Source organism: Anomaloglossus baeobatrachus, chromosome 4, assembly GCF_048569485.1.
Source record: "Anomaloglossus baeobatrachus isolate aAnoBae1 chromosome 4, aAnoBae1.hap1, whole genome shotgun sequence".
Lineage (NCBI taxonomy): Eukaryota > Metazoa > Chordata > Amphibia > Anura > Aromobatidae > Anomaloglossus > Anomaloglossus baeobatrachus.
The window spans coordinates 658,470,550-658,542,638 of NC_134356.1; the positions used below are offsets into that span (position 1 = coordinate 658,470,550).

At 46.5% G+C, this 72,089-nt stretch overlaps 2 protein-coding genes across 2 annotated transcripts; both read right to left on the reverse strand.

Moving 5' to 3' along the window:
* Positions 1-51,688: 51,688 nt before the first annotated feature.
* On the reverse strand, positions 51,689-52,708 carry LOC142302036 (beta-1,3-galactosyltransferase 2-like). Its single transcript, XM_075343110.1, has one exon. It carries the CDS (start codon positions 52,706-52,708, stop codon positions 51,689-51,691), a length of 1,020 nt encoding a protein of 339 aa, XP_075199225.1.
* A 9,428-nt stretch (positions 52,709-62,136) lies between these two features.
* On the reverse strand, positions 62,137-63,156 carry LOC142302037 (beta-1,3-galactosyltransferase 2-like). Its single transcript, XM_075343111.1, has one exon. The coding sequence runs from the start codon at positions 63,154-63,156 to the stop codon at positions 62,137-62,139; it is 1,020 nt and encodes a 339-aa protein (XP_075199226.1).
* Between the last annotated feature and the right edge of the window lie 8,933 nt (positions 63,157-72,089).

Sequence of the window (72,089 nt, forward strand, 5' to 3'; positions counted from 1 at the left end):
GGTCTCAGAGGACAGGATTACCAGGCTGTACTAGAGCCCACTCATTCAGACCACTGGCCCACGATTCTGACAGCCAGGGGGGTAGTTGATGTACACAAGGGACGAGTGCCTGTACGAGTGTTGAACTGTGGGGAGGAGGAAGCCAGACTACCAAGGTACGCTACCATAGCCAAACTGTTTACATGCTCAAATGACGCCATAACACCTGTAGGTCCCCTGACACAAGCTGACTCAAAAGAGGACGAGACCTCCCAAAAGCAGTTAGAGGACTGGTGCCAGAAACTCCACGTGGGGACTGACTCTACACCCGTCTACCAGAAACATGGGGTTTACAGGGTCGTGCAGGAATACGAGCAGGTCTTTAGTAAGAACCCACTAGACTTTGGTAGGATCAAAGGGGTGCAACATCACATACCCACAGGCAGTCATCCTCCCATTAAGGAAAGACATAGGCCTATTCCACCAGCCCATTACCAGCGCACCAAGGACATGCTGAAGGACATGAAGGAGGCAGGAGTCATAAGGGACAGTTGCAGCCCCTGGGCGGCTCCCCTGGTCCTGGTGAGAAAGAAGGATGGCACGATGAGGATGTGTGTGGATTACAGACGGATAAATCAGATAACACACAAGGATGCCTACCCTTTGCCAAGGATAGAGGAATCCCTCGCTGCCTTAAAAACCTCCAACTACTTTTCTACCCTAGATCTTACTAGTGGCTACTGGCAAGTATCTGTAGCAGAGGAAGATCGGGAGAAGACGGCCTTCACCACCCCAATGGGCCTCTGTGAGTTCAACAGCATGCCATTTGGACTCTGCAATGCCCCCGGGACCTTCCAGAGGCTTATGGAATGCTGCCTAGGGCACCTCAACTTTGAAACCGTCCTGCTCTACCTGGATGATGTCATCGTGTACTCCAAGACCTACGAGGACCACCTGAAACACCTGTCTGAAGTCTTTGAAGCGCTATCCCGATATGGAATGAAGCTGAAACCATCCAAGTGCCATTTACTGAAGCCAAAGGTCCAGTACCTAGGTCACGTGGTCAGTGCAGAAGGAGTAGCACCGGACCCAGAGAAGGTCACAGTCATCCAGGAATGGCCCACACCTACTACCGTCCGGGAGGTACGTCAGTTCCTTGGCTTGGTAGGCTACTACAGAAGGTTCATCAAGGGCTACACGAAAATGGCAGCGCCTTTGCAAGAGCTCCTGGTAGGCCACCCAAAGAAGAAAGGAAAGATCTCCGGCCCGCCATTTCACTGGGGAGAAGCAGAAGAACACTCCTTCAGACAAATGAAAGGGGCCTTGACGGGTGAAGAGATCCTAGCCTACCCTGACTACAGTCTGCCATTCGTACTGTATACAGATGCCAGTAATGTGGGACTGGGAGCAGTGCTTTCACAGGTGCAGGGAGGCAAAGAGCGTGTGATTGCTTACGCCAGCAGGAAGCTCAGGCCTACTGAAAGAAACCCAGAGAATTATAGCTCATTTAAGCCAGAGTTCCTGGCCATGGTATGGGCTATCACAGAGCGGTTCAAGCACTACCTGGCAGCCACCAAATTCACTGTCTTCACGGACAACAACCCCCTGACCCACTTGGATACTGCTAAATTGGGTGCCATGGAGCAGCGTTGGGTAGCCCGACTGGCGAATTATGACTTTACTGTCAAGTATCGAGCTGGCCGCAAGAACGGCAACGCAGATGCTCTGTCCAGGATGCCTCACCTAGCAGACGAGGGTGAAGATGTAGATGATCTTGAAGAGATTGAGCTGCCAGCGTTCCATCGCCATGGAGCAAAACAGTGTCGGCAGTTGCGTGCCAACCGCCAAGAGGTGACCCTGAACCCACTACCTCACTACAACTGGAAGGAGACCCAGGAAAATGATCCAGCGGTAGGCTTGGTAAAGAAACTGATCAACCAGCCTGGCGCCAGCCTTGACAAAGGAGCCCCACCTGAGGCACAGTACCTATGGAAGGAGAGGGGTCGATTATTCATCTATCAAGACAAACTTTACAGGAGCATCATTGACCCGAGGACGCATGAGAAGGTGTGGCAAGTGATTGTACCACAGAAGGATACGAGGATGGTGCTAGAAGCCTATCACAATGGTGCAGGCCACTTTGGTTGGAAGAAACTGGAGGCCCTACTTAAAGTAAGATTCTACTGGGTGGGCATGAGATCTGCCCTAGAGAAGTGGTGTCGAAACTGCGGGCCCTGCAATCTTAGAAGAAAAGACCAGCACAGCCAGAGAGCACCACTCCAGCCAATCCAAACTAAACGGCCCCTGGAGATCGTGGCCCTGGACCATGTGAAGTTGGCACCCAGCAGACAAGGCTACAACTACGCTCTCACTATGGTTGACCACTACTCCAGATTCCTGGTGGTAGTACCAGTCAAGGACTTGACCGGTCAGACTGCAGCCAAAGCTTTCCAGACACATTTCTGTCGACCACATGGCTATCCAGACCAAGTGCTCACTGACCAAGGACCAGCCTTTGAAGCTGAAGTGTTTAAGGAGTTTTGTAACCTTTACGGCTGCAAGAAGATCCGTACCACGCCTTACCATCCTCAGACCAATGGCATGTGTGAGAAGATGAACCACATCATTCTCGACCTTCTGAAGACTCTCCCACTAGAAGAACGAAGTCGGTGGCCGGAAAAACTGCCCGATCTAGTGGACATGTATAACAACATCCCTGTGAGTTCCACGAACTGCACACCGGCATACCTGATGAGGGCCAGACCAGGGAGATTGCCAGTAGATCTGGAAATGGGAGTTGAGACCCCTGAAGACCATCTACAAGGTGCTGATTGGGATTCCAACCGCCAAGCCCAATACAAGAAAGTACAAGAGTGTGTGGAGCGAAGCCTGACTCAGCAGCGTGAGAAACAAGAAAAGGCCTACAATCGAAAAGCACCTGCTGTTCCTTTGCTGCCAGGAGATATAGTTCTCAAGAGAAAGAGAAGACATCATAAACTTGACAATCACTGGGAAGAAGAACCCTATACTGTGTTACCATCGACGCTTAGCAATGAAAAGACATGCCGTATCAGCAAGGATGGAGGAAAAACAACAGCTGTCGTTTCTAGAGATCGCCTAAAGAAATGTCCTGAACAACTAAGAACCCCTGAAGAAATTCCCAACCCTTTGCCAGTTCAAGAACCAAAAGAAAAGATGATCCATACTGTACTTGGAGATTTTCCAGCAAGTTGGCCTCAATACAATGGAGCAGTAGTTATTCCGGTTATTACATTCCCTCAATCTGGAGAAGTAAGAGACCCAGAAGAACCTGTTCAGAACCTGGAAGAGCCAAATGTAGCTGAAGCAGAAGACCATGCACTGGTATCAATACCTAGTACACCTATTATTCACATTGAGACACGTACATCGGGTGGGAGGATACAACCTCAGACAGATGACAGTATAGTACTGCGTAGGTCAACCCGCAGCAACTTTGGTCAGCTCCCATTACGCTATAGAGAAAGTACAGTTTAGTTCAAAGTGACGGTATGAAATGTAATGTTTAACCTGTTTACAGTTAGGTAACGTTTAAGTGAAATGTGCCCACAAGGACTATTGTGAGACCTCTTTAAAATGTTTTCTTTGCACTAGTTCACGTGCACTTTAAAAAATGGACCACCGGTTATGAACTGGCTTTAACCACAAACTTTTGCATTGTAAAAAGTTACCTCCTTGGTATCAACCACAGAGTCTGCCTGTTGAGGGGCATGGCTCTGCACCAACAAGGGGGCACGCCTGTTTATGGGGCCTGCCCTCCAACACTCGGAAGCGGGTACGCCTGTTTATGGGGCCTACCTTACACCACTCTCCTCAGGAGAGGAAGATTGGAGGAAAGGTCTGGGGAATGTGATGGCCCAGCCCTGGTCACCAAAAGGACCGGCGACCTACCTCCTGGAGGTTTTTGGGTGGGGTTCGGACATGTGGGTGGTTGGTGGTGGAATGGTACCTGGTATGTTTAAATGTAAATAATTGCCCCTGTGTGGGAAAAGTTTGTATTTACCTTTTTTTTCTTTTCTCTTGTCTTTGCAGCCCGAGGACGTGCTGATGATAACTAAGGGGGAATGTGGTGCCCCTGACCTGGTCAGGCACCACAGAGTATTGCACCCATGCGGGGACAATGCCTCCAGGTAATCTCCAAAGGCCAGGATGAAGTGCACACACAAACACATAGTGACCAGGTCTCCCACATCACTAGAGGGGACCCTTGGGTAGCCAGTAGGGGTTAACTTTCAATTCCCAGCAAGGGGTGTGCTCAGAGGCTGGTTGCTAGGAAGCAGGGCAGAGAGGAAGTGAGGGTGGTCTGGAGCTGGAGGTGAAGGTGTGTGGAAGGGAGCAGAGGGGCTCTCGTGTCAGACAGGTCCTGAGGAGTGCAGTAGCTGAAAGCGGGGGAGAAAGGGCACCGTGGGTCGGCCTGAAAGACATCCAGAGAGAGGGGTGGCTGAGTACGGAGATCCTGGTATCCGAGCACGCAAGGGGAAACAGATCCCCAGTACGGGCAGCAAATCATCCAGAGCTGCTTAACCTACAGGTGGGGGGGGTACTTCATGCCCTCACCACGACTACACAGAGCTCGAGCCAAGCAGCAATCACCAGGCCCATAAGGGGACAGAGCCAGAAGCCATCCCACCAAGGCCACGCTGCCGGCAGACGGGCCGGAGAGAGGGGAGCAGGGTAGTAACCGCTTCCCTGGAGGAGTCCTACCACGCTTCAGGCAAGGGATCCTCCCAAACAGAAAGAGTGCAAGGAGGGCGAGTGGACAGCTACCCTCAGAACGGCCTCCTGGAATTCCTGGTTCCACCTGGTTATCACAGTGTCGCCCGGGCATCTCACCGTGACCTCTAAACAGTGAGTAAACACGTTAAAAGACTTCTTGGACTGTGTTTGAGTCATTCTGCGACCTGTGGTCCCACACACATACACAGGGGCCTGGGGCTTGCCTCACTCTCAGGAGGCTATTATACTGACTGCACCCACCATCAGCCCCAGGCATCCCTTAACCTGCAGTGGTGGTCCTCACTGACCGCAATTCTGAGAGTGGCGTCACGGCAAATCCCAAAACGAAGGTTCCCTACCTGTGACCCGACCGTTCCATCCCGTGGAGACCCTAAGGGTAATACCCTGCTGCACCGCACCTGTAGGGCTCTACAAAGACAGAGCTGGTTGCGCAGTGGTCTACTGGACTGAGAGCTATTGTAGGTTGTAGGCTTGTTGGAAGAGGTGGGTCTTCAGGTTCCTCTTGAAGCTTTCCACATAAAATGCTTCATTGCAACACAAAATTTGTTGTCCATGTTCTCAACTGAACCATTTGTAATATATTTTACATCAGATGAATCATCAGAAAGGTAAAAGCACAAGGGGCTGAACATAACGAATTGTGTGAATAAGGCCAGACGAGGGGGAAATTGGAGGAAATTACTCTTAAATAAAGAAGCTTTCTGGATCCTTAAAGCCAACACTAGACAACCTAAAAGCATGAATCACCACAGCGATTTAATGTACAGTATACCTATTAATGTATACGTTTTCTAATTGTTGTAACATGACGTATGTATTTCAGGGTGGGGTTTGTTCTTTTAAAAGGTTGTGATATTGCTATGATGACTATGTTACGACTAAGACCGTGTGATAGTTGAAATGCGTTAACTAACATACCACTACTCTGCTACTCTGTTTTCATATGGACTTTAAAATAGATCAATAAAGTAATTTTTTATTTAAAAAAATCTATATTTGTTGCCACTTTTTGCCTCTTTATCTGTGTTGTATATCTGTATATGCTTCGGGTCGTTGTCCTGCTGGAACTCTATGTCGTCCTTTTCATACCCATAGTACTCGAGTGTATGAAGTAACTCATCTTGTAGGATACTCACATATAGCTCAGCATGGAGACCACCATCGATCCTGGTCAAGTCTCCACCACCTTTGCCTGTGAATCACCCCCATATCATCAGTAGAGTTGAGCGCGGTTCGCGATTCTCCAGTTCGCGGTTCGAGTGATTTTGGGGGGTGTTCTAGATCAAACTAGAACTCGAGCTTTTTGCTAAAGTTCGATAGTTCTAATTACATTCGAGAACGGTTCTAGCATCAAAAAGCAGGGCTTTTTACAGCTACAGTGTGCAGGAGCCATCGCTGGCAGCCTGCCACAAGCTGGTAACCAAGATAAACATCGGGTATCCAAGCAAAGCGCTTTGGTTAGTAACCCGATATTTATCCTAGTTACGTGTGCAGGAAGCCGACACTTCCCCGGTCAGCTCACTCCGCCCCCTCCTGCACGCGGCATGTACACATACATACACACACACACACACACACACACACTCACACTCACCTGTCCCCAGCCATGCAGTCCATGACACTGACGTCCTCAGCGCCACATGACCCCGCTAGGCTCCACCCACTTCGCACTCCACCGCCAGCACACATGGCTCCGCCCACCTGACACTCTGCACACATGGTCCCGCTAGGATCCGCCCACCTGACACGCAGCACACATGGTCCCGCTAGGCTCCGCCTACCTGACACTCTGCACACATGGTCCCGCTAGGATCCGCCCACCTGGCACTCTGCACACATGGTCCCGCTAGGCTCCGCCCACCTGGCACTCTGCACACATGGTTCCGCTAGGCTCCGCCCACCTGGCAATCTGCACACATGGTCCCGCTAGGATCCGCCCACCTGGCACTCTGCACACATGGTCCCGCTAGGCTCCGCCCACCTGGCACTCTGCACACATGGTTCCGCTAGGCTCCGCCCACCTGGCAATCTGCACACATGGTCCCGCTAGGCTCCGCCCACCTGACACTCTGCACACATGGTCCCGCTAGGCTCCGCCCACCTGGCACTCTGCACACCTGGCACTCTGCACACATTACCCCACTAGGCTCCGCCCACCTGGCACTCTGCACACATTACCCCGCTAGGCTCCGCCCACGTGGCACTCTGCACACCTGGTACTCTGCACACATTACCCCGCTAGGCTCCGCCCACCTGGCACTCTGCACACATGGTCCCGCTCGGCTTACCTGCGGTGATGAAGTCCCGACCTCAGCGCTGTCACTGTCCTCCATGGCCGCCGCTTGTCACATCACCTTCTCTCGCTTCCGACCCGAGACTGACTAGCGGTGACGTCACGGGCCTCTCGCGATATTTGGCTGTGAAGGTCATTGAACTCAGTGACAGGTGCTGTCAGCAGTGCAGGAGATCAGCGCAGGTAATGTACCTCGCTGACAGCAGCACTTGTCATGCCCTGCAGTGACCTGGGCTGACCCATTGATGTTAGCTCAGGTCACTGCATTGCTCTCCCAGCCAACGGGGAACATCCTGCTCTTCATTGACTGGGACAGTGTGGATCGTCATGGCAACCCCTTGGATTACACCAGACCTGGATTTGTTTTTCTTTCTAATAAATTGGTTAAAGAGGGAATGTATTGGGGAGTGTTTTTTCAAATAAAAATGTGTTTGTCGTCTATTTTTTTTTATTACTGACTGGGTTGGTGATGTCGGGTATCTGATAGACGCCTGACCTCACCAACCCCAGGGCTTCATGCCAGGTGACATTACACATCTGGTATTAACCCCATATATTACCCCGTTTGCCACCGCACCAGGGCACGGGATGAGCTGGGGCGAAGCACCAGGATTGGCGCATCTAATGGATGCGCCACTTCTGGGGCGGCTGCGGCCTGCTATTTTTAGGCTGGGGGGAGTCCAATAACCATGGACCTCCCTAGTCTGAGAATATCAGACCCCAGCTGTCTGCTTTACCTTGGCTGGTAATCCAATTTTGTGGGGACCCCTACGTGTTTTTTTTTTTTAAATTATTTATTTAATTTAAAATAACAGCGTGGGGTGCCCTCAGTTTTGGATTACCAGCCAAGGTGAAGCTGCCAGCTGTGGTCTGCAGGCTGCAGCCGTCTGCTTTACCCTAGCTGACTACAAAAATAGGGGGAAACCTACGTCATTTTTTTTTAAATTTTTTTGGCTAAATACAAAGCTAAGCACCCCTTAGTGCCACATGAAAGGCACCAAAGGGTGCAAAATTACAAAATGCAGGAGAGTGGGACATTATGTGTCTTTCTGCCATTATAATGACAGAAAAGACTGATATGAAGTGTATAAGCACAGGAAAATCACCAGAGCGCTCTACGCTGTGAAAAGCAGTAGAAAATGGCACTGGAGTGAACATGTGACCGCCTCATGTAGGTTGAAGCTATGGATCCTGGGTAAATTTATGTATTTTCCCTCCTTCAGTTTTTTTGCAGTACACAAAAAAAACGGAAGGCACACGGATGACAAACAGATGACTTACGGACTGTCTACGGAACGGAAACGGATGCCACACGGATGCACCCGTGAAAAAAAACGGAGTTTTTTGTAGACCACAAAAATGGATCGGTCGTGTTAATGTAGCCTTATTCTGATCTGCCGTTTATAAACAGCAGGCAGAAATAAGTGAATAACGCCCACCAGCGTCAGAAAAACTCCGGGGTTTCAGGGCTAGCTGAGACCCTGGAGATCATGATTCAGGACGGTTTTTCCGGTCCCCGCTCACGTGATCACAGGTATACACCGTATACCGATGATCACGTTACAGTAAATGACAGTGTCGGTAAAAAATTATTTATCTCCCATCTGGCATGAACAAACATGATAAATCTCCTCCCCGGTCCCCCGGTGTCGCCAAAGTGCCCCTCCGATGCCCTCCCAGAAATCCAAGATGGCCGCGCGCACAGCAGCGCGCCGGCCGCATTCACCCTACTCCTCTGATTTCTGTCGCATGTGCCATGACACATGCGACAGAAAACTCCTCCCTAGGCCCTGCCAGGTCACCCCCTATAACCCCACCGGTGTTCCCCAGTGTCCCACGGTACCTGTGCAGCGTTGATCCCCCCACGACCCTCTCCTTCACAATAGACGCTGCCGCATGCACAGAGCGGCTGTCAGCTCAGCTTCCTGTGTTCGGACACAGTGAGTGGTGGTTATGCATCTGTAAGCTAAATTGGCGGCACGGTGGCTCAGTGGTTAGCACTGCAGTCTTGCCGCGCTGAGGTTCTGGGTTCAATTCCCACCAAGGACACCATCTGCAAGGAATTTGTATGTTCTCCCCGTGTTTGCGTGGGTTTCCTCCGGGTACTCCGGTTTCCTCCCACACTCCAAAGACATACAGCGCTATGGAATTAATAACGCTATATAAATGAATAAATTATTATTATTACTGCAATGCCCTGCTCATGAGGTAAGGAACATAATTGATCAGGAGAGCTATTCCTACTACATTTCCAAATGGAGGGATTTGCTTTTATAGTTTCCCTGCTGAACGACTACCAAACATGAGAGTCCGTTATACGCCACAAGAAAACACATCTAAATAGCGAGCTCTGTTGTTAAGTATTCATTCAGCTGGATAACTGGACTTAAAGGGGTATTCCATCTCCAAGATCCTATCCCCAATATATAGTAGGTGGAATAGCAATAATATCAGCAAATACCAATATTTGGAAATGTAGAATAGTTCTCCTGATTAGGCATGCCCTTACCTCATGAGCAGGGCATTGCAGCTTTGGTAGCAACCATTACGACATGGACTCTGCTGCTGTGGACCCGGGGAGAGTGAGTGTGTCGCGGGCGGAGGAGGGGACGCCGCGCTCTCCCCACTGCTCAGGTCTGGCTGCCGCGGCTGCTGCGGCCTGCTGCTGCTCGGTGGCTCGAGCGACGAGCCGGATCCCGGGGACTCTAGCGGCGCTCCTCGCCCGTGAGTGAAAAGGGGATTTGGGTGTGGGGATTGTTGATTGTCCGTGACGCCACCCACGGTTGTGGTGATTTGTTGACACCACCGCTGCTCTGTATGGGGATCCTGGGAGTGATGGTATGGAGCAGCTGGATGTTAGTCCTCCCCTCCGTGGGTAGGGGGGTTGGTTGTCCCGGGGCCCAGTGATGAGGTGGGTGATGCAGGGCTTGGTGGGGCGCAGGGACGCGGGGGCAGCTCCGTGCCTTGCGGCACTGTGGTACTCACTCAGCCTGAGACGATGACACAGTTCTCGGTAAAACACACGGCTGGAAAGACGGTTCCCACGGACGGCTGCACTTGCTTTCCCCAGTAGGTGACGGTGACGGTCCCTTTTTCCTGCACCTAAGATGTTAGTGGTTGCGATGGGTTCCCACCAGTAACCCGCTCCCCGGCTTGGATATGGGCCGGAGGAGCCCTACTTTGCCCGCAGGCGCTGGCCCTGAGAAACTGGTGCCCTGGCGGTGGCGGTGTCTCTCTGTTACGGTTGGACTGTTGCCTTGAATCGGGACTTGGTTGTTGGGAAACAGTCGTCCCCTTCACTAACGGATTTGGCAAATTCACGGCGACTCCTAGCCTTGCCGGGATCCGAAAGGCCCCTGCCACTGGTGCTGACTGCTCTTCGTATACCGCTCCGGTACCGCCGGGCCACCACCCGTCCGCGGTCCTTCCAGCAACCTCCAAGCAGTCACCCCTGCAGACAGTCACCGCCGTCTGCTGACCTTGCTGTCTCAGTCCGGGGCACACACCCGGACTAACTTCAGGCTTTACAAACTGTCACTTTCCCTTTCCTCAGCTTCTCTCCTTTGCTCCTCTACCACTTCCTTCCACTTCACTGTTTACTCCTTCACGTCCCTAGCTGGACTGCCTGTTTTTCCCGCCTCCAGAGCTGTGAACTTCTCGGTGGGTGGAGCCAACCGCCTGGCCCACCCCCCCTGGTGTGGACACCAGCTCCTGGAGGAAGGCAACAAGGATTTTTGGTTAGCTTTGGTGTTCCTAACTGGGGTGTAGGGTGTGGTGGTGTTATGACCTGTGACCCCTGGCTTGCCCAGGGCGTCATATTCCCCCTTAGCAAAAGGCAGACCGTCCGCGGGCTGCCCGTCCAACACCGGTTTTATTTTCTGAAAATATATAAAAGGTAAACGGTAAACATAACAAATTATGACATCATCCCACATCGGGAGGTTCAGTACTTAAACGTTGCAAACGGTTTACGGTTACGGTCTCCGCTCTCTCCCACCCAAGCAACCTGGCCCTGATGCTGCCCCTACAACCCAGGCAGCACCCCTTGACCCAAGTCCAGCACAAGTTACCCGAGCGGGATCTGTCCTTCCCCTCCAGAGGGTAGCCACCGGTTCCTGTGGTGGCTGGGCCCCAGCCGGCTCTACTGCGGGCCCTCCCTCCAACCTGCCTCTCCGGAGGCGGCACTGCGGAAACGGTAACGGTAAAACAACTATTTACATGCCACTAGCGTCTGTGGTTGCCCTGCAAGTTCACGGGCTTGTCCATGGAAAGTTCTCCATGCAACTTTTTAAACGGTCCCCACGGGGACAACAATGCCGGCAACGGCCGGTTCCCAATCACGGTTGAATCAGGTGACTGTTCGGTAATCATCTTATCATCATCTTTCAAACTTTCAAAACTTTTTCAAACAAAACTCTCTTCTGGTCCCAACGGGGACAACTTTTAGGCGGAGGACCGCCGGCTTAGCAGTACATCCTCAATCGCGGGGCTCTAGTGCCACCTTCACATGGTGCACCGCCGTGGACCCCGATGGTAGCTAGCTGCGGGTCATCTTCCTCCATATTCATGCGGGCATGCACATCCGCTCTACACCCCTCTCGGGCGTCGATCTCCCTGCGCAGCTGCTGTTGCCGTTGCTCCCAGCCGGGAGCACTTTCTGTTTGCTCCGGTTCAGCGTGTGCGGGGGACGGGCCCAGCCAGAGTCCCTCCGTGTCGGCTACGACCGGCACCTTCAGCAATGAGGGACCCCGCTGTGACATGGCCTGCTCTGCCTCCTGGCAGCTGCATCCCCGCCGTGCCTCCGGTGCATCTTTGCGGACGGCTTCAGCCTTCGGCTTCTTCCATGGAAGCGGATCAGGGCGGTCACGAGCTTCTGCTGCAGGTCGGTCCGCCGGGGCGGAATGGCAGGGTACCGCTACCGGTGGTGGTGGTAGCGGGCCTAGTGGCAGGGCAGCAGCAGCCAACACGGGTAGCGGGGGAGGTAGCAGGGCGAGCGGGTATGGACCGGGTCCCTCAGCCGCGATGACCGACCAACTAGGGGCACAGGGGCGTGGGTCACTTACCCTCCCTTCCAAGACTCCCTCCACCTCGCGTCTCCGTATGGCCGCCACCACTTCCGCCATGTCGGCCTCCCACTCCTCCATGAGGAGCTGCATGCGGACCTGCAGACGGCTGCTTAGCTGGACGGTCCGGACTTCCACCCACGCTGCGGGGCCAAGTGCGGGGACCACGGTGTTGTCGGTCGGACTCAGCATCTTTAGCAGCGGCCCCTTCCAGGAACCAGTCAATGGCCGCAGGGTCCTGGCGTCCCTGCTTCTATAGCTGCGTTCACATGCAGCCAGCCGCCATCGCGTCCCCCTTAGCTTCTTTCCGGCCCCTCCTCTATCGGGGCGGGGTTTTGGCCTTCGCGCCTCTGCTACTCGAGAAGACGCTCGAGCGGGAACTCTTCGCGCCAAAGATGGCGGCTTCTGAAAAAAATTTTTTCGGCCGGACACCTCCGGCGGTAACAAGGCGCACCTCTACCAGACGGCAGAGCGGTAAGATCCTGTTCGTGACGCCAAGTTGTCGCGGACGGAGGAGGGGACGCCGCGCTCTCCCTACTGCTCGGGTCCGGCTGCCGCGGCTGCTGCGGCCTGCTGCTGCTCGGTGGCTCGAGCGACGAGCCAGATCCCGGGGACTCTAGCGGCGCTCCTCGCCCGTGAGTGAAAAGGGGGTTTGGGTGTGGGGATTGTTGATTGTCCGTGACGCCACCCACGGTTGTGGTGATTTGTTGACACCACCGCTGCTTTGTATGGGGATCCCGGGAGTGATGGTATGGAGCAGCTGGATGTTAGTCCTCCTCTCCGTGGGTAGGGGGGTTGGTTGTCCCGGGGCCCAGTGATGAGGTGGGTGATGCAGGGCTTGGTGGGGCGCAGGGACGCGGGGGCAGCTCCGTGCCTTGCGGCACTGTGGTACTCACTCAGCCTGAGACGATGACACAGTTCTCGGTAAAACACACGGCTGGAAAGATGGTTCCCACGGACGGCTGCACTTGCTTTCCCCAGTAGGTGACGGTGACGGTCCCTTTTTCCTGCACCTAAGATGATAGTGGTTGCGATGGGTTCCCACCGGTAACCCGCTCCCCGGCTTGGATATGGGCCGGAGGAGCCCTACTTTGCCCGCAGGCGCTGGCCCTGAGAAACTGGTGCCCTGGCAGTGGCGGTGTCTCTCTGTTACGGTTGGACTGTTGCCTTCAATCGGGACTTGGTTGTTGGGAGACAGTCGTCCCCTTCACTAACGGATTTGGCAAATTCACGGCGACTCCTAGCCTTGCCGGGATCCGAAAGGCCCCTGCCACTGGTGCTGACTGCTCTTCGTATACCGCTCCGGTACCGCCGGGCCATCACCCGTCCGCGGTCCTTCCAGCAACCTCCAAGCAGTCACCCCTGCAGACAGTCACCGCCGTCTGCTGACCTTGCTGTCTCAGTCCGGGGCACACACCCGGACTAACTTCAGGCTTTACAAACTGTCACTTTCCCTTTCCTCAGCTTCTCTCCTTTGTTCCTCTACCACTTCCTTCCACTTCACTGTTTACTCCTTCACGCCCCTAGCTGGACTGCCTAGTTTTCCCGCCTCCAGAGCTGTGAACTCCTCGGTGGGTGGAGCCAACTGCCTGGCCCACCCCCCCTGGTGTGGACACCAGCTCCTGGAGGAAGGCAACAAGGATTTTTGGTTAGCTTTGGTGTTCCTAACTGGGGTGTAGGGTGTGGTGGTGTTATGACCTCTGACCCCTGGCTTGCCCAGGGTGTCACAAGTGCAGATTCATTGCACCCACACTCCTCACATGAAGGGTCTGCACTCCTAGAAAATGGGGGATACGTTCCCTGAGTGTCTCCCCCCATATTCTAGATGGTCCAGAGTAAGCCGTGGGACCCCTTTATTTTTTTCTTACAATAAATTGGTGAAAGAGGGAATGTTTTGGGGACTCTTTTTTCAAATAAATTTCTTTTGTCGATTTTTTTTGTTAGTACTGACAGTTTATGATGTTGGGTATCTAAAAGACGCCATGACATCACAAACTGCTGGGCTTGATCTCAGGTGACTGTACAACTAGTATCAACCCGATTTATTACCCCGTTTGCCACTGCAACAGGGCACGGGATGAGCTGGGGTGAAGCGCCAGGATTAGCACATCTAGTGGATGCGCCACGCCTGGGGTGCCTGCGGCCTGCTATTTTTAGGCTATGAAGGCCCAATAACTATGGACCTTCCCACCCTGAGAATACCAGACCACAGCTGTCCGCTTTACCTTGGCTGGTGATCCAATTTGGTGGGGACCCTACTTTTTTTGTGTAATTATTAATATTTATAAAAATCATTATAAAAAAAGAGCCTGGGGGGACCTCCACATTGGATCCCCAACCACGGTAAAGCTGCCAGCTGTGGTTTTCAGGCTACAGCCATCTGCTTTACCCTAGCTGGCTATCAAAAATGGGGGGACCCAACGTCATTTTTTTTTTAACTATTTTTTAAATAGACAAAATTAATGGGCTTCCCTGTATTTTGATTGCCAACCAAGGTAACAGCAGGCAGATGGGGGTGGCAACCCAAAGCTGTCTGCTTTATCTGCGCTGAGAATCAAAAATACCGCGGAGCGCTACGTCATTTTTTTTAAAGATTTATTTTTACAGGACTGTGATGTCCAGCAATCAAAATACAGGGAAGCCCATTTTGTTTTTAGTTATTTAAATAAATAATTAAAAAAAATATATATGGGCTCCCGCTGCATTTTTTGTATTGCTAGCTAAGGGTAATCCAAGCAGCTACTGGCTGCTAACCCCCACTGCTTGGTGTTACCTTCACTGGCAATGGAAAATCCAGGGAAGCATTTTTTATTTTTTTTTGCCAAAAAACTTGAGCTTCGCCATATTTTTGTATGCTAGCCAGGTATAGCAGGCAGGTGCTGGAAGAGTTGGATACAGCGCCAGAAGATGGCGCTTCTATGAAAGTGCAATTTTCTGAGGCGGCTGCAGACTGCAATTCGCAGCAGTGGGGCCCAGAAAGCTCAGGCCAACCTGTGCTGCGGATTCCAATCCCCAGCTGCCTAGTTGTACCTGGCTGGACACAAAAATGGGGCGAAGCCTACGTCATTTGTTTTCTAATTATTTCATGAAATTCATGAAATAATAAAAAAAGGGCTTCCCTTTATTTTTGGTTCCCAGCCGGGTACAAATAGGCAACTGGGGGTTGGGGGCAGCCGTACCTGCCTGCTGTACCTGGCTAGCATACAAAAATATGGCGAAGCGCACATAATTTTTTCAGGGGGCAAAAAAATCCTGCATACAGTCCTGGATGGAGTATGCTGAGCCTTGTAGTTCTGCAGCTGCTGTCTGTCTGTATGGAGAAGAGCAGACAGCAGCTGCAGAACTACAAGGCTCAGCATAGTCCATCCAGGACTGTATGCAGAAGTTTTTTGCCCACCAAAAAAATTACGTGGGCTTCGCCATATTTTTGTATGCTAGCCAGGTACAGCAGGCAGCCACGGGCTGCCTCCAACCCCCAGTTGCCTATTTGTACCCGGCTGGGAACCAAAAATATAGGAAAGCCCGTTTTTTTTAATTATTTCACTTATTTCATGAAATAATTAAAAAACAAATGACGTGGGCTTTGCCCCATTTTTGTGTCCAGCCAGGTACAACTAGGCAACTGGGGATTGGAATCCGCAGCACAGGTTAGCCCGAGGTTTCTGGGCGCCTCTGCTGCGAATTGCAGTCCGCAGCCACCCCAGAAAATGGCGCTTTCATAGAAGCGCCATCATCTAGCGCTGTATCCAACTCTTCCAACAGCCCTGAAGCCGGGTGGCTTGCTGGGTAATAATGAGTTAATACTAGCTTTGTTTTACTAGCTAGTATTAAGCCAGAGATTCTTAATGTCAGGCATGTTTGACCCGGCCATTAAGAATCTCCAATAAAGGGTTAAAAAAAGACACCACACAGAAAAAAAATACTTTAATAGAAATAAATACACAGACACATTAGAGACTCCATGTTTATCACTCACTGTCAGCCCTCCACGATCCATGGTCTTCTGTCTTTCTCGTTCAACAAATGCAGCTCTGCTCCATCACTGCTGCATGGGGGAAGACGCTGCTTCTCGTGCAGCCTTCACTCAGTGAAGGCTGCACGGGAAGCAGCGTGCAGCCTTCACTCCGTGAGAGATCAGTGCTGCTGGCTGTTAGCGGTAACAGCGGTAACGCTGACAGATGTGTTACCATAGCAACGGTGCTCCGATCATGTGATTCCCGGAGCCGCGGTTAGCGGTGACGTCACCGCTAACTGCGTTGCTATGGCAACGGTGATCTCCATTAATGACCGGCTGTGTCAGCCGGTCCCTAACGGAACAGGGAGTCGACCGTGTGCTAGAGCATGTCGCCGGTACACGGCGATACACAAATGTGCACCGTGTACCGGAGAGTGCAATGACAGGACCTAGGACAGGACATGACGTCAAAGCCATGTGACCAGTCTGTAGCCAATGAGATAATAGCCACGTGACTGGTCACATGGCTATTTTGACGACGTCACAGAAGGTCCTGTCAGTGCTGGTTATCGGGAGGACGCAGCGATCATCGGAAGGAATAGTGACAGGAGACAGAGTGCAGGACGCATCGCGGGCACCGGTAAGTGTTATGGCAATGTTTATTAACTGTATGTGTACATTTATAATGCGTTTTTATGTGTTTGTGATTGCCTCCCATTCTTTCCTATTGGTTCAAGTTCGGTTCGTCGAACGTTCGCCGAACCGAACTCGAACGGGACCTCGGTTCGGCGAACCGAGCTCGAGCCGAACCGCGGCTGGTTCGCTCATCTCTAATCATCAGGCTTCCTCCACCGAACTTAAAAGTTCATTCAATTTCTCGATCCGTTAGCCTCTTTTCTCCTTGTTTCTTCCAGACCCATTTGCTCCCATTAGACTTTCATCTCATCGCTCCAAATCACCTGTTTCCAATCTTCTTCTTTCCACTTTTCGTACTTCTTTGCAATCTTGAGCCAACGCTTCTTATGACCATATTGAAGTTGAGGTTTCTTCACCTTTTTTCGGGCCGCCATTCCATACTTGTGTAACGTGCATCGCTCTGTGCTTGCATGGACGTCTGTGATCTCACTACTATGAAGCATTCGAGCCTTTGGTTGCACCAGAACTGATAACCCTTGTGATGATCCGACTTGTTGATACCGAGAATTTGCCTGGACGTCACCTCTTGGCTTTTGAATGGATGGACGGACTTCATTTCATATTCCTTCAACTGTCATGGCACTATCATGGTGCAGTTTGGCAATTTTCTTGACCGAGAGGTCACTATCAATGAGCTGTATGATTCTGTTTCTTTTTTCTTGGGAAATCTTCTTCATGGCTGCTCCTTGATTTGAACCAGTGACGTTTCACTTGGAAATCAGCCTAATACACTGAGCTATTAGAGAATGTGAGAACAGCTTGTACTTTGTAGTATGGAGGAAGAAAACGATTTTTCCACCACCAGGAGCAAAAAAGTAACAATGAAGTGACAAGAATCTGCATAACTAATCATATGCTAAATACTTCCAAGTCACATTTATGTATGAGATAGCCAAGATGATTGTTTATACCACTATGTAACATGATTTTTGTTCCCAGGGAATAAATGTCAATTCTTAATTGGTTATATCATAATAACATGGAAAAAATGTACTAGCCTGCAAAAACTTTAATTTTGCGGTCAGGACACTGAAAAGTTGAAATTGGAATACCGTCTTAAGGAAAATTACAAATGTTCGGGTTTAAGTTATAATGAAAACGAAATACAATACATTTAAAATCATTAGCATATTTTAATCAAAATGCTACAAAATGATGAAAAGGAATCTAGAAATGTTTACTTTTGTGAGGGTATGTCAGATCACCTACACATTAATCCCCAAATGTTGTCCCCCATCAGGTTATCCTTGTAGTTTCCCTGACATCCTATATTTTGAAATTTGCTATCTTGATGAAAGCGTTCTCCTTGCTCCTCGGAATCCATCTTCTGTTTCAGTCTATCAAGATGGGCATCAAGGATATGGACTTTGAGACCTCGTGCAGCCCATTTTGCTATAATTTTCCCCAGTCTCAACTAATGCAACATAGTTTTCAGCTTTATTTTTTTCCAAAAGAAGCCTGTAACTACATTAACAAAATTGATCCATGCTTCTTTCTAATTTCTTTTGAAGAGTTTGGGAAACTCTTGACACTTTATAACTTTCTTGATTGGAGGGCCAACATAAACCGCCAGCTGTAACTTTTGTTTCTAAAAGCTTTGGGAATAGATCTTGTAGATGCTTGAATGGCACTGATTCCTTATCCAAAGCTTTGACAAATTGATTCATGAGGCCTAGTTTGATGTGGAAAGGTAGCATTAGTACCTTTAGAGGGTCTACAAGTGGCTCCCATTTAATGTTATTGATCCCCACGGAAACTCAGTACATTCAGGCCCCTATTGACTATGGTAGCGTCCCTGCTATCCCAAAGGCAAACAAAGCATGGAAGCTTAGACCTATCAAGAATGTGTACCGCCCCGCGGGCTCGGCTGCAACCGCCGAGCCGCTCGGATCTGTGCTCGCACTGCGGGTGGTGGCTCGAGCCTCTCACGGATCCAGGGGTCATGTCGCTCTGCAAGGGAGTTGGCGCTACACGCGGGGATTTGGGGTGTTTGATTTGAAAGGATAGTTCGTGACCCCACCCACGGGTTGTGGTGATTGTAGACACCACCGCTGCGATAAAGGTGAGGGGGCCCCCGGGAGCAGTGTAGTAGCGCAGCTAGGTGTTGACCCCTCCGTGGGTAGGGGATGTTGGTCCCGGGGTCCGGTGGGCCGGGGCCCGGGTGCAGGGTGTAGTGTTGCGGTGCAGCGCGGCGCGGTGCCTGATGGCACTGGTGTACTCACTCTGACACAAGACACTGGAGTCACTGGTAAACCAAACGGAGTGATGAACGGGGCCCGCAGCCGGCTGCAGCTTATCCCAGGTTAGGGTGGTAATGTCCGCTTTTCTCCTGCACCTCTGTGTATGAATCTTGACTCCTGTGCCTAAGCACCGGTAGTCCACTCCCCGACGTATATCTGTCGTAGGAGCCCGTTTGCCCACAGACGCTGGCCCTATAGATCTCTTGCTCTTGGCGGTGGCACTTATCTGGAATGGTTGGGCTGTTGCCTTCAATCGGGACTTAGGTGGGAATGAACCCCTGAGGTCCAGACTGCAATCAGTTAATTCGTCTATGGTGGTGGCTTCTAGCCTAGTTTGGGGTCTGAGTACCCTGCCTGGTGCTCCGGTATCCAGTTGGCTCCCCGGTTCGGTTCCGGCGGGCCACTACCCTGTCCCGGTCCCTTACGGTTCCGCCGGTCGTTTTCTCGGTCTCCTGCAGGCGGCCACTACCGTCTGCCTCCTTGCCAATGGTGACTGGGCTCCAACCCAGCCACTGGAGTAGTCTTTGGCAGGCCTGAGCACAGGTCTGCTTCTGGACACAACCTTCCTCCTTCACTGTCCAAACCACTTCTCTTCTGAACTTCAACTAGACTTCTAGGTTCCCGCCTCCAGGCCTGTGAACTCCTCGGTGGGTGGAGCCAACCGCCTGGCTCCACCCCCCCTGGTGTGGACATCAAACCTGGAGGGTGGTGACAAGGCTTTTAGTTTGACTGGTGTTACCTAACTGGGAAGGGGGGTGTAGTGTTGTTGTGTCTACTTGGGACGACCTGGATAGTCCAGGGCGTCACAAATGAAACCAGTTTGAAATCTCGAATTACTTCCCAACCATATTCCTCTTCTTTCATAGAATTTAACAATCTCTTCAAATTTTCATAGTCTTCTTTAAGCTTTGCCGAATGGGCAAAGGGAAGAGAAGGACTCATTGTGGCAGCCACAAAAGCGAAATTTCGGGGTTACATCAACTTTTTACAAAATAAGTAATACACAATTAAACAGGAAATAACACTTTTAACCCAGGAACAGAATTTTTATTTTTTTTAGTTACATAGTATAATATGAAGGTCGTCTCATGCTCAAAGCTGTAGTGGAAGGTGAGATATGAAGCCTGGAAGTCAAAAGTCAAAACATTGTTCCCTTTTGCTCGTCAGTGTAGTTTGATGATCACTCATAATCTCCCATATAGTATAATAGTCCCCCAAAGGCCCCCATATAGTCCGATGGTCCACTACAGGACCCCATATACTGTATTATGATGGTCCTCCAAAGGCCTCCATAAAGTATGATGGTCCGCCAAAGACCTCCATATAGTCTGGTTGTCCCCACAGGACTCCATATATTGTGATGGTCCCCCATATGCCCCTATATAGTATGATCTCCCTCATGGCCCAATACAGTATTATGGACACCACAGCTCCCTACCCAAAATAAACAACTTATACTCACCTAATCCAGCCCCTGCGTCTCCACCGCAGCACCTGTCTCCTCTTCTATCCTGTCTAGCAGTTACCTACGTGGCACCGACCTCCAGCAAGCTGGAAGTGTCCTGCGACCTGCCAGAGAAGGTGAAGGGGCACAGAGCAGTAGAGTAGCTCCATGCTTCGCCACAGCTATTAACAGTACCAGTGTCGCGGGCGGAGGAGGGGACGCCGCGCTCTCCCCACTGCTCGGGTCCGGCTGCCACGGCTGCCGCGGCCTGCTGCTGCTCGGTGGCTCGAGCGATGGGCCTGATCCCGGGGACTCTAGCGGCGCTCCTCGCCCGTGAGTGAAAGGGGGGGGTTTGTTGGGTGATGATAATTGTCTATTGTCCGTGACGCCACCCACGGTTGTGGTGATTTGTTGACACCACCGCTGCTCTGTATGGGGATCCCGGGAGTGATGGTATGGGGCAGCTGGATGTTAATCCTTCCCTCCGTGGGTAGGGGGGTTGGTGGTCCCGGGGCCCAGTGATGAGGTGGGTGATGCACGGCTTGGTGGGATGCAGGGACGCGGGGGCAGCTCTGTGCCTTGCGGCACTGTGGTACTCACTCAGCCTGAGACGATGACACAGTTCTCGGTAAAACATACGGCTGGAAAGACGGTTCCCGCGGACGACTGCACTTGCTTTCCCCAGTAGGTGACGGTGACGGTCCCTTTTTCCTGCACCTAAGATGATGATGGTTGCGATGGGTTCCCACCGGTAACCCGCTCCTCGGCTTCAATCTGGGCCGAAGGAGCCCTACTTTGCCCGCAGGCGCTGGCCCTGAGAAACTGGTGCCCTGGCGGTGGCGGTGTCTCTCTATATCGGTTGGACTGTTGCCTTCAATCGGGACTTGGTTGTTGGGAGACAGTCGTCCCCTTCACTGACGGATTTGGCAAATTATGGCGACTCCTAGCCTTGCCGGGATCCGAAAGGCCCCTGCCCTGGTGCTGACTGTTCTTCGTATACTGCTCCAGACCGCCGGGTCACCACCCGTCCGCGGTCCTTCCAGCAACCTCCGAGCAGTCCCCCTGCAGACTATCACCGCCGTCTGCCGACCTCGCTGTCTCTCAGTCCGGGGCACACACCCGGACCAACTTCAGGCTTTACTACTCTCACTTTCTGTCACTTCAGCTCTTCTTCTTAGCTCCACTACCACTTCACTTCCTTCTGCTTTCACTTCCTCAACTCCACTCCTTGTTTACTCCTCTCTCGAGCTCTTCCCTGAGCTCACTGCCTGGTTTTCCCGCCTCCAGGGCTGTGAACTCCTCGGTGGGCGGAGCCAACCACCTGGCCCACCCCCTGGTGTGGACACCAGCTCCTGGAGGAAGGCAACAAGGATTTTAGGTTAGCTTAGATGTTCCTAACTGGGGTGTAGGGTGTGGTGGTGTTTTGACCTGTGACCCCTGGCTTGCCCAGGGCGTCACATTCCCCCTTAGCAAAATGCAGACCGTCCGCGGGCTGCCCGTCCAACACCGGTTTTATTTTCTGAAAAGATATAAAAAGGTAAAACGGTAACATATTTACATCTTATGACTTCATCCCACATCGGGAGGCACATTTCTTAAACGTTGCAAAACGGTTTACGGTTACGGTTTCCGCTCTCTCCCACCCAAGCAACCTGGCCCTGATGCTGCCCCTACAACCCAGGCAGCACCCCTTGACCCAAGTCCAGCACAAGTTACCCGAGCGGGATCTGTCCTTCCCCTCCAGAGGGTAGCCACCGGTCCCTGTGGTGGCTGGGCCCCAGCCGGCCCTACTGCAGGCCCTCCCTCCAACCTGCCTCTCCGGAGGCGGCACTGCGGAAAACGGTAACGGTAAACAACTTATTTACAAGCCACTAGCGTCTGTGGTTGCCCTGCAAGTTCACGGGCTTGTCCATAAGGAGTCCCTTATGCAACCTTTTCAAACGGTCCCTACGGGGACAACGGTGCCGGCAACGGCCGGTTTTCAATCACGGTTGACAATCTGGTTACTTTCCATTAATTGTTTATTTTCATCATTTCAAAACTTTCAAACTTGTAAACATACTCAGACTGGTTTTTTGACCCCCCCCCTCTTTAAAGGACGGTCTCCCTGTACCTAAGTGGGGGTCTACCTAGGTTGGGACGGGTGGACCTCCGGGGTCCGGTATCAGTAGGGCTAGGTAATGGGGTAGAGGGAACAATCGGTTCCTCCTCCCTGCTATCGTGTGGGGCAGGCGGAGGCATAGGGGAGCTGGGCACAGGTTCATCCCTGGGCACTGGCACTGGTTCTGGCTCACGGTTGACCGCTTCCACCACTTCTTCATCCACGGGTTGTGGGAACAGTATCACTGGAAGAATCACCGCGCCGTTTTGTGTAGGCCAGTCTGCTGGGAAGTCACCCATCACAGTGTGGATTACCTCTTTTGCCTTCTCTGCTGGTGGAGGAACTGGTATTTCAGCCATCGCCCTCAATGCCGGCGGGCACCTCTTCAGATGGTCCCGGGAAACCGTGGCCAAGGTGCCCCCCTGGTCACAACTGATCTGGTAGGCCTTTCCATCTTCCCATCCTGTGGGTTGGACGACGTACGGGATTGGTTCCCATTGATCATCCAGCTTGTGGGTTTTCCTCTTCCGCTTTAACACCACATCTCCAGGCTGGAAAGGGCCCGCCGACGCTTTCTGATTGAAGCGCTGCTCCTGTTGTTCTCGACTCCGACTCAGGTTCTTCTCCACATACTCCTGGATCTGTCGGTACTGCGCTCTCCGCCGGGTGTCCCATTCAGCCGTTGAGGGGAGTGTCTCTAGGGCTTCCAGTCCCATTTCCAGGTCCACCGGCAGTCGGCCAGGCCGAGCCCTCATCAGATACGCTGGGGTGCACTTCGTTGAGCTAGACGGGATATTGTTGTACATATCGACCAAGTCAGGCAGCTTTTCCGGCCACAGGTTCCGCTCCTCCAACGGCAACGTTTTGAGGAGGCCAAGGACCAGATGGTTCATCTTCTCACACATACCGTTGGTCTGGGCATGGTAAGGAGTGGTCCGAATCTTCTTGCAGCCGTACAGCTGGCAGAACTCATGGAACACCTCCGCCTCAAAGGCTGGACCTTGATCAGTAAGCACCTTCTCAGGGTATCCATGGGGTCGACAGAAGTAAGCTTGGAACGCTCTAGCAGCGGTACGGCTGGTTAAGTCCTTGACCGGGACAACCACCATGAACCGGGAGTAATGATCTACTATGGTCAGAGCGTAAGTGTACCCACTTCGGCTCTCCTGGCTGCCCCTCAGTTTGGCGTCCAGGGCGAACCACCCCCTCTCTCCACAGTGCCGGGTATACTGCACAATGTCACCCGGCATCAGGTTACGGCCGGGATGCTCCTCAGGCAGGTGGGCATTCACATCCCGCCGGGCTACAAACACTTCGGCCTCCAGGCCCGGTTCATATATAAACCCATAGCCCCGGCGGACATCAAACCGCCTCACCTGTCCTTCGTACAGTGGGCCCTGGACACGGAATGTGGCCTGGCGGAGATTCTCCTTTTCTCTAATTGCTCGGGCCACCAGCTCGGCCTTCTTCCTCTCCCTCTCACCGATCTCCAGGCCCAGCGGTACCGGCTCCCTGTCCCAATACGGCGCTGCTGCGAGCTCCGGCGCACGGGTCGGGCCCCGCGGGACATTCTGCACGCTGCCCACTGTCAGGGATCTGGGCGGCGGGTCCCGCGGTGTCTTGGCCTTGGGCGCCGCCTTGCAGCGACAACCCGGCGCTACCTCAGCCGAGGTGTGGGGATGGGCACAGGGGCTTTCCGCAGCTGGGCCGCCGGCTCGGAACGGTTCATCAGCTCCGGCTCGGGGACTTCCTCTGGAGACACCTCCGGTGCGGTTTTCGGAGCCTTCCAGGGCAACACCTCCGGTCGACTACGGGCTCCGGCTGCAGGTCGGCCCGCTTGGGCGGGCATGCTGGGTACTGCTACCGGTTGAGGTGGTAGCGGGCCTAGTGGCGGGGTCACGGCCTCCGAGACGGGTGGCGAGGGAGGCAGCGGGGGGAGAGGGCTTGGACCGGGTCCCGCAGCCGCGATGACCGGCCCTTCAAGGGCATCGGGGCGTGGGTCACTCACCCTCCCTTCCTCCGCTTCCTCCTCGCGTCTCCGCACGGCTGCTATAACGTCCGCCATGTCGGTCTCCCACTCCTCCATGAGGAGCTGCATCCTGACCTGTAGCCGTTGGTAGAGCTGCGTGGTCCGGATCTCCACCCACGCCGCGGTTCCAGGCGCGGGGGCTATGGTGTCGCGGGACGGCATCCACATGCTGCTGGCGGCTTTTCCCAGGAACAAGATGTCTGCAGAGTCCTGGCGTCCCTGCTTTTATAGCTGCGCTCACATGCAGCCAGCCGCCATCGCGTCCCCCTTAGCTTCTCTTTTGCCACTCCTCTATCAGGGCGGGGTTTTGGCCTTCGCGCCTCTGCTACTCGAGAAGACGCTCGAGCGGGGACTTTTCGCGCCAAAGATGGCGGCTTCTGAAATTTTCTGTCCGGACACCTCCGGCGGTAACAAGGCGCACCTCTACCAGACGGCAGAGCGGTAAGATCCTGTTCGTGACGCCAAGTTGTCGCAGGCGGGGGAGGGGACGCCGCGCTCTCCACACTGCTCGGGTCCGGCTGCCGCGGCTGCCGTGGCCTGCTGCTGCTCGGTGGCTCGAGCGATGGGCCGGATCCCGGGGACTCTAGCGGCGCTCCTCGCCCGTGAGTGAAAGGGGGGGATTTGGTGGGTGATGGGAATTGTCTATTGTCCGTGACACCACCCACGGTTGTGGTGATTTGTTGACACCACCGCTGCTCTGTATGGGGATCCCGGGAGTGATGGTATGGGGCAGCTGGATGTTAATCCTCCCCTCCGTGGGTAGGGGGGTTGGTGGTCCCGGGGCCCAGTGATGAGGTGGGTGATGCAGGGCTTGGTGGGATGCAGGGACGCGGGGGCAGCTCCGTGCCTTGCGGCACTGTGGTACTCACTCAGCCTGAGACGATGACACAGTTCTCGGTAAAACACACGGCTGGAAAGACGGTTCCCGCGGACGGCTGCACTTGCTTTCCCCAGTAGGTGACGGTGATGGTCCCTTTTTCCTGCACCTAAGATGATGATGGTTGCGATGGGTTCCCACCGGTAACCCGCTCCTCGGCTTCAATCTGGGCCGAAGGAGCCCTACTTTGCCCGCAGGCGCTGGCCCTGAGAAACTGGTGCCCTGGCGGTGGCGGTGTCTCTCTATATCGGTTGGACTGTTGCCTTCAATCGGGACTTGGTTGTTGGGAGACAGTCGTCCCCTTCACTGACGGATTTGGCAAATTATGGCGACTCCTAGCCTTGCCGGGATCCGAAAGGCCCCTGCCCTGGTGCTGACTGTTCTTCGTATACTGCTCCAGACCGCCGGGTCACCACCCGTCCGCGGTCCTTCCAGCAACCTCCGAGCAGTCCCCCTACAGACTATCACCGCCGTCTGCTGACCTTGCTGTCTCTCAGTCCGGGGCACACACCCGGACCAACTTCAGGCTTTACTACTCTCACTTTCTGTCACTTCAGCTCTTCTTCTTAGCTCCACTACCACTTCACTTCCTTCTGCTTTCACTTCCTCAACTCCACTCCTTGTTTACTCCTCTCTCGAGCTCTTCCCTGAGCTCACTGCCTGGTTTTCCCGCCTCCAGGGCTGTGAACTCCTCGGTGGGCGGAGCCAACCGCCTGGCCCACCCCCTGGTGTGGACACCAGCTCCTGGAGGAAGGCAACCAGGATTTTAGGTTAGCTTAGATGTTCCTAACTGAGGTGTAGGGTGTGGTGGTGTTTTGACCTGTGACCCCTGGCTTGCCCAGGGCGTCACACCAGCATGCTGAGCATGCTGATGTTGTTAACAGAGTCATACATTTGCCAGAATTTCCAGATGGCCAGTCTGGCCCTCAGTAGTACTTTCGGAAGTCCATGAACAACCTTTTATAGTCAATACATAACCATGCTGCCATCCTAAAAAGTCACATTGTTCTTTTAGCTTTGCTGGGATCACATCTGGTCAGATGTCCACTGATCGGGAATGCTCCTCTCTACTTTTGCCAGGTAGGGATCTCTGCGCTCATTCATTTTGAGGTTTTGTGAGGACGTCACATTTCCAGAAAATACTTATCCATGTCCACCTGTGAAAGATCATTAGAACATTACAGATTTTCTCATTTATAGCATTGTTTAAACGAAGCACATGAGAGATCTCTTACTTCACAACAACAATGAAACGATTTACAATCTACTGAACCATAAATTCTATAAGAATAAGTTTCAGAGGTCTGGGAGACATTTATATTACATTCATCTATCAGCCACGGAGTAAAATCTAACCAGGAGGTCATAGAAACCAGGAGGATTTGTCCTTCAATTGAATAATTATTTTTTATGATATTTTTAAGATATTCTTTAAACTATAATAAAGACAATGATAGACTAAGGATGCCTAGGAGTACCAGTGACTTTGGAGCCCACGATACATTTTTAGGTAAACATTCTAAGTTCAACTTCAGCACTGAGAATTCAGCGTTCCCAGAGCTATAACCTTTTTTATTTCCCTTTGACATGACATGCTTGTTCTTTTCTCCATCCAGGTGGTCATTAGCCCCTTTATCCATGGGCGATTTTTCGTGTTTCATTTTTTTCTTTCCGTTCTTCCAGGAGTCACAGCTTTTTATTATTCCATGAATATAGCCGTATCAGGGCTTGATTTTTGCAGGACAAGTTGTATTGTTGAGTGACACCATTCAATCTGCCACACGTACTACTGGAAAAATGAGGTTAAGGCCCGTTTCACGCGTCAGTGAAAAGCACTGACGTTCTTCACTGACGTGTAAAACATGCACATGTCCCTTCGTGTTCCGTGATTCACGGCACATGTGGGTTGTCCATGTGCAATCCGTGATCCGTGATTGCATATGGACATTACTCACCTGCCTTCTCTCCTGCTGTCCATGGTGCTGATCTCTTCGGGTCTGCAGCGTCCGCCCACCGCTCTCAGCAGCTACTTCCTGGTCGGCTGTTCCTGCTCTCATGAATATTCATGAGCCAGGCAGGAGCTGCCGAGAGCAGAGGCTGCAGAGCGAATCGCAGGCAAGGTAAGTTGAAAAAATGTAATATTTAATATGTCCGTGATTTTCTGGTACGTGTTTCACTGATCACACATGGATCACACCATCGTGTGGTCTGTGGGTCATCAGTGATGCCAGAAAAAAACTGACTTGTCTCCGTGCAGAATCACGGCCACAGGTGTATGCTGCACGGAGACACATTCAGTGAGAAATCACTGATGTGTGAGCAGACCCATTGATTATAATGGGTCTGCGTATGTCAGTGATTCTGGTATGTATAAAAAAAAAGCACATACGTACCAGAATCACTGACGTGTGAAGGGGGCCTAAATCGCAGAGAAAGTACAATTCCACAATTGTTTTTTGGGTTTCTTATTTACCATGTTCACTATATGGTAAATCTGATCTTGCAGTATGATTCCCCAGGTCAGAAAGCATTTGTAAATACCATGTATAGGTTTACTTTTATCTAAGTTATATGTTTTTGTGATTTTTGTATAGAGTCCCTGACAAATTATGTAAAAGTGATGTTTGTTGCCTAGTGAAATCAGTATAGTACAGTCCCTGACAGAGGTTCTGTCGCTTATCCATGTTATGTAAATAAAAGCTTATAACCTGACTTTAAATTCATCCATTGGTTTCATAAATTACTCTTTTGAAAGCTGAAACCCTCCCAAATTTGGTTTAGGTTATGAAAATAAAGTTGCTGCAAAGCTGAAATATTGATCATTTAATGAACACAGAAAGGTCAGATTTTAGAAAGACAAACGTTTTGTCGCCTTGTCGTATAATGCACCCAATCCTAGTTTACATCCTCACCTGTGCTCACTAAATGATCGGTTAATTAGTGGGTGTGTATAAAAAGAAACCCAGCACCCCAAACCTTCAGGTGAACTGCAACTTGACCTCTGAGAACAGGCCAAAAATCCACCCTGCAACCAAAGCCTTGATGATCAAGAGGCTGAAGACCAGATCCACTGCACAGGTGGCTGGCACCTTTAATGTGTCTCAGCGTCAAGTACAAACAATTAAAAAAAGATTAGAAGAGACTGGAGATGTTTTTGACAAATCCAGGTCCAGCAGACCCGGCAAGACAACTGCTCAGGAGGAACGTTTGTTGGTTAGAAAATCCAAACCCAGCCTCTCTTCCACTGCAACAGAGTTCCAAAAGGCCTGGTCACCTCAAGTCCCTTTGTCAACTAGAGCAGTTTGTAGGATTCTGTCTCGAAATGGCCTCCATGGTCGAATCAGTGCCCAGAAGCCATCACTAAACAAAGGCAATTAAAAAACCGGGTGGCATTTGCCAAGTCCCACAGCATGCTAAACAGATGGACGCTGGAAAAGTGGCAGAAGGTGGATTTCTCTGATGAATCTTCAGTTGAATTACACCACAGCCACCGCAGATACTGCAGGAGACCTACTGGAGCCCATATGGATCCAGAAAACAGTTAAGTTTGGTGGTGGAAAGATCATGGTCTGGGGTTACATTCAGTATGGGGGTGTGCAAAACATTTGCAAGGTGGAAGGCAATATCAATAGCCTAAAATATCAAGAAGTATTAACTACCTCTTACATTCCCAATCATAAAAAGGGTCAAATTTTGCAGCAGGATGGTGCTCCATCTCATACATCCATCTCTACAACAAAGTTTTCCTGGCAAAGAAGATCAAGGTGCTCAAGGACTGACCAGCCCAGTCACCAGACATGAACATCATTGAGCATGTTTGGGGTAGGATGAAAGAGGAAGCTTTGAACACAAAACCAAAGAATCTAGATGAACTCTGGGAGGCATTATTTGCTATTCCTGATTACTTCATCAATAAATTGTATGAATCATTGTTGAACCACATGGATGCAGTCCTTCAAGCTCATGGAAGTCACACAAAATATGGCTCTAATAGCACCACAACGTCATTCACCAATGTTATGCAACATATCTGTGTATTAGAAGTTAATTATTTGTTTGAATTTCACATTACTTTCTGTGGGCGACAAAACTTTTGTCTTGCCAAAATCTGACCTTTCTGTGTTCATTAATGATCAATATTTCAGCTTTGCAGCAACTTTATTTTCATAACCGAAACCAAATTTGGGAGGGTTTCAGCTTTCAAGAGAGTAATTTATAAAACCAATGGATGAATTTAAAGTCAGGTTATAAGCTTTTATTTACATAACATGGATAAGCGACAGAACCTCTGTCAGGGACTGTACTATACTGATTTCACTAGGCAACAAACATCACTTTTACATAATTTGTAGTTGTTTTGAAATGTAAAAAATTATATTATCTGCTAAAAACACTCTCCTACATCCTGTTCCTGCGCTGAGATGTGAGGAGGGAGAAGGAGCAGCTCCATACAGCCCCTGCAATATACAGCGGCCTACAGAAGCAAACAGCACCCTAGACCAACATAGAGAGGCTGCACTGAATTACCAGCTGTCAGTGCATGGATCGTTATCTCCTCAGAAGTGGAGGAACACCATTCAAGCCCAGAGCAGAGCAGAGGGAGGAGGGGGTGAGTGGAGATAACATGGCGCCGACAGTGAGGAGGAAGGAGGGGGAGGAGGGAGAGGAACCACAAGGGCAGCTGCAGCAATGTGCAGGAGGCCAAGATAACAGAAGAATTCAGAGTATGCAGAGTGGTATAGAGACATTGGGCTTGGGGGAAAGATATGAGATTGATTACAAAAGGCTGGCAAAAGAAGTGGCAGATCATCTGACAGCAGAAATCAGAGAGGCAATAGCAGCCTCAGTGAAGAAGGCTTTTGGCTGCGCTGCAGGAGGATGTGGAGCACCATGATATGAGACTGACAGAGGTAGAGCAAAAAGTTTCTGATGCTGAAGAGAATCTGACAAGATTGGAGGGCAGATTTAAGGAGCTAAACACTAATGCTCAGCTTATGAAGGATAAAATAGAAGATCTTGAAAACAGATCTAAGAGGAATAACTTAAGGCTGGTGGGTCTGCCTGAGACAGTGACAACAAAATATTTGGACTCAATCTGTGAAAAAGAATTACTCCAGGCTTTAGGCTTACCACATAGCTGCCGTGTAGAAAGAGCGCACAGAGTGGGACCCATAAGGGAGCAAAGAGATGGTCACAGTAACAATGATAATACCTACAGCCAAGGTGAAATATCCAGAGCAAGACAGGTTATTATAAAATACCTGGAATACAAAGATAAAGAAGAAATTCTACGGGCCTTCAGGAATAGGAAACAGGCACTATGCATTCAGGGACACATGATTCTATTATTTGGCGACTATTCGGCAGAAGTCACACTAAAAAGAAAAGCATTTAGCCAGATCTGCACTGCCCTCTATCACAAAAACATTAAATTTCAGCTTTTATACCCAGCAATACTAAGAGTAAGAGGAGCAGACGGGGGTCACAAAGACTTTTCAGGATCCTTCAGAGGTGGAGCGAGAGATACTACAGGAGGAGAGAACACGGCGACAGGAGAGGAATGGAAAAGAAGGGACTTTCACTAATCCAAAATATGCAGATCCTGCAAACATAACATCTGCAGTTAGACCCGACAACGAGCCAGAGTGGAGTCAATCGAGATCCAGACCAGCCAGTCTGAAGGAAAAGCGACAGATTGCGACTTCAGCTGGGAAAAGAGGAGGAAGAGGCAGCAGCTCATGAACAAGCAGGCAAGACAAGGACTTAATTTGGGACTGCTGAATGGAGCCGTATGGTGACAAATGTGCCTTAACTCTCTAAAGTCTGCCTACCTCCTTTTCTCTTTCTTCTTCTCTATCTCTTTTTCTTTCGCTCCCTTTTTCTCTCTCTCTTTTTCATGCTTATCACTTTTTCCCTTTTATCATCTACTAAAGCTTTTTTTTTTTCTCTCTCTCTCTTTTTCTTCTCTTAATGACGGTTTTAGGAGCTTGATAAATTTATAAAGGCTGTTTAGGGACAAGAAGTTAATAGCCAATAGAGGGGGAGAGGTGACTTAGTGGGGTGGCTTCATGGAGAGCTTGACTTGAAGCAGGGGTTTGAAAGGAGTCTCAATCATCTCAGAAAAAATGGAAGACGTTAATTGTATTTGTAAAGTTGGGGATGGGAGGGGTTATATACAGTTGGGGGAGGGGAGGGGAGGGGAGGAGAGTTGGGGAATCCATGCGACACGGCCTGAAAAAGGAACTGTTGATTTTGGGGATTATGGTTAAGCTCATTACGTGGAATGTTAAGGGACTCAGATCGCCGCACAAACGAAATATGATACTACGTCATCTCAAGAAGCTTAAGGTTGATATTGCTTTATTACAGGAGATGCACTTGCAAAAGAATGAGTTCTTCCGTATGAACAAGATGTGGGTGGGAAGGTTATATGGGTTGGCCTCAAAAGGTAGGAAAGCAGGGGTTCTTATTTTGATCAATAAAAACTTTGCACACAAGGTGGAAACACAAGATTCAGATGAAGAAGGAAGATACATACATATAAAGATTTCAGGTACTCAAGGCACTTTTAGTATTCACAATATATATGCACCCAATACAGAACAAAGGGTTGTTTTTTTTTTTTTTTAAATATAGCTAGTAAGATTTTGCTGGATGGGGATATATGTAAATAGGTGGGGGGAGATTCAATGCAGTGGTTTCTCAAGAAGAAGACAGGAGGAGTCAGGGGAAGCAGGGGAGGAACACGGAGGGGTCGCTGAGAGCATTGTCAAATACAACTACACTACAGGATTGCTGGAGATTATATCACCCGCAAGAGAAAGAATTTACACACTATTCCCACCCACACGACTCTTGGTCAAGGATTAACCTTTGGCTGACAAGTGAGAATTTATTGCAGAGGGTAGAAGAGATAGTTATAGAGACTATGGTAATATCGGATCATAGCCCAGTGGTAGTCAGTATTGCTGACAAAGTTCAGAGAGGACAGGATTATATATGGCGCTTCCCCTCATTCTTGACTTTGGACGAGAACTTCCATAGAATACTGAGAGAATGGTGTGTGGATTATACATTGACGAATCAGGAGCACAGTGGGGAAACACTATTGTATTGGGAGACGGCTAAGGCAGTTTTGAGAGGAAAAGTGATAGGATATAGACAAAGGCGAAACGACAGGCACAAGTAAAGTTTCAGGAGGCTAGCCGGGCAGTCAGGGAAGCATATACTGACTTCTTAGAAAAACCATCAAGGGTGACAAAAGCAAGGTGGGTGGAGGTGAAGGGCCATTTTGAGAACTGGGTAGAAAGGAAAGAAGGTATGTACAGGACACAACAAGAGGCAGAGTTGAATCGTTTCGGGAACAAGGCAGGGAAGTTATTGGCAAATCTGGCAAGGGGACGACGACCGATGACACATATTATGACACTGCGAAACGCTGTGGGGAGTAAAATGACAGATCCCAAAGAGATAAACGACATTCTTGGTGACTTCTATGGAGGTTTATATAAAGAGGAGGGGTTAGATGATAGGAGAGAAGGAAATGAGTGGTTAAAAGGAGCAAAAATGCCTACGCTCACGGAGGAAAATTTACAGGCTCTGAAAAAAGTGGTGACGGAGGAGGAGGTGCTACAGGTTATAGGAGAGTTAAAAACGACAAAGGCCCCGGGACCAGATGGCTTTAGCGGCAGTTTTTTCAAAATTATGAAGGATCAATTCTCACCTATACTGACAGTTATTCAATAAGATAATGGACGGGGAAAGAATATCGGGTACACTTAATACAGCCTATATAAAGCTCATTCCTAAAGGAGGAAAGAATTTAGAAGACTCATCTAGTTATAGGCCCATCTCGCTGATTAATCAAGACCTAAATATTTTAGCGAAGTTGATGGCAAATAGGTTAGCGGCAGTATTGCCGGAGATTATAGATCTCCCCCAGGCTGGCTTTGTTAAAGGACATTCAGTGGTGACAAACATTAGGAAAGTAATGCTAGCAATTGATGTAGTAAAGCAGAGGAGAGAAGGGGGGGAGGGGCATCCAGCCTTGATCACCTTGGATGCGGAGAAAGCCTTTAACAATGTGAGGTGGTCATGGCTGGAACAGGTGTTAGATCACCTGGGCTTACACGGAGCTTTTAGGAATTTTGTGAGGGTCCTTTATGCAAATCCTCAGGCAGAGTGAGTACCCCGGGATTTCTATCAAAAACATTTCCTTTGATGAAGGGAACTAGGCAAGGATGCCCGATGTCACCACTACTGTTTAACTTGGCTATTGAACCACTGGCTAGACGTTTGAATGAGGGGGGGTGGTTTGAAGGGATCAAGGTAGGGAGGAAGTCATTGCACTCAGCCTTATTTGCTGACGATATAATCCTGTTCATGAGCAAACCTAAAACGCAATTGAGTAGAGTCATAGAACAAATTGAGGAGTTTGGGAGGTTAGCAGGGTCTAGACTTAACAAAAACAAATGTGAAATTCTCTTCTTGGACGGAAAGAGAGCAGAGGGGGAGAGGGGTGCATTATGTGACATTCCAATAGCTAGAAATACAATTAAATACTTGGGAGTACAGGTTGGGAGGGATACTAAGACCATATATTCATTAAATTATTCCCCTTTGATCGACAAAATTGAACGTGAACTGCAAGGTTGGGCAAATTTGCCGTTGGCTCTTCTGGGAAGAAATCATCTAATAAAAATGATGAGCTTCTCTATCCAATGCAGACAATGCCATTGCTTCTGAAACACTCGGATGTGAACAGATTGACAAAAGCGTTCTCACGTTTTTTGTGGAAGGGATATAGGCCGAGGATTAGTGCCAAAAAGCTAATGTTATCAACGGAAAATGGAAGGATCAGACTACCTAACGTCAGGGGGTACAATTTGGCCTGTATCTTAAGCCATGTAGTCGATTGGATTAGACGAACAAGTAGGTATTCTGACTGGGATATAGAGGCAGACTTTTGTAAACCTTGGGACCTGAGTTCAATCCTACATCCCTCCATTCCAAATTTGCCGCCCAACATTAAACACTCACTGATTTGTAGAGACACAGTGATGACTTGGAAGGCGGTTAGGAAAAAGTTCGGGTTAGCCTGGAACATCTCCAAATTCCTTAATATATGGGCTTGTCCTGACTTTCCACAGGGAAGGGAAAATTATCTCTTTAAAGAATGGAGGGAAAAAGGGATTGAAACTCTAAAAAACCTGATGCATGATACAGAACGGAGATGGATGACGTGTGAGGAGTTGAGAGCAAAGTATGACTTGCGCCCATTCCAGACTCTACAGTTTGAACATGTGAAACAAGGGATAATGAAGAAACTATACAACATAAATAACGAATATGAGGCAAATCAGATGGATGTGATCATATTAAGGGACATCCATGCCACAAATATATCAAGTTTTTATGGAAATATTAGAGAAGTGTTAGTCCCTAACATATCAGGAAGAATGTTGGAAGGGTGGGAGATCAAGAGGGGGACGAGAAGATTTTGAATGGTTGGATGGTGATGAGGAAGAAGATTGTGAATGAGAACTTAAGAGATAGCCAATTCAGGATCATACATAGAGCTATCTATGGATTTAATATACTGAATGCAAGACATCCAGATAAGATGATGAGTTGTCCAAATTGTGGTACGGAAAAAACAGATCTATATCATGGGATATGGCAGTGCGAAAGGATTGAAAGATTTTGGAACCAAGTCCAAGGGGTAGTGAGGAAAATCTGGAATAGAAATGTAGATTTGGATCCAATGGTCTGGTTATTTCACTATCAGCATCGGGAGGAGGGAGAGAAAGGGGGAGACAAGTTACCGAATCTTTTCCATGATATAGCAATGATAAGTATATTTTCTATTCTATTCTTCAGAAGTGGCTGGTGAAGGAAATACCAACAAAAGAAGAACTTGTTAATCAATTGAAAAAAACGCTCATGTTGGAGAAGGTGATGGTGGAGAGATGTAAAGAAAGGATGACAGCAAAATTTTTCAGTAAATGGAGAAAGTTCATAAGCGTTATAAGTTCTAGAGAAGAAATAATACAAATAATGTCCACATTTGTGTCTATGGAATGGTACATGAAGGAAGACCTGTCAGGGTCCCTGTGCGAGCTGAAAGTATAGTTGGCCAAATTCTGGGTTGTGTCGCATGGAGAGGGGGTGGGGGGGTGGGGGGGATAGTGTTTATAAGTAATGTTTGTAACAAGTTATCAAGGAATGCTGAAGGGGGGTAGCGGAGACTGAATAATGGAAATATACATTGACGAAGAAGGGGAAGGAGCAAATTTGATGACCGTGCCAAATATTTAATCGATAAATTGTAGAGACTATGTTATTTGATATTTTGATTTGTTGACCCTTGTTTTCCTCATTCTGTACCCTATTTTACCATTACAAGAAAAGAAATAAAAATGTGGTTTAAAAAAAACACTCTCCTATTTTTTTTAGATTGAACCATGGCTTTCACTCACTACTGCTAACTCTCCTGACTGCTCACTGTCCCCTCCCACCAGGCTGTCTAGTCCCCACTCCCCTGGTCTGGCTCTAGGTGGCCATCCCCTTGTGCCCGACAAGCCAATTACCCCTGGTGGGGAGTACGAACTGGGATTTTGGTGCATCTAGGTGTTGCTGGCACTGGTGTTCCAGGTCCCTGGGGGTAGGCCCTGCATTCTGGTGGGGATGCAATACCTAGTTGTGCCATGAGTGGCTCAGGGGCGCTACATTTCTTAAAGCCAGAAAGTTGACATTAGAAATGACTTTAGTTTGGTGCCATGTCTGTGATCTGCTTTCTTTAAACAAAAGTAAACGACTGAATGAACATCCTCAGAGTCAGGTGAGTCCATCATTTTTGCCACGGGTTGTACATAACTATATAACTCCACTTATTTACATATACTGTGTTACGTATATGTATATCATTATTATGTTCCTTTACACTCTCCTAGCTTATAGTGAATATAGTATAGATGAAGAAGCCCTTTTTGCTGCAGGTTAGCATAAGTTTGAAAGGCTGCACATTGCAATTGTTAGTCCTGTTGGTATATGCAACAGACAAGGACTTCTATGTTTGTGTGAAGGAGGACGTTATGCTGATCTAACAGTAGATGGCGATATTGTGTAAAGTTTCCTCACTCACTGTATTGTAAAAAGTCTTTTGTTTCTTTTTGGTTTCTCTTCTTGATACAATGCTGTATGACTGTGCTTATCATTACCTCATGTTCTCTCAGAAGTAAAGAGTTTGTTATCCCATGTAATCTGCTCTGTGAATTTTGTTGTGCACCTGGAAAGCTAGAAGCTGTGCAACAGGTTATGGGTCCAGGCACACAAAGATCCCAGGCACCCAGGATACCAGGCACCAAAGATCCCAGACACCAAAGATCACAGGCACTCCAAGATCCCAAGAATCCCAGGCACCCACAAAGATCCCAGACACCAAAAAGCTCAGCAAGTCCCTGGTGAATGCAGAAGAATTCTTCAGTACAATTCTTTCCAAACAAGTAAGACAAGTTAATAATGATGAGTAGCACAGAGCTAAAACTCACAGTAGCTAAGCTGAATAATGAGAACTATCAATAGTTATGGAAGTTCAAAGTGGAGATGTTATTGTCTAAAGATGATTTATGGGAAGTAATCACTACAGATAGACCCAATGATAATAATCAGACATGGGATAAGAAAAATCGACAAGCAAGAGCTACTATCAGCCTATTAGTGGAAGATTCTCAATTAATACACATAAGGAATGAGGATACAGCATAGGGAATGTGGTAAGCATTAAGAAAGCTACATGAAAGACCCAGCTTAAATCACAAGTTATTTCTACTAAGAAAGCTTTACAGTATGAGACTGAGTGCAGACAATGACACGCAGGAGCATATATTCGCTATGATGGAAGTGATATCACAGCTGAGATCAATAGGTGAAGATATTAAGGATAGCCACATAGCAGCAATATTATTGTGCAGTTTACCGGATTCATACACTGCTTTAATAAACACACTAGAGACAAGACCTGAAGCAGACATTACATTAGAGTTTGTGAAGACCAGACTCATAGATGAATATCAAAGAAGGAAAGAGCAAACAAATGATTCTACTGAAAAAGATGGTGGAAATGCTCTTAAAGCTACAGAATCAAATAGACCCTTTAATAAAGAGACAAGAGAATGTTTTAGATGTAAGAAAAAGGGATATTTAAAGAAAGACTGTACTACAGTTAGGTCCAGAAATATTTGGACAGTGACACAATTTTCGCGAGTTGGGCTCTGCATGCCACCACATTGGATTTGAAATGAAACCTCTACAACAGAATTCAAGTACAGATTGTAACGTTTAATTTGAAGGTTTGAACAAAAATATCTGATAGAAATTGTAGGAATTGTACATATTTCTTTACAAACACTCCACATTTTAGGAGGTCAAAAGTAATTGGACAAATAAACCAAACCCAAACAAAATATTTTTATTTTCAATATTTTGTTGCGAATCCTTTGGAGGCAATCACTGCCTTAAGTCTGGAACCCATGGACATCACCAAACGCTGGGTTTCCTCCTTCTTAATGCTTTGCCAGGCCTTTACAGCCGCAGCCTTCAGGTCTTGCTTGTTTGTGGGTCTTTCCGTCTTAAGTCTGGATTTGAGCAAGTGAAATGCATGCTCAATTGGGTTAAGATCTGGTGATTGACTTGGCCATTGCAGAATGTTCCACTTTTTTGCACTCATGAACTCCTGGGTAGCTTTGGCTGTATGCTTGGGGTCATTGTCCATCTGTACTATGAAGCGCCGTCCGATCAACTTTGCGGCATTTGGCTGAATCTGGGCTGAAAGTATATCCCAGTACACTTCAGAATTCATCCGCCTACTCTTGTCTGCTGTTATGTCATCAATAAACACAATTGACCCAGTGCCATTGAAAGCCATGCATGCCCATGCCATCACGTTGCCTCCACCATGGTTTACAGAGGATGTGGTGTGCCTTGGATCATGTGCCGTTCCCTTTCTTCTCCAAATTTTTTTCTTCCCATCATTCTGGTACAGGTTGATCTTTGTCTCATCTGTCCATAGAATACTTTTCCAGAACTGAGCTGGCTTCATGAGGTGTTTTTCAGCAAATTTAACTCTGGCCTGTCTATTTTTGGAATTGATGAATGGTTTGCATCTAGATGTGAACCCTTTGTATTTACTTTCATGGAGTCTTCTCTTTACTGTTGACTTAGAGACAGATACACCTACTTCACTGAGAGTGTTCTGGACTTCAGTTGATGTTGTGAACGGGTTCTTCTTCACCAAAGAAAGTATGCGGCGATCATCCACCACTGTTGTCATCCGTGGACGCCCAGGCCTTTTTGAGTTCCCAAGCTCACCAGTCAATTCCTTTTTTTTCAGAATGTACCCGACTGTTGATTTTGCTACTCCAAGCATGTCTGCTATCTCTCTGATGGATTTTTTCTTTTTTTTCAGCCTCAGGATGTTCTGCTTCACCTCAATTGAGAGTTCCTTAGACCGCATGTTGTCTGGTCACAGCAACAGCTTCCAAATGCAAAACCACACACCTGTAATCAACCCCAGACCTTTTAACTACTTCATTGATTACAGGTTAACGAGGGAGACGCCTTCAGAGTTAATTGCAGCCCTTAGAGTCCCTTGTCCAATTACTTTTGGTCCCTTGAAAAAGAGGAGGCTATGCATTACAGAGCTATGATTCCTAAACCCTTTCTCCGATTTGGATGTGAAAACTCTCATATTGCAGCTGGGAGTGTGCACTTTCAGCCCATATTATATATATAATTGTATTTCTGAACATGTTTTTGTAAACAGCTAAAATAACAAAACTTGTGTCACTGTCCAAATATTTCTGGACCTAACTGTATATGGAAAGCAGAACAACAGAAATTACACCATAAAGAGAATACACAGAAGGCAAAAAACACAATTTCTGATTCATGTGTAAATAATTGGAATGGCACATTTAAAGTAACTGATAAGAAATCATCATCAGGTTGGTTTATTGACTCAGGAGCAACAAGTCAAATGACAAGTAATAAAAGTTTCTTTTACTGAACTTGATTTAAATAAGAAGGAAGCCATTTTTCTTGCAGATAGGAGCAAAATAACTGTGGAAGGTATTGGACAAGGAATGCTAAACTGTTCTAATAAGTATGGGCATGATTCAAAAATACTTGTACAGGATGTGTTATATGTTCCAGGATTAGAAGGAGGATTGTTATCTGTAAAACATCTAACAGCTAAAGGACTTACTGTAAAATTCAAAGATGATGAATGTACAATCCTAGCAGGAAATAAGATAATAACCAATGTCAAGGCAGATGAACAATTATATCATCTAGACTCATCAAAGGAACAGATGAAGTTGTGTACACATGATCACAAGAATTGTATTTACATGTGGGATAGACGTCTAGGACACAGACATCCTGAAAGTATAATGGAGCTACAAAAGAAAGAATTGACAAAGGATCTATTGATATCTGATTGTTCAATTACGATAAAATGTGAATGTTGCATAAAATCTAAAGCTACAAGAATATCTATACCTAAAGAGAGAAGAAAAGGACAAGACCACTTGATTTGGTGCATAGCGACGTATGTTGACCCATGAAAGTGACTACATCAGGAGGCAATAGATATAGAGTGACTTTTATAGATGACTACTCAAGATACACAGTCACATATGTGATCAAGAACAAAAGTGAAGTTTTGAATAAATTAGGAGACTACGTGACAAAGTCGAGTAACAAGTTTCAGAGGAAGCCAACTGTCATTAGAAGTGATAATGAAGGTGAATTCACAGGACATGAAATAGAAAACTACTTAAGACAAAATGGTATAGAGCATCAAAAGACTGTTCCATACACACCTTAACAAAATGGAGTAGCAGAAAGAAAAAAACAGAACTCTGACTGAAATAATAAGATGTATGCTAACAGATTCCAAACTACCAGAGAAATATTGGGGTGAAGCAGCAATGACAGCTACTTACCTACAAAACCGACTTTTTTCTAGAAAACTGAAAAAAAACCTATATGAACCGTGACAGGGTAAGAAATCAAGTGTGAATCATTTAAGAGTTTTTGGATGTAAAGTTTTTGTATATATTCCAACAGAAAAACGTTCCAAACTTCAAAACAGATCCATAGAAGGAATATTTATTGGATATAGTGAAAATTGAAAAGGATATAGAATCCTAGATCCCAAAACAGACAGAGTTACGGTGAGTAACAGTGTGACATTCATTGAGGATCTAAATGAAGACACTATGATATCACTAGAAACAAAAAATGAGAAAAACAGCAGTGATATAACTGAAAGAACATCTGATGAAAAGGAAGTTGAAACTGATGAAAATCAGAATACTGAAAATGAAGAGATACAACTACAGACACAGAACTAAGACATTCAATAAAAGAAAACAAAGGAAAACCACCAATACGTCTTTCATACAAGGCAAGTACAAGAAAAATTTATGAACCTACTTCTTGGGAAGACATACAGTTAGGTCCAGAAATATTTGGACAGTGACACAATTTTCGCGAGTTGGGCTCTGCATGCCACCACATTGGATTTGAAATGAAACCTCTACAACAGAATTCAAGTGCAGATTGTAACGTTTAATTTGAATGTTTGAACAAAAATAGCTGATAGAAATTGTAGGAATTGTACACATTTCTTTACAAACACTCCACATTTTAGGAGGTCAAAAGTAATTGGACAAATAAACCAAACCCACACAAAATATTTTTATTTTCAATATTTTGTTGGGAATCCTTTGGAGGCAATCACTGCCTTAAGTCTGGAACCCATGGACATCACCAAACGCTGGGTTTCCTCCTTCTTAATGTTTTGCCAGGCCTTTACAGCCGCAGCCTTCAGGTCTTGCTTGTTTGTGGGTCTTTCCGTCTTAAGTCTGGATTTGAGCAAGTGAAATGCATGCTCAATTGGGTTAAGATCTGGTGATTGACTTGGCCATTGCAGAATGTTCCACTTTTTTGCACTCATGAACTCCTGGGTAGCTTTGGCTGTATGCTTTGGGTCATTGTCCATCTGTACTATGAAGCGCCGTCCGATCAACTTTGCGGCATTTGGCTGAATCTGGGCTGAAAGTATATCCCGTAGACTTCAGAATTCATCCGGCTACTCTTGTCTGCTGTTATGTCATCAATAAACACAAGTGACCCAGTGCCATTGAAAGCCATGCATGCCCATGCCATCACGTTGCCTCCACCATGTTTTACAGAGGATGTGGTGTGCCTTGGATCATGTGCCGTTCCCTTTCTTCTCCAAACTTTTTTCTTCCCATCATTCTGGTACAGGTTGATCTTTGTCTCATCTGTCCATAGAATACTTTTCCAGAACTGAGCTGGCTTCATGAGGTGTTTTTCAGCAAATTTAACTCTGGCCTGTCTATTTTTGGAATTGATGAATGGTTTGCATCTAGATGTGAACCCTTTGTATTTACTTTCATGGAGTCTTCTCTTTACTGTTGACCTAGAGACAGATACACCTACTTCACTGAGAGTGTTCTGGACTTCAGTTGATGTTGTGAATGGGTTCTTCTTCACCAAAGAAAGTATGCGGCGATCATCCACCACTGTTGTCATCCGTGAACGCCCAGGCCTTTTTGAGTTCCCAAGCTCACCAGTCAATTCCTTTTTTCTCAGAATGTACCCGACTGTTGATTTTGCTACTCCAAGCATGTCTGCTATCTCTCTGATGGATTTTTTCTTCCTTTTCAGCCTCAGGATGTTCTGCTTCACCTCAATTGAGAGTTCCTTAGACCGCATGTTGTCTGGTCACAGCAACAGCTTCCAAATGCAAAACCACACACCTGTAATCAACCCCAGACCATTTAACTACTTCATTGACTACAGGTTAACGAGGGAGACGCCTTCAGAGTTAATTGCAACCCTTAGAGTCCCTTGTCCAATTACTTTTGGTCCCTTTAAAAAGAGGAGGCTATGCATTACAGAGCTATGATTCCTAAACCCTTTCTCCGATTTGGATGTGAAAACTCTCATATTGCAGCTGGGAGTGTGCACTTTCAGCCCATATTATATATATAATTGTATTTCTGAACATGTTTTTGTAAACAGCTAAAATAACAAAACTTGTGTCACTGTCCAAATATTTCTGGACCTAACTGTATCTCGACTTCCTGAAGAAGAAGAAGCTAATAAATGGGTAAAGGAGACGGAAACATAAATAAAATCCATGCATGACTCAAAGACATGGACACTGACAGAATTACCAGAAGGAAGAAAAGCTATAGGATGTAAATGGGTTTTTAAAGTAAAATACCAAACATATGGCACAGCTGAACGATACCGAGCAAGACTCATATCTAAAGGTTATTCTCAAAAATATGGAGAAGACTATGATGAAACATTTGCTCCAGTTGTGAAACATACTACAATAAGAACTTTGTTTGCAGTTGCAGCAATGAAACAAATGGAGTTGAAGCATCTGGACGTAAAGACAGCATTTTTGAATGGAGATTTAACTGAAGATATTTACATGGAACAACCTCCAGAATTCAAAGATAAAAGTAACCCGAACATGGTTTGTAATCTACAGAAAAGTATATATGGTTTAAAACAAGCTGCTAAAGCGTGGAATTATAAAATCACAGAAGTGCTCACAAATGAAAAATTTCTAAAAAGCAAAGCTGTTCCTTGCCTATGCACAAAATGGATCTATGTACTCATATATGTTGATGATATTTTAATTTGTTTTGAAAAAGAAAGGGACAAAGAGGAAATACTAAGAATTCTGAAACAACATTTCGAGATCAAAGACTTGGAAAATGTGAAGTATAATTTCTTGAAGGATCACCATGAACAAGAAATCCTGAAATTAAAATATTGTCCAACTGAAGATATGACAGCAGATATTTTCACAAAGGCATTGAATGCTGAAAGACATCAGAGTCTAATGAAGAAATTGGGCTTAACTGAATAAGTCCTTACTGTTGAGAAAGGGTGTTGGTATATGCAACAGACAAGGACTTTTATGTTTGTGTGAAGGAGGACTTTGGACTTTATGCTGATCTAACAGTAGATGGCGATATTGTGTAAAGTTTCCTTACTCACTGTATTGTAAAAAGTCTTTTGTTTCTGTTTGGTTGCTCTTCCTGATACAATGCTGTATGACTGTGCTTATCATTACCTCATGTTCTATAAGAAGTAAAGAGTTTGTTATCCCATGTAAGCTGCTCTGTGAACTTTCTTCTGCAACTGGGAAGCTAGAAGCTGTGCTGTGCAACAAGTCCTACTTGGGTGGTAGTTTACAGCAGACGTTTTTGGGAGTTCCAGCATCCAATTAGATTTGGTTATTCAGGGAAATTTTAAAGCAGCAACTGGCAGTAAAGTTGGACAAATAAAAAAATACAAGTATCGGATGCATACAAAATCGGAAATCAGACCGTTTACAGCAAAATACTCCACCTCCCAAATTATCCACAAAAATATGCTTAGCACTGCAGATAAAAAGTCAAAATTCACATTATTTTAAAATGTTTTATTTACTACCAGTTAAGTCATATACTTAGCACATTATTATACAGTTCTGGCAAGTGATTGGCATCAAGTCAGCTCCAAAAAGGGTTATCACAGTCTTCTTGACCTTTATGACCTTGCTGTTGTAGACACTCATTATTTTGTGTGAACCATCATCTGGTCCTCTGAGGTGGTCTTAAGCCTGCTTTACACGTTACAATTAATCGTGCGATCGCATTTGCGATCGCACCCACCCCCATCGTTTGTGAGGCACGTGCAATTTGTTGCCCGTGTCGCACAATGCTGTAATCTCCCGTCACACGTACTTACCTTCCAAACGACCTCGCTGTGGGCGGCAAACAACCACTTCCTGAAGAGGGAGGGACGTTCGGTGTCACAGTGACGTCACACAGCGTCCGGCCAATAGAAGCGGAGAGGCGGAGATGAGCGGGATATAAACATCTCGCCCACCTCCTTCCTTCAGCATTGCCTGCGGCACGCAGGTAAGCTGTTTTGATCGTTCCCGGGATGTCACACGGAGCGATGTGTGCTGCCTCGGGAACAATGAACAACCGACATTCGATTTTTAGAAAATGAGCGACGTGTCAACGATGAACGAGAAGGTGAGTATTTCTGCTCGTTCACCGTCGCACGTAGCTGTCACACACGCTACGATATCACTAACGAAGCCGGATGTGCGTCACTTACGACGTGACCCCACCGACATCTCGTTAGATATATCGTAGCGTGTAAAGCCCGATTAACACTGGCTAGAATGGCCCATGAAGTTCCTCTATCATTATTTTTTTTAAATAGCATATATTTTATTTTATTATTATTATTATTATTATAATTTATTTTTACAGCACCACTGATCCCATGGTGCTGTACAAGTGAAAAAGGGTTAACATACAAAAGACAAATAATAAATTACAATGAGCAAACAAACAATGAGAGGCTGGACAGAGGGGACAGGGCCCTGCCTTTGCAGGCTTACAGTCTACATGATAATTTGGGAAGAGGACAGTACGTCGGGGGTTGTGGCAGCTCCGGTAGTGGTGAGGTGGCAGCTGAGTCATTGCAGGATGGAAGCTTTCTTGTAGAGATAAGATTTTATGTTTCGTCTGAAGGTTCTGAACAGGATGGATAATTAATCGGATGTGTTGGGACACAGAGTTCCAGAGGATGAGGTTTACTCAGGAGAAGTCTTGCAGGTCATTGAGTGAGGAACATACGAGTGTGGAAGAGAGTAGGAGGTTATGGGAGGATCCGAGATTACATGTGGGAAAATATTGTGAGATTAGTTCGTAGGTATATGGAGGAGACAGAATATGGCCGGCTTTGTAAGTGAATGTTAGGGTATGTACCAACCATCAGGACTCACTGTGTCCTGGATGCAGCGGCTCTTGACCTGCAGGGCCGCGAGTCTCCTCTGGAGGAGAACGCAGGAGACCACAGCTGCTCGTACCCACGATCAGGGTAGAGTGCGCTGCGGTCTCTCTCTTGTGTTCTCCCTACAGAGGATGCATGCGAATCTACAGCAAACAATTGACATGCTGCGGCTTGCAAAGACGCACCGCAGGTCTGTGTTTGCTGTGGAAAAAACAAGCACAGTGGTCAGGATATTTCTAAAAATCCCATCCACTGTGCTTGTACTGTAGTACCCAGCGTTTTGGACGCAGCGAAAACGCTCTACATCCAATATGCTGCAAATACTGATCGTGGGCACGCACCCTTAGTAGTTTGAACGGGATACGTTGGGGGATTGGGAGCCAATGAATGGATTTGCAGAGGGAAGATGTGTAGGAGTAGCGAGGAGAGAGGTGGATTCATTGGGCAGCAGAGTTAAGTACAGACTGGAAATGTGCGAGAGTTAGCAAGAAAGTCACAAAGGAAGATATTGCAGTGGTCGAGGCGGGAGATGATGAGGGCGTGCACTAGCATTTTTGTAGAGTCAGGGTTGACAAAAGGATGATTGCTGGTAAATCCTCCAAGCTGGAGGCGGCAGAAGGTGGTAAGAGCTTGGATGTGTGGGTTTGATGGACAAGTCAGAGATAAGTTTCACTCCAAATCAGTGACTTCTGGTACAGGGGAAAGTGTAATGCCATTTAGTGTGATAGATAGCTAGATCAGTTAGGTAGTTAAATGGGATGAAGGAAAGATGATGAGTTTGTTTTTGTATACTTTGAGCTTAGGAAGCGTGATGAGAACAAATACAGTGCCTTGCAAAAATATTCACTCCCTTAGATTTTTAACTATTTTGTTTCATAACAACCTGTGTTTAAATATTTTTGTAATCCAATTTGTGTGTGGTGCATCTGCAACAAATGTATGGAGGAAGGTGCTGTGGTCAGATGAGACCAAATTTGAACTTTTATGGTCAGAGTCTAAGTTTGCTACTCACCAGAGAAAACCATCTAACTTGAAGGCGCTGGAGTAGTTTTGCCTTGGAATGGGGAAACATCTCAGTGGCAAGATGTAGAAGGCTGCTGGGGAATTATCCAAAGCGGCTTTCAGCTGTAATTGCTGCAAAAGGAGCCTCTACAAAGTACTGACTTTAGGGGGATGAATAGTTATGCACACTGAAGTTTTCATTTATTTTGTCCTATTTGTTGTTTGCTTCACAATAAAAAGAAAACCAAATGTTCAGAGTTGTAGGCCTGTTCTTTACATGAACTGGTACGAACCCTCTCAAAAAACCTGGAATTTCAGGTTATGAGGTTGCAAAACACGAAAAATGCCAACGGGGGTGAATACTTTTGCAAGGCACTGTACATGGCTGATAGACACTCGGAAGTTCTAGACAGTAGAGTGGTGACATCTGGGCCAGAAAGGTAGATTTCATAAGTGTTATCAGCATATAGGTGCTACTAGAAACCATGAGACTTTGAGTTGTCCGAGGCCAAAAGTATAGATAGAGAAGAGTAGGGATCCCAAGATGTAGGTTTGAGGGACAGCAACAGAGAGGGTGGGATGAGGAGGTAGTGTGGGAGTGAAAGATGCTAAATGTGCAGTTGGTGAGGTAAGAGGACATTCAGGAGAAGGCAAGGTTTTCGATGTTAATGGAAGATATGACCAATAGTTGGAGGGAGTGGTTGACTGTGCCAATGGCAGAGGACAAGTCTAGAAGGAGAAGTATAGAGAATTGCCTGTTACCTTTGGCTGTAAATAAGTCGTTAGTATTTTGGTTAGGGCAGTTGTAGTGGGTGGGCAGACCCCCTACAAAGGGAGCACAGTTAACCCGGAAATGTTATTATTAAAAGTGTTTTAATGTTTTTATGTGATGTGTCAGGTGGTTCCCCTAGTGGCCGGGTGGGACGGCTGTCACCACAGAAACAGAGCAGAAAGGGGAGGGAGGAGACAAGGTGCTAGAAAAGGTGGGGGCCAGAGAGAGCAGTTGTGTCCGGGACGGGAGAGAAGCAACAGCCAGGGGCAGAGTGTGGAGCTGAGTGGGCAGAAAGCAAGAAAGAAAGAAGGGAGCTGGAAAGCAGGGAAGCCGGTGAGAAAAGGAGCGAGCGTAACCTCATAGTGTGAAGCAGTCCGGTGTGGGTCCGGGCTGTGGGTAGCCAGAAGTGGGAGCCGGACGAAGTGGAGTAGTCAGGCACATTACCACTGGAGGAGACGCAAGGACAGGCTTCCCCCAGCTAAGAAAGTGTACCATCGCCTTATGGCTTTGTTTGGGACTCTGTGAGAAGTAGCATCCGGGACAGCAGTGTGTGCACGTCGGGCAGAGTGTGAGCGAACCATCAAGGGACACCGGAGATAAGGAGGTGGACGTAACCTCAGAGCCTATTCTGCCGGTGTGGGTCCGGTGTATGCTTGGCTGAAGAGTGGGTGACCCGAAGGAAGTAGAGTACGGAGGGCATAACCCCACCAGAGGTGACGTTTGGTCAGGGTGTTCCCCAGCTCCACAGGAATTGTCATCTGCCAGATTTATTGCTGACCGGATTGCTTTGTCGGGACTTTTATCTGTGAAGAATAAAAGAATGCTTGTTTCTTGCACTGTACCCTGCCTGAAGCGTGTTTGTGCGCCGGATAACACCTACACCACCACCACACTCTGCCCCACCAAGACATCTCCCGTCCCGGTAGTGACGGCGGGTCCAGGGGTAAGCCTGTCAGCAAGGGCCACGACTACAAGCCCGGAGGCACCCCTGGCACCCCGTTACATGTGGCGTAGTCGGCAGGATCCGGATCGTACGCCAGGGGACCCGCTCCAAGAAGATGGAGACCAAGTGGTGCCGAGGACCCCTGATCCGGACTCTCAGCGAAGATTTGCAGTCCCATGGTGGGAAGAGGAGACGGTGCCTGAGGTGAAGGACCGGGCACAAGATGGCGGTAAGATGGCCGTTGTCTGGGAAGACACAGAAGGCGCGCGCAGAATTGGCGCCAAAAGAAGAGCCTGGGGCTGGCCGGTGCCAAAGAAGAAGGCCGGAGTACTCCGCCCAAAGAGGGGAGGCGCCAGCTCCAGGGCGTTGAAGACGAAGAAAAGGAGAAAGAAGTACCTCAGCGGAGGAGTCGAGATGATGCGTGAGGCTGGGGGTGGAGTCTGTTTAAAAGTGGGAAACGAAGACCCGCCTCCACTTCCTCCAGCCTCAGCATTGACACCGCCGCCGTTACCAGCCAGATTGTCAGGGGCAGGGACACCTTCACCACCGAGAGGAGCTGCAGCAGCTGCGCCCGTGGAGCCACCCTACGCCCCTGTGTCCTTCCAGAGGATCCGTCGGCAGCCGGGACAATCGCTGGGGGCATACATCCAGGCTCAAGCGGAACAATGGAAGCGGGCCTGGCCCCCAGAGTAAGTCACCACTGCTGATCTGTTGTTTAAGTCCGGCGCCGTTTAGCCGGCAGAAGTTTCTTTAAGGTTTACGGGCCTGTTGCCCTCCAGCAAAGACCGGGAGCGCTATTGAAGCCTCCGGGCACCTTCAGCAAAGACCGGGAGCGCTATTGAAGCCTCCGGGCGCACATCTAAGACCGGGAGCGCTGTTGAGCCTCCGGGCGCTATCCAGAGACCGGGAGCGCTGTTGCGCCATAAGGCGTCCCTAAAGACCGGGAGCGCCGCTGAACTGGTGCCGCTGTTGAGGACTGACCCAAAAGGTTTTTATGTGTTTATGTGTTTAAGAGCCTTGCCGGGAGGCTCAGGCTTTAAGAGGGGAGGTATGTAGTGGGTGGGCAGACCCCCTACAAAGGGAGCACAGTTAACCCGGAAATGTTATTATTAAAAGTGTTTTAATGTTTTTATGTGATGTGTCAGGTGGTTCCCCTAGTGGCCGGGTGGGACGGCTGTCACCACAGAAACAGAGCAGAAAGGGGAGGGAGGAGACAAGGTGCTAGAAAAGGTGGGGGCCAGAGAGAGCAGTTGTGTCCGGGACGGGAGAGAAGCAACAGCCAGGGGCAGAGTGTGGAGCTGAGTGGGCAGAAAGCAAGAAAGAAAGAAGGGAGCTGGAAAGCAGGGAAGCCGGTGAGAAAAGGAGCGAGCGTAACCTCATAGTGTGAAGCAGTCCGGTGTGGGTCCGGGCTGTGGGTAGCCAGAAGTGGGAGCCGGACGAAGTGGAGTAGTCAGGCACATTACCACTGGAGGAGACGCAAGGACAGGCTTCCCCCAGCTAAGAAAGTGTACCATCGCCTTATGGCTTTGTTTGGGACTCTGTGAGAAGTAGCATCCGGGACAGCAGTGTGTGCACGTCGGGCAGAGTGTGAGCGAACCATCAAGGGACACCGGAGATAAGGAGGTGGACGTAACCTCAGAGCCTATTCTGCCGGTGTGGGTCCGGTGTATGCTTGGCTGAAGAGTGGGTGACCCGAAGGAAGTAGAGTACGGAGGGCATAACCCCACCAGAGGTGACGTTTGGTCAGGGTGTTCCCCAGCTCCACAGGAATTGTCATCTGCCAGATTTATTGCTGACCGGATTGCTTTGTCGGGACTTTTATCTGTGAAGAATAAAAGAATGCTTGTTTCTTGCACTGTACCCTGCCTGAAGCGTGTTTGTGCGCCGGATAACACCTACACCACCACCACACTCTGCCCCACCAAGACATCTCCCGTCCCGGTAGTGACGGCGGGTCCAGGGGTAAGCCTGTCAGCAAGGGCCACGACTACAAGCCCGGAGGCACCCCTGGCACCCCGTTACACAGTTTCAGTGGAGTGATTGTGATGGAAGCCAAATTGTAGGTTGTCAAATAGTGAGTTACATGAGAGGTGGGAAGAAAGTTCAGTTGGACATGCTGTTCGAGGAGTCTGGAGGCGTACAGGAACAGCGATATGGGGAGACAGCTGGATGCTGCAGAGATCGGGCCGAGGGATGACTGCTTGGTGACATCATGGTATATTTGCAAGTAAATAAATATATATATATATATTTATTTACTTGCAAATGTATATAGAGCTAAAAATGTTTTACTTAGAACGTCTTCCTAATCGGAATGTTCAGATTCCAAGAGCAGGACCTTACGACTTTCTTTAGGAGCAAGATGATCTTTGATATTAGCCAGAAAACCATTCAGTATACGCAATAGAAGGCAGCTGTGATGATGTAACAAAAATAAATGGATCCCGATACCAATTGAGAAATCATCTTCATCAGCATAACACACCAAATTAGAGGAGAAACAGTTGTCAAAAATAGACTGTCCCCCTTACTGGGCATATATTGTACCATATCCACAGCTCTTCATCATAGCAAGTTCTTGACATTTTTTTATCAGAATTTTCCCCCCAAAAAATCTTTTTAGGGCTCATTCAGACATCAGTGATTTTTTTGTACGAGAAAATTGGTCCAATATTTTTAATCAGAGTGTCACGCTGTACCAAGGGCTAGTAAGACGTAGTACAGCGTATTCCCCACTAGGTGGCAGCAGAGTAGTGAAGGAGAGACAAAGTCACACTGTAACAGAAAGGCAGCTGAAGTACAGCAGAGTAACGTCAGCAGGCAGTTAACAGTCGAACCACCAAGGGGCAATAGAGTAGTCAACAGTCCGGGTGTAGCCAGAAAAGTCAAGTCACTACAAGGGGAGTATCAAAATCATGTCAGAAAACAGAACCAACTCGGATGCCGGGAGATCAGGTATGCAGAGGGAGACACAAACAACAGATAGGAGTGGGAAGTCAGGGACCGGGACAGGCAGACGAACGGGGAGGGTACAAGTCAGGACACAGTAGCAGGGAGGCAGGACAGATCGGGAACACTCACCAGAGGCAGTATACAAGCTGCAAGGTAGAAATATCACTGCCTCACCCATAGGTAAAGAGGCAAAATATAGCATCCTGAGATCCAGAACGAGGCAAGGGAAGTTAACCCCTCACACAACAAGGCCAAAGCTGGGTGTAACAACAGCAGGGAAAAGCCGGCCTGGATCATGACACAGAATTTCGTAAGAGCTTGTTCAGTGTGTCAGTTTTAACCAACATGGTTTGGTCTTTATTTCATCAGATTTTCTGTGATGAGAAACAAAGTAAAAATCTTTTCAAATCTGGCACTCCGTGAAAAATACCTCAGTTCTGTCTGATTTCTGATTTTTTTCACAGACCCATACACTTGATTTGCCGATTTTGATCCGAAACTCAAATCAAGGTCAGGCGTGTCTCCACGATTTTGCACAGACCGTTCTGTAAAAAATGACAGACATTTGAGCAGCTCCGTTCACTATGATAGGTACAAGTGCTATCCGTGCAAAACACGGATAACATTCGTACTCAAAAAATGGGTGTTTAGATGAGCCCTAACAAATCTGATCTTTCAAAGCCTGAAAGTCTGCCCATATATCACGTAGCTCATTTCCCGCATAATGGTGCACTGTGACCACTTTCTTGAAACTGCAATAGTCATAATCCATCTTATGGCCATTAAATTTACCTTGAGGAGGTTCAGTGAGTGGGATTTGGAGCTCATACAAGCAAATTCCCATAAAAACATCCTCCATGGGAATGACCCTTATTTTTTGGGCCACATCATAGATTTTTTTGGCCATTTCCGCTGAAAATACATATCCAGGACCAGCGCAATAGGGTGGGTAAGTGTCATTTGGATAGACTTCTTCAGGCACGTACCACTTAAAATCCTTTTCTCTTAAGGGTCCGGTGTTGGTTATGATAGTTCCTGTAAAGTAATTTTCACGAACAGGTACGTTTGGCTTAAGAAGCTCGTGAACCAAGGTGTTTACATTAAGAAACATGTCAATGTCTATCTTAATGACGTAGCTGGCTGAAGGACAGAATTTGGTGACCCATTCCATACCCATTAAGGTTTTCAAAGTCAAATTGTAGTAGGTGTCAATGAAGTCTTGTTGTACGATGTCCCCATAGATCGCATTTTCTTCTTCTAAAGAATCCTGGACTTTCTCAGGAAAAATCTGAGGTAGACCCACCAGAAAAACCCTGATCACATCAACATTATAAAGACTTACATTACCCCATGTTTCTCGGATTGTTTGTCTAGATTCTGAGTCATGGCACGTTCCCAAAATCATTATTACAAGGTAAGGCCTCCGTTTCTTGCACTTGTCCGGCTGATTAATGATGAATTTATATGGAAATGGGTATGGAGGAGCCAGGGGGTGCTTGAACGCCGGGTAAGTCAAATTATTCACAGGTGTTTTTCTCTCCTGTAATTTTATCGAGACTTGACTCCACTTTGTGAAATGTTCTATTTTTCTTTCGTAGTAAAATACATATCCACTCAAGGATATGAGAACCAGAAAAAGTGCAAAGCAAAATGTCCTGGAGGGGATTCGGCCATTCATCTCGTCAGCAGAATATGGGGCAATCTCTGGAAATGTTAAGAAAGAGAAAATGTTTACGAAACATAAATCATGGAAAAATGTTACCAAATTTACAAAATTTCACATTGTGGGCTGAAAAGTCTACAAACTTACATGATAAAGTGAAGTAAGTGTGGATATTAGTGAAGGGAGAATAGTAACTATTTGCGTTCGGATAATTCCTAACGAATTCCAAAGTAATATTCCGGTATTTGTCACGCACAAGGAACCTAATGTGAGTCAATGGGGAATCTGAGCATTTTTCTTGTTGTGACGAATACTGGAATAGTTCTCGGTATTTGGTAAGGATTACCCAAACACAAATAGTTACTATTCACCCATTACTAATAGATATACATAAAATTTTTATTATTGTAGTCACCCAGTTATCAAATTGATGTTGGCAATATAGAGGTATTCACCGTATTTTTTGGATTATAAGACGCACTTTTCCTCCCACAAATTTGGTAGGAAAATGAGGGGTGCCTCTCATAATCCAAATATAGCTTACCGGGGGGTGGTGGAGAGGGCTCACAGGAGGCAGGGGAGATGCTGCGAGCGGTGCGTTGTGCTTACTGGGTTTACTGTGGCTGGTGTGCTGTGCTGCGGTCTTACTGCAGGTGGTGCGCTGTGCTGCAGTAGGTGAGGCAAGGGCCGGCCTGGACTTCCATTCTGAAAATTTCAGAGGCGTGGGCTTCAAATAATGGTACCCGGAGTCGGCACATGCGCCGATGGAGCTCTCGGCTCAAGATCACATCTGCGCATGCACCACCTCTGAATCATTGATCTCCCTGCAGCGGACATAATGAAAATGGAGCATGGAGGTGACGCGCACGCAGATGAGATCTCGAGTTGTCATTGAGCTGATAAGCCCAATCTGCGCACGGGCGCCATTTCTTTGAAGCCCACCCAGCTGACAGTTTCTGGATGTTCCTCTTGCCTCACAGCGAGCATCTGGGATACATGAGGAACCGCCTGCAGTATCGCCATTTTCAAGCAATGCCCCTGCCACTTGTGACCCCGCACCACCACTGCTGCCGCCCCCCTCCGGTAAGACACCACCAAATTATTAGACGGACCCCATATTTTTTTCTCCCTTTCTTTTTCTCTAAATTTGGGGTGCATTTTATAATCTGGTGCACCTTATAAAGCAAAAAATACAGTACTGCCTGAGTCCTGTCTATATATGTTGGAGCCCACACACAGATTAAAGTTGCCAGAAATGGGTGATTTTGACCGTAACAAATGAACTTTGGTTAGTTTGGTGAAACAAATGATTGTTGATTTCGTCTGATGACCGACTAAATGACACTGGTTGGGGATGTTGGATATTTTCAGTTGATCGTAAGAACTAGCTGCATCATCAGCAGAAAAGATCCAATATTTCCCAATGCAGTGTGACATACAGTGCTTTGCGAAAGTTTTCGCCCCCCCCTTGAATTTTTCAACTTTTTCCCACATTTCTGGCTTCAAACATAAAGATAAAAATTTAAATTTTACGGTGAAGAATCAACAACAAGTGGACACAATTGTTTAGGTGAACAAAATTTATTGCTTATTTTAAACTTTTTTAAAAAATAAATAACTAAAAAGTGGGGTGTGCATTATTATTCTTATTATTATTAATACTTTGTAGCGCCCCCTTTTGCTGCGATTACAGCTGCAAGTCGCTTGTACGTATGTGTCTATCAGTTTTGCACATCGAGAGACTGTCATTTTTGCACATTCTTCCTTTGCAAACAGCTGGAGCTGAGTGAGGTTGGATGGAGAGCGTTTGTGAACAGCAGTTTTCAACTCTTTCCACAGTTTCTCGATTGGATCCAGGTCTGGACTTTGACAAATCTCCATCCCAGTCTCAGGTTTTTTGCAGACTCCAACAGGTTTTCTTCAAGAATGGTCCTGTATTTGGTTCCATCCATCTTCCCATCAATTGAAACCATATTCCCTGTCCCTGCTGAAAAAAAGTAGGCCCAAACCATGATGCTGCCACCACCATGGTTGACAGTGGTGATGGTGTGTTCAGGGTCATGAGCTGTGTTGCTTTTAAGCTAAACATATCGTTTGGCATTGTGCCCAAATAGTTCAATTTTGGTTTCTTCTGACTAGAGCACCTTCTTCCACATGTTTGGTGTGTCTCTCAGGTGGCTTGTGGCAAACTTTAGACAAAACTTTTTAAGGATATCATTGAGAAATGGCTTTCTCCTTGCCACTCTTCCATAAAGGCCAGATTTGTGCAGTGTACGACTGATTGTTGTCCTATGGACAGACTCTCCCACCTCAGCTGTAGATCTCTGCAGTTCATCCAGAGTGATCATGGACCTCTTGGCTGCATCTCTGATCAGTCTTCTACTTGTTTGAGATGAAAGTTTGGATGGACGGCCGGGTCTTGGTAGATTTGCAGTGGTATGATACTCCTTCTATTTCAATATGATTGCTTGCACAGTGCTCCTTGGGATGTTTAAAGTTTTGGAAATCTTTTTGTAACCAAATCCGGCTTTAAACTTCTCCACAACAGTATCTCAGACCTGCCTGTTGTGTTCCTTGGTCTTCATGATGCTCTCTGTGCTTTAGGCCTGCGACACACATCCGTGCCTCCGGTACGGGTGTGCCTTTTTTTTTTCACGTACCAGAGAAACGGGCCTACGTGGTCCTATGTATTGTTATTGTTTTGGACACACGTAAGTATTCAGGAACAGAACGTGTGTCCGTTCCGTACTTACGTGTATCCGTTTTTTAAAAACACTGACATGTCCGTGTTGCTCCGGCAGCACGGGTGTCACACGGCCCGCACCCGTACCACACGGGTGTAGTGTGGATGCGGGCCCGTGTGACACGTGCCGGAGAAAGACACGTGTCAGTGTAAAAATAATAAAAACACATACTCCCCTCCACCATACCTGCAGTCTCTGCCGCGACTGTCCCCTGTCCCCTGCATCCGCCCCCCAGTAAATTTGAACAACGCTTCTCCTTCACTGGGGGCCGGAAGCAGCGTCAGCGGGGCGTGGCTTTAGCCGGACGCTGTCATTCAGCACCACAGACAGCGCCGGATGATGCAGGTAAGGCGGGGCTTTCCGTTCTCCGTGTGTTATTATTACGTATAACACACGGTGAACACGTACGTGCCATAAACACAAACACGGCACACGGGGACAAAACCACCCCTTTAACACGTACGTGACAAAAACGTTACGTTTTGTCACGTAAGTGTGGCAGAGGCCTTAACCAGAACACTGTGACTATCACAGAGCAGGGGCATTTATACGGAGACTTGATCACACACAGGGGCTTATATTTATCATCATCAGTCATTTAGGACAACATTGGATCATTCAGAGATCCTCAATGAACTTCTGGAGTGAGTTTGCTGCAGTGAAAGTAAAGGGGATGAATAATATTCCACCCCCTAATTTTCAGTTTTTTATTTTTTAAAAAAGTTTAAAATAAGCAATAAATTTCGCTCAATTTCACAATTGTTGACCCATTCTCATCTAAAGTGTATCATTCTCTTGATATTACCTCCATGGGTGTACTTATTGTGTTCCTGCACCTCCATAAACACACAATTAACATGCACATAATGCCATATGAATACACATCATTTTGTGCCGTCCATGTGGTATATGGATGTGCTAGGTCCTCCAGGGTGAAAGACGCTCTATATAACTGCCAATTTGATACACTAGGTCACCCGAATGATTTTATTCTCTGGCCCCAAAGATAGCATCATACCTAAGACAATACAAGAAAATAGTAGGCTCACCACTCCTGATGGATCCACAGATCGGGACAGGTGTTTGGCAACCACCGATATAAATCCAAGGAAAAAGAGAGGAAGAAAAGATCCCATAATCTTTAAGAAAGGACTATTTTCCGAAACGTGTAAGCGGGGCAACGAGCCAGGAACAGGTAATTTTAAAGAGGATTTTAAAATGCTTCAATAAATTTGGATTTTTATAGAAGAATGGACTACAGGATCTTTTCTACCTCTCTTTTTTTTGGATCATACCTAAGATCTTCTGCACAAAGGAGAATCCACATGTAATGACGAAGACCAACACTAAAACCATTTGCATCACTTTGTTAAACGACTCAATCTGTGGTGATCCAAATAGCAACTAAAAATTAATCCGCCACCTTCTTTTAAATGTTAAATGTTAAGCTATTGAGACCTATCTCCAACTTTTAATGTTGGGTTTTTTGACGTTTGTAATGCCCAAGCCAGCGTCCTCATGTGCTCCTGCTCCCCTCCCCCAGAGCGAGGACACCGGCGTTCTCACCTGTCCAGGCATCCTGCTGCGGTGGTCCCATCTTTGTCTTACGCTGTGGCCTCTTGAAGCGTCTGTGCATCATGTAGAGCTCCAGTCTTTGCCCATAGGGTACTCCCGTGGCCATGCCTCTTTTCTTAAAGGGCCAGCACTCTCTCACCCGGAAGTGCTCCCAGGTCAGCTGGGAAGCTGTAGATATTTAAGGCACCCTAGCCCTATGCCAGGTGCCTGGGCAAAGAGTTTAGTCATTTCTAGTTGTCAGGTCCCCTAACCCTTCACTTCTGTTCCGCTGTGCTAGACATACTGCTTATACTTGTCTGTTTTGGAGAGTGCCACTCCCACTACCTGCTGTGAGACTCCAAATTGGCTGCTTACTACGATACCCATTGCCACGAAGTATCGTCACAAGCTGCTGCCATCCATCCATCCTGGATGGATCCGCTACTCCAGCTGCTATCATCCATCCATCCACCTGTCCATCCATCCCGTATAGAACCTCTACACAAGCTGATGCCGCAACTCTTTACCAGAGACTGTCATTCCCAAATCCCTGGCGCCAGCTAACGCAATACCAGTCTTCCCAAGTGGCACCCGGATTCTACTTGCAACGTAACACCTCCACCATCAGAAGATCTGGTGAAAACCAGGTTTGGGTCTGTAGTCAAGCCCCTCTGGGTTTTCTGTGTGTTGCAGCTCAGTGGGTCCACCTAAATCCCTGCTCGCCTGGCGAGCCTAACAACGTTGTTGTAGTGGAGATACCATCTGGTTACCTAAATTTCTGTATCGCTTTGCGAATGTCACATTGATTCTAACATTTGCCATCAAACATTGTGACAGTTCATGGCCTATGTTATCTGCATATACTATGACAAATATGTGACATATCTAATGATGAGCTAGTTGTGCCATGCAAGTGATTAGTGATGTGTGAGCCTTTACATTATATGGGGAGAAGCGACCCTGGTCTAAAATGCCCAAACATGATACCACTAAGTGGCAGTACTGAGGTCTGAAGTTCGGCATGCACATCAAAATGAATACGCCAAGTGTGACATTAGAGTACATGTCCATGCTTTTTGGGTGAGTACAAAGAAGTTACAAGTTGCTCCCTGTAGAAGTCAGACACATACATACTAGCAGTCTGACGGCATATAGAAGGAAAATGAGTTGAAAAAGCTTAAGTAGAATATTCCGTCCACAGTCATACTTGCTAGTTTATTTGCAGTGCTAAGTGTTTGTACATGCAATTTTCTTTGGTGACCACAATTTTTTTGTAGCTATTTGCCTCCTTTACCAAGTTCCGTGCCCCATCAAAAGTGCCCTGTATCAGCATAGGAAGCCTTCAAGAAATGCTTATTTTCAGGGGATTTATGTGGCACCTGAGAGATTTTGCAAACCTGAGAGGTCTCCTCTTTATCAGGAGAATTTCCGAGAGAGTTGGAAAGTAAGCTAACAAATAGCAGTAAATAACAATTATTTTTGTTATTTATTATTATAGCGCCATTTATTCCATGGCGCTATGCAAGTTAAAAGGGTATATGTAAAAGCAAGTATAAAAATCATGAACAATACAAAAACAGACTGGTATAGGAGGAGAGAGGACTCTGCCTGTGAGGGCTCCCAGTCTACAGGGAATGGGTGAAGGTACAATAGGTGAGGACAGAGCTGGTTGCACAGTGGTGTACTGGTCTGAGGGTTATTGCCATTTGATATACCCCATAAGAGAACGGGTTAGGGCCAGTCATTGAATTTTGTCCAGAGAGTAAAGAGACCAGCCCAGCACCGTTATAGAGAGTGGGTGAGGATAAAGGGGAGCATATAGTTTTATTCTTATGATTGGAGTGTACATCTGACAATAGGGCAAAGATCATAGAGGACCTAAAATCACATATAGGCTTATTCCTATCTGTGAAGATTCCTACAAAAGAGGATGCTTTAATGCTTGAGTGTGAATAAGATGAATACATTAGAGATGGGTGGGGACTGATTTACCACGTTTGAGAAACTGTGACTTAGTAACTGAGTAAGTTGGTTCAGAAGTGTGGAAATCGTCAGACAACAGCTACTTTAGAGCATTTTGGCAGAGATGACTAGAAGAGGCAATAATCAGCACACTGAATGTATTTGACACAGTAATCTGGGAGACGTAGATACTTTGATAAAGGAAGTGGTGCTGATGTGATTGCCAGCGGTCTGTCACAAATGCAAATACAGTGGCACAAGTGTAAGCCCACTGATGTAAACCAACTGTCTACTTCTATTCAAGCCTGTTGCCTTTATTAGAGCATTTGTATCTATCAAACTTATTGCCTTCCACTGGGTAAAATCTCCTTGAATTTCTGCTGGTGTCTGCAGCATTTTTTCTACCATTCTCTTTTGAGGGTCTGTATATTTCTAATATTAAAATGTGAAAGGCACATGCCTTTCAGCCAGACTAGTCTAATCAAAAGCCTGTAAAAACAAGTGACTAGTCATGGGTGGCCTCGCAGATAACCGGGACTGGCAGATCTAACCGGGAAAAGAAAAACCCGGTTCCTGCCTGGAATTGATCTCGGTTATCTGTCCAGATGCCAGTCCTTACATAAGTGTATGGGGACCAGAACCTGGCGATTAAAAAGGGTGGTAGATGGGATATGGAGATAAGAGCAAGTGCTTCATACTTACCGAGTCTCTGGCGTGGCTGTAACTGCTTCCAGGCTGCTCATTAACTTCCATGACTACTCATTTACCTTCATGCATATGCACTGCTTTCCCCGCCCACCGGCATCTGTAATTGGTTGCAGTTAGATGCTCCCCCGCCATGAGTAGCAGCGGGTCAGCTGACTGCTTCCAATCACAGACGCTACCTGCATTTATCGTGGTATAGAAATAAATAAAATATTTGGCGTAGGGTCCCCCCCATATTGTGATACTCAGCACAGATAAAGCGTATGGCTACAGGCTGCAGCCCCCAGTCGTGTGCTTATCTTGGCTATGTATCAAAATAAGAGAAACCATATATGGCTTTTTTAATTTATTTAAATATATAATTTAAAAAAAAAAAAAACAGGGTGCGGCACCCTCAAGTTAGATACCCAGCCAAGATAAAGCCCAACAGCTGGGGGCTTGTATTCTCAGGCTGGGGAGACCCATGCTTATTGAGCTCCCCTAGCTTAAAAATAGCAGTTTGCAGCCACCCGAAATTGCCGCATCCATTAGATGTGACAATCCCAGCGCTTTACCCAGCTCTTTGCGATTGCCCTGGTGCGGTAGCAATCGGGGTTTTCTGCCTTCAGCATCGGTAGGCTGTGCTTAAATGTCCATTCAAGTACATATGTAAAGTGTATAAAAAGATACCGTTACAAATAAATAACAACAGATATTTTATTATGCCATTTTATTTTTTTCTTAAAATATATATATTAACAGTTATTATATTTTAAAGCAACTTTTTAATTACAAAAATTATATAGTCGATGATGTAGAATGAAATGTTCAATCCTTTGCATCTTGTAAATAATATATAAAATTAAATAAATAGATAAAAAAAATATACAGTCATGGACAAAAGTGTTGGCACCTTTGAAATTGTTCTAGAAAATGAAGGTATTTCTCCAAGAAAATTATTGCAATTACATATGGTTTGGCATTCACAGAGCTTGGTATTCATCATGACGTTTTCTCTTTCAACCAATATCAGACCACAAAGCAGCAGCCAAGACTTATTAGCGGCCCCCACGGTGAGTAAACCACAGGTTTTTGCTTTTTTATAACAAACTACGTCAGGGTACAAGACTTTCTTAAAAGAGACAACCCCTTTTCCAGTTTAGGTAATCTTTTCCAGATATTGGAGCCCCTTGTAATTGAATTTCAGCAGTATTCAGGTACTAAAACCCTTAGTGATCTAATCGATGAAGTGGGAGCCCTGTTGAGTGATTCTCTACCATCATCTCTACACCAAAATATGGCAATGGAAAAAGATTGTCCATATCAGTTCCTTGAAAAAGCTTAAAGGGTACTACATATTCCAATGCTATTTTTCAGATTTCTTAAGTCATGTCTGTAGTCATAGTTTCCTTGAACTGGTCTTATCTTTCCAGATATTATCCTTTATCAATACCCTTTAACGTTGAAATTTCTTAGCCCGAAAATCTTCCCAAATAGTCCACAACGCCTACTTTGAATTATCATGAACTACCACAAATGCCCTAAAACTACAAGAGTCCTAGGCAATTTGTAGCCAATAAATATAACTCTGGGGGATTATCTATTTTTTACGCAGCTTAGATGATCTTTTACTGCTTCTTGTGCTAACTGCAATGTGCATACTTTCTTCCCTAACCCCAAGCTTTGTGATCTGTTTTACTGAACATATCTCTTCTCCTACCCCTGATACTTTTAAGGCTATGTGTGCACGTTGCGTAATTACATGCAGTTACGCTGCGCTTTGTAGCGCAGCGTAACTGCATGCCTCCTGCGTCCCCTGCATAATCTATGAAGATTATGCAGGAGCCATGCGCACGTGGCGTCTTAGAGCGCAGCGCTTTGGCTGCTGCCCGAAGTGCGCGTTCTAAGTGACATGTCACTTCTTTCCTGCGCTTTGCCTGCAGCTCCTGCTCTGTCTATGGGAAGGGCTGCAGTCAGAGCGCATGGAATCGGCTTTTTTTTTTTTCACTATGGACATTTTCTGCAGCGATTTGAAGCGCACGTGTGCTCTTCAGATCGCTGCACAAATTTCTGCAGTGACTGTACGCAACGTGCGCACATAGCCTAACACTGAGAGAAACAAGAGGTTGATGAACGAGACCCAACACAGTGAGGCACAGTGTACTGTTTAAACAATGTCAGAAGCAGCAGGACAGCCAGCTAGGTGAAGCGTTTGCACAGACTCTACCTCTGAAAGATGGTAGATATTTTAGCATACAGTTTAGTTTTGTACTTAGAAAGCAAATATCAATAAAAATCAGTGCAAATAATAAATATATTTATTTTTATATTTTTTATATATATAAAATCGCTTATAAATGCTGCAAAACTAAAGACCTATATTGTACCATGTAAGTTTCCGAAAAGTCTGCACATCAATGGAACCTTTTTTGTGAATATACAAATATTATATTTTTCACCAGTCCATTTTTAGTTTCCATAAAAAAAGTTCTTGTTTTCTTAGCACTTTTGAGATTGATTACCCCGAAAGTCTGCCCATACATTCTGTAGCTCTTTTCCAGCATAATGGTGTACTGTGACAACCTTCCTAAATTTACAGTGGTCATATTCAAACCTGTAGGTGTTAAATATACCCCAAGGGGGCACAGTAGGTGGTATGTGGAGCTCAAACAAGCAAATTCCCATAAAAGCATCTTCCATTGGGATGACCCTAATTTCTTGGGCGACATCATAGATTTTTTTTGCCATATCAACTGAGAAGACATATCCAGGACCAGCGCAATAGGGTGGGTAGGTATCATTTGGATAGATCTCCTTAGGTAAATACCACTTATAAGCTTTGTCCCTTAATGGTCCAGTGTTGGCAATAATTGCTCCTGTAAAATAATTTGTACGAATGGGTAAGTCTGGATGAAGAAGCTTGTGGACCAAGAAATCTACATTAAGAAACATGTCGCTGTCTATCTTCATGACATAGCTGGTGGATGGACAGAATTTGATCACCCATTCCATGCCCATTAAAGTTTTCAAGGTCAAATTGTAATAGGTGTCCATGAAGTCTTGTTGTACAATGTCCGCAAAGGTCACACTTTCCTCTTTTAACAAATCCTGGGTTCGCTCAGGAGCAATCCGAGGTAGACCCACCAGAAAAACCCTGACCACCTCAACGTCATAAATGCTTACATTGCCCCATGTTTCTCGTATTGTACGTCTAGACTCCAAGTCGTGGGAGTCTACAAACACCATTAAAACAAGGAAAGGCTTCCGGTTCTTGCACTTGTCCAGCTGGCTAATGACAAACTTGTATGGAAATGGATATGGAGGAGCCAGGGGGTGCTTGAATGCCGGGTAAGTCAGATTGTTCACAGGTTTTTTTTCTTTGTGCAATTTGACATAATTTTGAATCCATATTTTGATATGTTCTGATCTTTTTTCATTGTGCAAAAAGTAGCCGTAAAAAACCATAAGAATCAGCACAAGTAGGGTGGAGAATTTCGCCAAGCAAATTCGGCCATTCATGCTGCCCCTTAAAAGGTCAGGATCTCACCAAAATTCCTGCAGAGAGAGCAAAGTTTGAAAAAAAAAATTAAGTTATGAGTGAAAAAAATATTAGGAAGTTATAAGAAAATCTTTAGCTAATCATGAGAGATGATAGAAAACCCACAGGTGAAGGCTCATTTTGACCCTTACTTTACGATTTGCCTATTGACATGTCCTGTGAACAGTTCCTCAAAAATTGTCCTTAATGGATCAGCATATCATAGTTGAAAAGCACGTCTAGAGTAAACATGCATGATCTTGTGTCTTGGTTGAAGTTTTAGACGCCACATTCCTCTTGGGCTGACGTTCGTAGGAATAGTGAACCATCATTGACCACTGTATATGCTTATGAAAAAATATAAATGCAATAGACAGCAAACATAAAGTGTAATCGATGAGGAACAAATGGCAACAAACTTTCATGGTTATTCCTTTGAGATCTTTGTTCCTGTGTCCATCGACTTCCAGCTTTTGACAAGTTTTTATGGTTGTTCTTCATCATGACTAACAAAGGTCTCGAAGGACTCAAGTAGTTTTTTGAGACATACTTTTTATGCATTAAAATTCCAATTTTCTATAACTTCATGATTTACTGCCTAATTAATTTCTGCACCCTGCCATTGATTCTGATGACCCTAAAACCCTCCTCCAGTAAACAATCAACATATAATCTTTGTAAATGCAGGCGGATAAATGATTTATATTATTTAGTACAAAATGAAATTTTACTGCACTTATATACATTCTCAGTTTCTCCATTGGAGAGCACAGTAACTGAGACGTTTCACAATAAAATAGGCTTTATGGCCACAAAAGCAGTGAACTGCACCAAAGCCCACAAGATGGTGGCACAAAGTATTTGCAATAAAAGTCCTTGAGGTCTATTTGTCCCAAGGTTGGGAACCTCTCTGATACAGGGGTGGGGTTACTGACTTCTCGTAGTCACAAGTGGGTTTGATTTTGGTCTCTTGCAACTTGTCTGACTTTTCTTGGGGGAAGTGTCTTCAGACTGCTCAGTAATCCACAAGGCTTGTGTTTGGGCTATTCTTTATACCTGGCTGCACTAATCCTGTGTTACCTATGCATTTCTTCCCAATACTAGCCCAATTTTTCACCTGGTTCCCTGACACGGATTAAGACTCCCTGTAATTACACACTTAATGTCAGCTCAATCAATGCCAAGACCTCTTTTGATAACACTGGCCTTTTCATCTGAACTTTGGCTTTATTCTGTCTTTCAGAGTGTCTTGATCTTTAGCAATGCACGCCTTAACCATAGCCACCTTCTTAAGTGGTTTGTGCTCCACCAAGTAGCTAAGTTCAGTTCCTGTGGCTCTCTGATGCAACTGTGCCATTTCAGAGGCCTACGTTAGCTGTGCCTTCAAATTGGGTTTCTTACTTCTGGTCTCTTCGTTTTGGGCAATCCTCCCGTGGTTTCTCAGAGCCTTCCAGGGGCTGAGAGGCAGACTGGAATGCTTTTCTTTTTCCATTTACAAGTACCAACACCTCTTTATATGATAATGTGGAATCTGCACATTTGAAGTTGCAACACTGCTCAAAAATCTTAAAGGAGCTTTGATTTTGGGACAGGGCAGGTCTTGCTTCAACATCTTAGTTACAGGTTCACCAAAACTGAACAGTTGCCTAACAAATCTTGATTTCTTCTGGTCTAAGTAAGGATTTGCTGTTAAACCAGAAATGTATGCGTTCTTTCCTGTTTTGTGTTTGTCTTGGTTATGATAACAGTGGTATAATGGTGCAAGCAAGTCTACAGAGTCTCCCCACACTTCAAGAGCCTTCAAGACCATCTAAATTGGGTCCCCATTCCTTAGAGACAGTCTTCATGCCTAAAGGCCCCATCACACGCAGCGATACCGTTAACGATATCGCTAGCGAGTGTACCTGCCCCCGTCGTTTGTGCGTCACGGGCAAATCGTTGCCCGTGGTGCAGAAAATCGTTTGGAGCCGTCACACGGACTTTCCTGCCTAGCGACGTCGCTGTTGCCAGCAAACCGCCTCCTTTCTAAGGGGGCGGTTCGTGCTGCGTCACAGCTGCGTCACTAAGCGGCCGCCCAATAGAAGCGGAGGGGCAGAGGTGAGCGGCCGTAACATCCCGCCCATCTCCTTCCTTCCTCATTGCCGGCGGCCGCAGGTAAGCTGTAGTTCGTCATTCCCGAGGTGTCACACGTAGCGATGTGTGCTGCCTCGGGAACGACGAACAACCTGTGACCTCAACAATCAACGATATTTTGAAAGTGAACGACTTGTCAACGATCAATGACAAGGTGAGTATTTTTGCTTGTTAACGGCTGTTCGTTGGTGTCACACGCAACAATGTCGCTAACGATGCCGGATGTGCGTCATGGAATCCGTGACCCCGGCAATATATCGTTAGATAAGTCGTTGCATGTGATGGGGCCTTAAGGCTGATTTGAGTTTATGAACCAAGATTAGTGAAGTTATTGAGATTAATCAATTTTCCAGTGCAAGATAAATAATTAAAGCAGTCACTTCAACCTGGGACACATCAAGATCAAAAGAGTCCTTGGGGCACCACACATGTTGAGATTTCTGAAATGGAACCAAAATGGTGCTACGATAACAGTGCCACAAATAATGCTACCACACAGTACAGCGTTTCAGAATAAAACATACATGGCTGCAATAATGCACCTAATGCTCGAACCATGGGCAGCAGGAATCAGAAGACAGGTTCCTTTTAACTATCTACTGTAATTAATAATTTTAATTTAGTGGGTGTCTGGCAGATGTGTTCATATGGTAGAGATCCTGTAATCTTGTCCTGTGCGCGCAGTTCAAGCAAAATGTAAAGATGATAAGAACAACCACGTGGATTGTTCTTTCATGCAACAAAGTTTACAAAAATAAAAATAGTGCATAGGGGTGCTACCCTACAGAACTAAAAAGGAGGGAAATATCTTAAGGCTACTTTACACACTGCGATATCGGTCCCGATATCGCTAGTGTGGGTACCCGCCCCCATCTGTTGCACGACACGGGCATATCGCTGCCCGTGCCACACAACATCGCCCAGAGCCGTCACACCTACTTACCTGTCCGGCGACGTCGCTGTGACCGGCGAACCGCCTCCTTTCTAAGGGGGGGCGGTCCGTGCGGCGTCACAGCGACGTCACTGAAGCGTCACTGAACCGCCGCCCAATAGCAGCGGAGGGGCGGAGATGAGCGTGACGTAACATCCCGCCCACCTCCTTCCTTCCGCATAGCAGCCGGGAGGCAGGTAAGGGGAGCTTCCTCGTTCCTGCGGCGTCACACGCAGCGATGTGTGCTGCCGCAGGAACGAGGAACAACTTCATACTGCTGCAGTAACGATTTTTAAGAATGGACCCCCATGTCGCCGATGAGCGATTTTGCACGTTTTTGCAACGATGCAAAATCGCTTATCGGTGTCACACGCAACGGCATCGCTAATGCGGCCGGATGTGCGTCACAAATTCCGTGACCCCAACGACTCCGCATTAGCGATGTCGCAGTGTGTAAAGCCCCTTTTACTCAGCAGCCAAATATTCCGATGAAAAAATATTTAGTTTTTCCTTACTGGCAAAAACTGCTGTCCCTATTAATTGTAAAAAATATATATAATTTAATGACTGCAAAAATAAAATCTAAGCTCATTTAATAAAAAGTTTGTTTCCTTGCTTTGTTGTTTTCACTGTATTAGTTTTTAAGAAATCTACTATTTCTACCTGGTAACTGTCGCAGCCTATGTCCCTACCCTTAAACAAGGCGTCATCAGTGACGTCCATTTCAGAGGATGGGCTAGTCCCTGCTCTACTGATCATGCATCTCTTCTGAACATACGTTGGTTGTCAGTTCCACCATCCTATACTATGCAATAGTACTTTCGATGCACAGTGACAGTGCACTCCATCACCGGCCCTTATAAGAAGTGATGAGTCAGCAAGACAGTGCACTGTCAGTGTGCTTTGTAACGAAAAAACATGGCGAGCAGAGACCAGCCACCCCCCCGAAACAGAATTACTATTGGGGATGGGGCTCAACTCTACTCACCGGGTTTTCTCATACAATCCTTAAGTTCCTGAAAGGGTATAATAAAATATTATAAAAAAATTCAGGGGTATATACAAATTTGTGATATACTATAGGTAATGATTGTACACACGTAGTTAAAATTGTTGGTATCCCTCGTTTAATGAAAGAAAAACCCAAAATGGTCACAGAAATAACTTGAATCTGACAAAAGTAATAATAAATAAAAAGTCTATGAAAATAAACAAATGAAAGTCAGACATTGCTGCTTTTCTGCTTCCATGGAATTTTTAAAAATAATAAAACTCATGAAATCGAGCTGGACAGAAATGCTGGTTCCTTAACTTAATATCTGGTTCCACAACCTTTTGAGGCAATCACTGCAATCAAACAATTCCTGTAACTGTCAATGAGACTTCTGCGCCTCTCGACAGGTATTTTGACCGCTCCTCAAGAGCAAACTGCTTGAGTTGTCTCATGTGTGAAGGTTGCCTTTTCCAGACGGCATGTTTCAACTCTTTCCAAAGATGCTCAATAGGATTTAGGTCAGGGCTCATCGAAGCCACTTCAGAATAGTCCAATGTTTTCCTCTTAGCCATTCTTGGATGTTGTTAGCTGTGTGTTTTGGGTCATTATCCTGTTGCAAGACCCATGACCTGCAATTGAGACCAAGCTTTTTGACAATGGGCAGCACATTTCTCTCTAGAATCCCTTGATAGTCTTGAGATTTCATTGTACCCTGCACAGATTCAAGACACCTTGAGCCAGATGCAGCAAAGCAGCTCCAAAACATAACAGAGCCTCCTCCATGTTTCACAGTAGGGACAGTGTTCTTTTCTTGATATGCTTCATTTTTCCATCTGTGAACATAGAGCTGATGTGCCTTGCCAAAAAGTTCCATTTTTGTCTCATCAGGCAAAATGAACTCTGTGAGTTGGGACACAGAACCTCTGACACCTATTATATTCCGATGTCCCCTGATGATTCGGTGATGATGAAATGCGTCAGGACGAGGCCATGGAATTTATAGGGGTTCAACAATAGGGTTAGAGGTGATCTGCCCTTATAAGGGTGGAAGTTCTTGGGTGACAGGTGAATATGAGTCTCTTAGGGATATATAGGGATATAGGGTCAATAACGTCACGGAGGCTGAAGGACCCTGTTGAAGGAGACGCTAACTTACCCCATACTCCAACTATCCAGTGAGAATGTTCCTTACCTATCAATTGTAATGCCAATAAATAGTTTGGTGTCATCTGATTGTTGACTTGTGTCAATAGATATTTTGGTTGGTTATATTGTGTTTTCTTGATTATTTGTTTTTTGACTTGCCGGAACACTGTCCATATAAGTGCTTTAAGTAATCACACTATTTATGTTTGTTTTCTTGTGTTTTATTTTTGTTAATTTTGTGATATAAGTGGTGTCTCTGGGTGGGCCACATAGATATACTATACTTTTGTGTGGTCTGTATCTGAAGTAAACATTTTGTCAGTAACCTAGGGAGGCTTTTGGTTACCTATTTACATAACACTATAGGTTTTTAATGACTTTATAATAAAAGTTAGATTTTAGTCCCTTATTTTGCTTTTCACATACCGGTAATTGGATAAGTGGCTACCTGTTGATCGTTTGCTGCTTGAGTCATTATGTTTCAGAATCATTTTGAGATCTGGTCGAAGATCTGGACTGATTATTAATTCAGAGTATATGGAACAGGGTCTGGATTAATATTGGGGTTCCGGGGACTGGGGTTTTCTATTTTTTTGGGATCTGCTCTTCCTTTTCACCCTGTCCAAACAGAACTTAGAACCCCTACTAGGTTAGAAGAGCTGCATACAAATCTTCTGTGTGTACAGCAATACAAAATAGCTCTCACCCACTCCCTTACCCTCTAATGATCATGAAATGACTCTGTTGACTCTGCCTCGATCTAAACAGCAAAGCTAAAATGTGAGGTGCAGAAAATGGGAAACAGATTACACCAAGAGCATCACAATAAAAGGTGTAGAGGGATAATAACTGATCCTATCTTCTTATCTTTTTCATTAATAAGTACTATAGTGACTAAATTGTTACTAGAGGGGATTTTCTGGACGATTGTCAACTCATTATTATAAAAAAAAATATTGGTCAATTAAACGAGTTGGATAAGCTGGGTATGCATATTAATTCCTACCTGATCAGACAATTTTCAGTTTTTACGCTTTCTTTTTTTCCTCTCTTGCTTCCAAGGACCCTAACATTTTTATTTTTACGTAGCCATGTTCGTATGATGGCTTGGTAAAAAAAAAGTAGATTTTTTAATTTTTTTTACTTTTTACATTATTTTTATTAGTCCCCCTAGGGGACTTGAATTTGCAGTCAATCCCTTATACGTAAAAAAAATCACAGCTTCAGGCTGGACCTCACGTGTACTGTCATAGTGTTAGGGTGAACACTCTAGAATGTCCAGCAGTTGTCTACTTCTGACATTATTGGTGTGGATCAAGTACATGCATGAAAGAATTACACCAGACAAAAGGTCAGATGTGAAGTCTCTCCTTGATCAGAGATTGGCACCAAGAGAGCTTTATTTCGTCAGAACATAGACTTATACAAACTAGGAAAAGGGGCATGGTTGGCTCTACAGTGGGCGTGCTCGGATGTGTTCATTAGTCAGTGGGTTGATCAATGGGCTGATCCGTGGGCCGGTCAGTGGGTTGGTCTGTGAGGTCATCAGTGGGTTGGTCCATAAGGTCATCAGTACGGTGGTCCTCTAGGTTGGCCAGTGGGTCTTTTTCCTTATATGGTGATTGTTCTTACATCTGGACATTCCTTGGATACCATAGCAGGGTGTGGAGTACAAGAAATGGCGACCATCTTTAGATTTGTGTAACGTGTATGATCTGAACAGACTTATGTAAGATGAAATTATTTCATTGGACATTTATTTTCCCACAGTTCTCTATGGCTTGAGGTTAATCAAGTTTTTGATCCAATGGCCCTCCTCAACAATGGCAGGCATAAAGGCCTTCAGCAGACTCCTAGCTGTCATGGCAGCCCATCAGTACCCCTTTCCTGTCTATACATATTCCTATGATAGAAAAGGGGTTTGACGTAGCTGTTAACCCCTTCAAGACCTGTCCAAGGCTGTATCTTTCCTTTTAATGTGGACTTGCATGGATGCCCGCATGTTTCCCTGCACATGTTAGCTGATCAGGCAGTTAACTTTGACAGAGCCATCTAACACACGCTGGCGGGTATCGTGGAATTCTCCGCCACCATGGGGCACCGATGAGTTTTCCTGACAGCCCGGGGTCAGCTGATAACTACTGTCACTCTCAGGACATAGTTCCTGTGAAAGCCGGCTGAGCACCGGCACTCACAGGAGATCAACATTTATGCTGTATAGAGATATGCTGATCCTGAAGCACCTCTCTGATCAGGAGAAGCGATTGGACAGTGCAGGCATAAAGTCTCCTTAAGGGACTAGTAAAATCAATAAAAACTGTATAAAAAAAAGTTTTTAGAAAAAAATGTAAAAAAATAACACAAAAGTTCAAATCACTCCCCTTTTGCCCCATTGAAAATTTAAATAAAATGCACATATTTGGTATTGTGGAGTTCAAAAATATCCGATGTATCAAAATATAAAATAAATTAATCCGAATAGTAAACTGTGTAACGGGAGAAAAATCAAACGCAAGCATTATGTTTTTTTTTGTCAACACAAGATTGCAATAAAATGCAAACACAGGTGATCAAAACATTGAATCTACTCAAAAATCGTATAATTAAAGCGTCAGCTCAAGGCGCAAAAAATAAGCTGTCACTGAGCCCCAGATCCAGAAAAATGAAAACGTTATAAGCCTTGGAAAATGGAGCCAAAAGCGCAATTCTTTTTTTTTCCACGACTTACCGTATTTTTCGGATTATAAGACGCACTTTTTTCCCCCAAATGTTGGGGGAAAGTGGGGGGTGCGTCTTATAGTCTGAATGTAGGGCATGGCTGCGGGGAATGAGGGTGCTGCGGTGGCGCGGGTCATCGGGGGCATGCACAGGCTGTAGCAGCGCCTGCCGTGACCACGTGGGCCCGCTCATTTCATATGCACGCGCATCATCTCTCAAGCCGGCGCTGACAGGTGGGCGGGATGATGGGCCAGGGATGTGTGCATAATTAACAGCCGGCCGTAATCACTCCTGGCAACTACAGCCTGGAGTTATCATGTGCGGCTGTATTCACTGCTCCCCGCGTATCATCATCAGCGCGGGGCGCAGTGAATATGTACGGTATACTCACCCGTCACCGTTGAATGCAGCATCACGATGTCCTCCTGTTTGCCGGCTGCTGCTACAGTTAGGTCCAGAAATATTTGGACAGTGACACAATTTTCGCGAGTTGGGCTCTGCATGCCACCACATTGGATTTGAAATGAAACCTCTACAACAGAATTCAAGTGCAGATTGTAACGTTTAATTTGAAGGTTTGAACAAAAATATCTGATAGAAATTGTAGGAATTGTACACATTTCTTTACAAACACTCCACATTTTAGGAGGTCAAAAGTAATTGGACAAATAAACCAAACCCAAACAAAATATTTTTATTTTCAATATTTTGTTGCGAATCCTTTGGAGGCAATCACTGCCTTAAGTCTGGAACCCATGGACATCACCAAACGCTGGGTTTCCTCCTTCTTAATGCTTTGCCAGGCCTTTACAGCCGCAGCCTTCAGGTCTTGCTTGTTTGTGGGTCTTTCCGTCTTAAGTCTGGATTTGAGCAAGTGAAATGCATGCTCAATTGGGTTAAGATCTGGTGATTGACTTTGCCATTGCAGAATGTTTCACTTTTTTGCACTCATGAACTCCTGGGTAGCTTTGGCTGTATGCTTGGGGTCATTG

Bases quoted from the DNA above. Each gene is read 5' to 3' on its own strand.
- LOC142302036 (XM_075343110.1), bottom strand. From the start codon at position 52,708: ATGAATGGCCGAATCCCCTCCAGGACATTTTGCTTTGCACTTTTTCTG.
- LOC142302037 (XM_075343111.1), bottom strand. From the start codon at position 63,156: ATGAATGGCCGAATTTGCTTGGCGAAATTCTCCACCCTACTTGTGCTG.